Here is a 72089-nt window from a genome sequence, read left to right as displayed (position 1 = left end):
CCTCCCACCTACCTCTATACCAGAAAAAATATTGCTCAGTCTTAAGTACTTTGACAGCATTTCTGTAATATCTAAAACTATTTTACAGTCCCTCCCTTTCAAGGATCCAAGAGAAATGTGGGAAAAGGATCTCTTACTCAATATTTCAGAAAGGGAGTGGAAGGTAGCAATGCACACAATTCACTCGAACTCCATATGCGCAAAGCATTGAATTATTCAACTTAAAATTATATATCGAGTGCATCTCTCTCGTTTAAGATTGTCCAAAATGTTTCCAGGGCAAGACCCAACCTGCGAACGCTGCAATCGAGCTCCAGCCTCATTGGGTCACATGTTTTGGGCCTGTACCAAATTAACATCATTTTGGACCAAAATCTTTAAGTGCCCTTCAGACATCTTGGATGTCACAATCCCTCCTAATCCATTGACAGCTGTGCTTGGTGGGCTCACAGAGGGGCTTCAAGAGGAGAAGGACAAACAAACTGTAACTGCCTTTACTGCACTACTGGCACGTAGACTTGTCTCGCTGAACTGGAAGAATCCTAACTCTCGTATTCTAAGTCAGTGGGTAACTGATGTTATATACCGTTTGAAACTGGAAAAACTCAAATTCTCACTTCGAGGATCTGTACAAAACTTTTTCAAAACCTGTCAGGATAACATTTTAGACTAAGTATTTAAATTGAGGAAGCAGCTTCTCTCCCCTCTTTTACTCCATTTATCTCTATTGATTTATTATTTTATTGATTCATTTGTCTTTACTAGAATAACGTTTTACACTGCTGGCCTAGCTCTCTTTCTTGGGGTGGGGGTTGATTTGTTTCAAACCTTTTTCTTTTTGTAAAACTCGAGTTATGTGTATGGACTGTTATTTAATTTTAAAAAATTCAATACAATTAAAATATACTTGTAAAAAAAACAAAAAACATGAGTCTGTGTGCAGACCAAAACCAGCACACTGGACAGACCTGTGAATAAACTGTGCCTGCCTGATGTAACAGCCAATGTTTGAAATAAGAAATTATAAAATGCTTGTTTGTGATTTTATTGCTAGTGATTTGGATTTGGAGTTAATGTAAAAGTATAGTTAGTGGCTCTTATTGAAGTAAAATATAGTAATTGTCTCTGCTCCTGCATACTCAATTAGGGGCTGCAAATGTAAGAGCTGATCTTAGAAAATTAAAGTTTAGATAAATTCATGAAGACTTTGCGTGACTTCTTTTAAAGATGAACTTCTTCTGGCTATTAGAATATGGTATAGCCTTTTAGCCCTTATAAGTTAAATTGAGTTTCTTACATTATATTAGTAATACAGAGTGTTAAATGAGTCAGTGTGTGTGTGGAATTAGGCTCATGGCTAGCATGGACTGAATGACCCATTTACAGTTTGCAAAGGGGTAAGCATAAAGTTTCTGACTGTTTAGAAATGTATAAGCAAACTTAAAGAATGAGACAAGATATACAGTATAAGCTTTAAACAGAACCTTTGCTAAAGCAGAACATTTGTTTTCTTTGCTATATCCATTTTTTCCCTATTTTTGTGTGAACTGTTTTACTTTAAAGTTTTACTAAAGCTTTTAAAATGAAGATATTTTGTCTGTGGATTCATTTCAACGTATCAAGCTATCACCGAATCCCATTTTTCAAACTAAAGCTACTGAACTTTGGTAATTCTGTGTAAACGCAGCTACATAGTGTTTCCGTCAAACATCAGGGTTAGGCCTCTTATTGCACCCTTGGCTCTACCGACAATGTGCTACATAGACCCCCTTGTAAGAGGACCCTCAAGTGGCGTTTGAAGATTAGAACAAAATCCCGCAGGACATTTGTACATTTTGGGCTGCCTACATCTGAATGAATTCATTTCCTATTTTATCTTCATTGTTTGTTCATAGTCAGTCAGATTTGCCTTTGCTAAATTATTGCTGTCAATGTACAAGCAGTGGGATTTCTGGTCTAACCCACAGTTGAACCGCTTGAACCAGATTTTAATGCCATGAGATTTGCTCTACTAAGTTGGACGAACGAGAAGGACATTATATGTGTATGTTTGTGGTGTTCTTAACGGCCACATTTACTCAACAGAAGTTCAGCTTTTTGTCCTGCCTCCTTCAGACGTTCAGAAAAGCTCACCGAAAACATACAGCATTGAACGATGGATGATGTACAATGTTAGACATCAAATAGAATCGATATTGACTTTATTTCAGACATAATTAGGGTCCAAGCTTCTGGAATTGTATTCTTTTTGATGTCCACGCAGCACAACTGTGGATCCCTGTTGTTGGTTTTTCTTCTTTTTTGATTTATGCATGTTTATCACTACATTTTTTTACAATTTCCTGTATTATTTATTATTAATTTCTTATGAAACTTTTTATATACAAGTGACATATTTAACTGAATTTGTGATAGTTGTTATTCAATGATTTCATTAATATATACATTATGTAAATAACACTGAAGTGTGTATATTATTGCAGGCATGTCCAAAGTCCGGCTCGTGTTCAAATTCCCACCGGCCCGCAGCCTCTCTCATAAAATCAATAATATGCGGCCCGCCAGCACTGTTGACCACAGTATAAAATACACACGTACAAAAAGGTTATTTTATATTTCACCAGAAGATGGCAGTAGACCTGTGGCCGCACCCTCGCCACGTGACCCTTGTGTCATCCTTTCCAGCTCATTTCTAAAATGGCGACTGAAAGTTCACAGCGAGGGCCGCCGCTTCCAGGACAAGTGGAAATTGGAGTATTTTGTCACTGAAATATGAAACAACTGTGTCTGCCTAATTTGCCAACAGACTGTGGCTGTTTTCAAGGAATTCAATATCAAGAGGCCCTACCAGACGAAACATGCTAACTACGACAAGCTAACTGGGAACGAACACAGCGAAAAATTGAAGCAACTGGAAGCTGTTTTAATGGCACATCAGCGCTTTTTCACAAGAGCCTGTGAGTCAAATGAAAATTCACAAAGGCGAGCTACGAGGTGGCGACGCTGATTGCCAAGCACTGCAAACCTTTTACTGAGGGTGAATTTATTAAGGACTGTGTGATGAAAATGGTGGAGAGAATTTGTCCTGAGAAGAAGCAAGAGTTTGCCAATGTTTGCCTGTCTCGTAACACTGTGGTACGGAGAATTGAAGACGTTTCTTCTGATATTAAGAGACAGAGGCAAAAGGAGTGGAGTTTGACTTTTTTTCGTTAGCCTGCAACGAAAGCACAGATACATCTGACACCGCTCAGTTACTGATTTTTTTTGGGAGGAGTGGACAATGAAATGAACGTGAGTGAAGAGCTACTTGACCTCCAGAGCCTTAAGGACCAAACAAGAAGAACAGATTTATTTTTTTCTGTTTGTTCCACCATAGATGACACGAAACTACCGTGGAATAAAGTCACTGGGATTATTACAGATGGCGCACCTGCCATGGCTGGCACACAAAGTGGATTATCAACCCTAGTCTGTAACAAAGTCAGCAAAGAAGGAGGCAAAGCTATAAAACTTCACCAACAAGTTCTCTGTGCCAAACATCTGAAATATGATCATGTTATGAAACTGGTGATAATGGCTATTAATTACATTCGCTCCAAAGCCCTGTGCCACCGCCAGTTTCAACAGCTTCTGCTCGACATCCAGGCTGAATACAGAGATGTTGTGTATCACAACGACGTAAGGTGGCTCAGTCAGGGGTCTGCACTGCAGCGCTTCTACTCTCTTAGGGAGGAAATCGGATAATTCTTGGCAAAAAAGGGACAACCGATGCCAGAACTATCTGATCCTGTTTGGCTGGCTGATTTTGGATTTTTAGTTGACATGACACGACATCTGAATGCGCTGAACATGAGCCTTCAGGGGCAAAATGCAGTGGTAAGCCAACTGTATTCACACATCACAGCCTTTGGGACCAAGCTGCTACTTTTCCAAAGGCACCTGTCACAAACGCAGCCCAATACCACACATTTCCCATAAGCTGCAGGAAATAATGACCAGTTTTCCACAGAACAATATCAGTGTGCAAATGAGGAGTGTGGCAAGTGGCTGGGGTGGTACCCAGCCGGGATGCCCAGAAGGACCGGAGGAGGGATTGCGCCTCCTCCAGACCACGAGGGGGTGACCGCACGGGTGGCTTTGGGGACCACGGGATCTGAGCATGGAAGCTCAACCCTATAGGGGTCCGTGGTCACCCCCAGGGGGTGTCCCAATGCCTGAGGAGCCCTGGCCCTCAGCACTTCCGCCACAACCAGAAGTGCTGGGGGTAAGACGACCAGGGACACCCGGAGTGCTTCCGGGTGCACAGCCGGTATTTCCGCCACACTGGGGAGTGCTGGTGGAAGATTATCGGGAGGCACTTGGAGCACATCCAGGTGGGGACAAAAGGGGCCGCCTTCCTTCATTCGGGGGCTGGAGTCGGGAGGACGAGAGACGAGGTTTTGGGGAGAAGAGTGGAGGCGGCCTGAAGAAAGAGGCATTGGGTAGAGGCCTGGACTTTTGGGGGAGTTGTTTGGGGTTGTGTGCAGTGTTGTAAATAGTAAATTATGTATAATAAAGGTGTGTGAGTTGAACCATTGCTGTCCATCTGTCTGTGTCCAGGCTGTGTTCCACAGAGAGGTGGTGAAGGCTAAAGAAAAGGTGTATGATGAGTTGTATGAGAGGTTGGACACTAAGGAGGGAGAAAAGGACCGGTGGGATACAGAGGGACCGAGCTGGGAAAGATGTGCAGCAGGTTAGGGTGATAAAGGATAAAGATGGGAACGTACTCACAAGAGAGGAGAGTGTGTGGAGCAGATGGTAAGAGTACTTTGTGAGGCAGATGAATGAAGAGAACAAGAGAGAGAAGAGGTTGGATGATGTGGAGATAGTGAATCAGAAAGGGCAATGAATTAGCAAGGAGGAAGTAAGGACAGCGATGAAGAGGATGAAGAATGGAAAGGCCATTGGTCCAGATGACATACCTGTGGAAGCATGGTGGTGTTTAGGAGAGATGGTAGTGGAGTTTTTAACCAGATTGTTTAATGGAATCTTGGAAAGTGAGAGGAGGCCTGAGGAGTGGAGAAGAAGTGTACTGGTGCCGATATTTTAAGGGGGATGTGCAGGACTGCAGTAACTACAGGGGGATAAAACTGATGAGCCACAGCATGAAGTTACGGGAAAGAGTAGTGGAAGCTCAGATAAGAAGTGAGGTGATGATTAGTGAACAGCAGGATGGTTTCATGCCAAGAAAGAGCACCACAGATGTGATGTTTGCTCTGAGGATGTTGATGAAGTTTAGAGAAGGTCAGAAGGAGTTGCATTGCATCTTTGTGGACCTGAAGAAAGAACATGACAGGGTGACTGAGAGGAGCTGTGATATTGTATGAGGAAGTCGGGAGTGTCAGAGAAGAACGTAAGAGTTGTACAGGATATGTACGAGAGAAGTGTGATCGTGGTGAGGTCTGTGGTGGGAGTGACAGAGGTGGGATTACATAAGGGATCAGCTCTGAGGCCTTTCTTATCTCCAATGTTGATGGACAGGTTGACAGATGAGATTACAGTAATCCCTCCTCCATCGCGGGGGTTGCGTTCCAGAGCCACCCGCGAAATAAGAGAATCCGTGAAGTAGAAACCATATGTTCATATGGTTCTTTTTATATATTTTAAGCCCTTATAAACTCTCCCACACTATTATAAACATTTCACGCACAATTATACAGCATAAACCCTTTGTATTCTCTTAGATATTAGGTAAGATTCATTGAAATTATGTATGTAAAAATATTATTTTAAAGATATCGAGCGTCTCCGATATCACATATGTTACAGCCATTACGACAGACAGGCCACCAGCAATAAATACATACAATGCAAGAAAAATTGTATACAGTAAAATGTATGTACAGTGACACTAAACTATGTACATGTAATAAGTACTGTATGTAAATAATTAATTATGGTTACTCACCAACAATGACATGACGACTTGTCCGATAACGATGAGTTTAATTTTACTGCACAACAAAGGATAGCATTACAGCTCTTCTAAAGGAGCCTCTTCAGGCGACTGTTTAGCACCGCCGTTGTTCTTCTTCCAGCACTCTTCAATCCAAATCCCTAAAGCAGATTCCATCCAGACTACTGCCTTACAATGTCCACTTGCAACTCGTTTTGCGCCCTGGTTAAAGGACACTGTGGCCGTAGATCTTATACGCTTTTCCTCCTTTTTAAATAAAAAGAATCGTGGACTCATTGATGCTGTAATGGTGTCCTGCAGCCGTGTAGCTGTTTCCTTCCTTCAACATATCCAAAACTTTTACCTTTTCTGCAATCATTTGCATCGTCTGTTGGCGCTTGGACACGGCTCCTGCAGCAGTAGCAGTAACGTGCGTTAATGCTGAATGAGTGAGATTAGACTTCCTGGTTAATAAAGCACTCCGTCGCTGAGCCAATCAGGAGCACACAGGAACTTAACCGAAGGCTCTGATTGGGTAGCTTCTCAGCCATCCGCCAATAGCGTCCCTTGTTTGAATTCAAATGGGCAAATCAACTGAGGAAGCACACGTACTGTAGACCGCAGACATCCGCGAAGCTGTGAAAAATCCGCGATATATATTCACATATGCTTACATTTAAAATCCGCAATGGAGTGAAGCCGCGAAAGACGAAGCGCGATATAGCGAGGGATCACTGTAGACAGGAGTCCTCATGGACTGTGATGACATTGTGATCTGTAGCAAGAGTAGGGAGCAGATTGAGGAGACCCCGGAGAGGTGGAGATATGAGAGGAGAGGAATGAAGGTCAGTAGGACCACCAAGACAGAATACATGTGTGTGAATGAGAGGGAGGTCAGTGGAATGGTGAGGATGAGGGGAGTAGAGTTGGCGAAGGTGGATGAGTTTAAATACTTGGGATCGACAGTACAGAGTAATGGGGATTGTGGAAGAGAAGTGAAGAAGAGAATGCAGGCAGGGTGGAGTGGGTGGAGAAGAGTGTCAGGAGTGATTTGTGACAGACGGGTATCAGCAAGAGTGAAAGGGAAGGTCTACAGGACGGTAGTGAGACCAGCTATGTTATACGGGTTGGAGACGGTGGCACTGACCAGAAAGTAGGAGAAAGAGCTGGAGGTGGCAGAGTTAAAGATGCTAAGATTTGCACTGGGTGTGACGAGGAGGGACGGGATCAGAAATGAGGATATTAGAGGGTCAGCTCTTGTTTCATTCTTTAAGTTTGCTTATAGAGGATATCCCAAAATTCACGCAAGATTTGAATTTGGTGCCATTTGTGCGGTAAAGTGTTGCCAAAAAAAAAAAAAAAGACAGCGTGACAGCTTACAGTTCAGGGTTATTAAAAATGGAGTGCTACACGAAAGAACAATGCGTTTTCATTGTTCAGCAATATTTTAAAAATAATGAAGGTTTGGCAGCTACAGTTCGCAATTTTCGTACAAAATCATCTTCAGTGATGAGGCTTATTTTCATCTTGATGGCTTCGTTAATTGTAAAAATGGTTGCATTTGGGGTTCAGAAAATCCACGAGTGATTATTGAGAAACAAATGCATCCACAACGTGTCACTGTTTGGTGCGGATTCTGGGCTGGAGGCATCATCAGACCATTCTTCTTCAAAAATGAGGCTGGTCAGGCAATAACAGTTAACAGCTGATTTTGATCTGCACACAGACTCGTGTTTTTTTTTTAGAAGTATATTTTAATTTTATTGAATTTTTAAAAATCAAGTAACATTCTATACACATAACTCAAGTTTTACAAAAAGAAAAAGAAAAAAAAAGAAAAATGTTTGAAACAAATCAACTCCCACCCCTGAGAAAGAGAGCTAGGCCAGCAGTGTAAAACGTTATTCTAGTAAAGACAAATGAATCAATAAAATAATAAATCAATAGAGATAAATGGAGTAAAAGAGGGGAGAGAACCTGCTTCCTCAATTTAAATGCTTATTCTAAAATGTTATCCTGACAGGTTTTGAAAAAGTTTTGTACAGATCCTCGAAGTGCGAATTTGAGTTTTTCCAGTTTCAAACGGTATATAACATCAGTTACCCACTGACTTAGAATACGAGAGTTAGGATTCTTCCAGTTCAGCGAGACAAGTCTACGTGCCAGTAGTGCAGTAAAGGCAGTTACAGTTTGTTTGTCTTTCTCCACTTGAAGTCCCTCTGTGAGCCCACCAAGCACAGCTGTTAGTGGATTAGGAGGGATTGTGACATCCAAGATGTCTGAAGGGCATTTAAAGATTTTGGTGCAAAATGATGTTAATTTGGTACAGGCCCAAAACATGTGACCCAATGAGGCCGGAGCTCGATTGCAGCGTTCGCGGGTTGGATCTTGCCCTGGAGACATTTTGGACAATCTTAAACGAGAGAGATGCACTCGATATATAATTTTAAGTTGAATAATTCAATGCTTTGTGCATATGGAGTTCGAGTGAATTGTGTGCATTGCTACCTTCCACTCCTTTTCTGAAATATTGAGTAAGAGATCCTTTTCCCACTTTTCTCTTAAATCCTTGAAAGGGAGGGACTGTAAAATAGTTTTAGATATTACAGAAATGCTGTCGGAGTCCTCAAGACTGGACAATATTTTTTTTCAGTATAGAGGTAGGTGGGAGGTGTGAAAAATTGGACAGATTCTGTTTAACAAAGTTTTGTATTTGAAGGTAGTGAAAGAAATGTGTTGCTGGTAACTTAAATTTGGAGTGTAATTGTTTGTAGGATGCAAAAACGTTGTCTATGTACAGATCTCTAAGTGATTTAATCCCAGATGTTTTCCAGGTATTAAAAAGTGCGTATGTTGGAGAAGGTGGAAAAGGTGGTTCTTGTGCATTGAAATTCTGTTAGTGCTGTTAGGACTGCTGGCACAGTATGTTGTGGGTCTGATATATACTGTACAGCACCGTATCATCTGCATATAGAGACACTTTCTGTTCTGTTCCAGTCCTTCTCTGATAATCCTCTTTATCTCATAAGCATTTCGACAGTGAACTGCCAGTGGCTCAATGGCGATTGCAAAAAGTAGTGGTGACAAGGGGCATCCTTGTCAGGTACCACGCTGTAGTTTAAAGTCGTCTGAATTGATGTTTTCAACACAAACTGAAGCTTCTGGACTGGTATAAAGTAATTTGATCCATGCACAAATATTCGGGCCAAACCCAAATTTCTCCAATGTAGTGAAAAGGTAGATCCATTCAACCACGTCAAATGCTTTTTCTGTATCCAATGATAATAATATCTCTGGGGTGTTTGACTTTGTTGGTGAATATATTACACTAAACAGGTGTCGAAGATTGGAAGCTAAGTGTCGGCCTTTAATAAATCCAGTTTGGTCTTGTGATATTACCGAAGGCAACACTTTCTCCATCGTTCTAGCTAGGACTTTGGAGAGTATCATAACATCGTTATTAAGAAGTGAGATTGGTCTGTACAATGCACATTTTAATAAGTCCTTCTTTTGTTTAGGACAGACTGTAATTAATGCTTGGCGAAAAGTTTGAGGTAGAATTTTATTTTCTCTAGCTTCTGTAAATGTTGCTAACAGAAGGGGAGCTAGCTGAGTGGAGAATTTCTTATAAAATTCGGCAGGGTAGCCATCAGGTCCTGCTGCTTTCCCACTCTGAAGTGACTTTATAGCATCTAGTAATTCTGATAGTGCCAGAGCTTTATCCAATTCCTCTGCCCTATGAGTATCTATTTATGGTATCTGTAATGTGTCCAGAAATGCCTTAGATTGTGTCTTGTCTTCTTTAATCTCAGTAGAATATAAGGATTTATAGTAGTCTCTAAATGTGTGCATTATATTTTAATGGTCAATGAATTCGTCACCGTTTGTGCCGGTAATTGCTGGGATTGCTTTGCAAACTTCTTGCTTGTGGATTTGTTGAGCTAAGATCTTATTAGTTTTCTCTCCTTGTTCATAATAATGATGTCTTCATTTAAGTATGAATTGTTCAGTTTCTTTAGTTGTTAAGAGGTTGAGCTCTGAATACAAAGCCTGCCTTTTCCTGTGAAGTGCTCACTTGGACACCTGGCATGTTCTTGATCTATTCTAGTAATTTTGTTGATTAGCTCTGATACCAATTTATTTTTGTGGGAAAGATATGAGATAAGCTGTCCTCTTAAGAAGGCCTTCAGGGTTTCCCAGAGTATCCCTGCAGAGACCTCTGAGGGTGTATTTGTCTCTAAAAACTTGATTTGCTTGGATATAAATTCTGTACAGCTCTCGTCGACTAATAAACGTGGATTAAGATGCCATCTGCGACATGACTATGTGGGGCATAATGATTTTAGCCTCAAAATCAAAGCAGCATGGTCGGAAATAACAATAACATCGGATTTACAAGGTTTAATCGTAGGCAAGAAGTTGTTATCTACAAAGAAATAATCAATTCTTGAATAGCAATGATGCATTGGTGAGTAGAAGGAATACACTCTTGAGTTTGGGTTAAAAAATAAAGAAACATTTCTTTGGTTTTTAAGTGTGCCTCTGGTGTCAGTCTGTGTTGGGTTGGTGCTCATATGGCGCCTTTTTATCACAAACCATTACGCAGGAATTGTGGGGTATAGCATCATCTAATATTAATAATAATTCTTTGCATTTATGTAGCACTTTTCTCACTACTCAAAACACTCAACAATTGCAGGTCAAGGGCCTTACTGGTCATTTTTAAAAAACAGTCCGGGAGACATGTTGGGTTGTGTCTTCAGTAACAGCAAGTGATTGGGTGTGAGTGGCGCCAAATCATTTGGGTCATCTCGATGTCTTTGTGAGGGGTCTGTTATTGATAATTGATTCCCCTTCACACATCACTATGTGAAGACTTTCACCATCGAGTGTTTGTTGGTGAAGTATTGAGTTCAGAATCTTTCTTATGCTTCTAATGTGTCTCTCCCACACTCCACCTTGATGAGAGGCTGATGGTGGATTGAAAGTTCATTTGATTTCTTTTATTATCATAGCCTTGCTGATTTTTTCTTGGTCAAGATTTTGAATTTCTTCTCATAGCCGTCTTTCTGCTCCAATAAAGTTTGTTCCATTTTCTGAGCTCGTGATTTTAACTTCTACGTTTCTCTTCTACAAATGGCATGCATGCATGAATCAGTGTCTAAGCTGTGTGTGATCTCTATGTGTACAGATCTGATTATTAGACACGTGAAAATTACTCCTTACCTTCTGACCAGACTTTGTTCTCTTTTGACTTTGGTGAACCAAACTAATCAACTCCAACACTGGTGAAAGGTGGTCGGTTGGGCACTAGACCATCGTCCAGCAATCTGCCATTTTCTTGTTCTCCTTCTTTCACATTGTATCTTCTGCGTGTTGCACATTTTGAAAAGATTTTTCTAGTAGTTGAATTTGCTTGAGGTATCCAGGATTTCTGGGGTAATTGTGCAAGCACGTAATTACACCCGCAATGTCCAATTTCTTTAAGAATGTGCTGCAGTTTAAGGGAGGCCGTATTTGAATGTTTATGAAGAATTGCAGGGTGTTTAACTTCTTCCGCCATTGCAGCTTTGTTGTGTCTTCTGCTAACTTTCATTATTCCATCTTGTATGACTGGGTCAAGTTTGAAGGTTTGACTGGTCTTTTTACACAAACATTTTTCTTTAAAGCCTTTTATTCTTCTGGAAATTCTTGCAGTTGACTGAGGCAGATAAGCTCTGTTTCAGCTTTAGCCACGTCTTCTGGAAAAATCGGACTTGGCTTTAAAGCCAGTTTGTACTTTTTCATGCGCTCTACTGTGTTTTTTGTTCTTCTGGATTACTTCCATCCTGACTGACTTCTAGTTGAAATGTTTTTCTTTCATTGCTTTAAATGCAGCAGTATGTCTTTAAACTTAAGGAGCCAAGCCACTGCTTTCTTCAAGCATCGCCAATCTGAGAAATAAGTGATGAGTTTATTGACGGGCACAGTAATCTCTTCTACCTTTGTCATGTTCACAGCACAGGTTATGATTTCTGGATCATCTTCAGATAGTGTATCGTTCAGTTGATGTGGTCCTTTTGGCCACTCGTGTTCTGGCTCTAGTAAGAAGCTTGGGCCTTGTGACCTTGTGGTGCTTTTGAGAAAGTTTTTATGCTTTGTCCTCTGGATGTTTAGTCTGCTGGATTAGAACATTAGAACAATCTAGACAAGAACAGGCCATTCAGCCCAGCAAAGCTCGCCAGTCCTGTCCACTTATTTCTCCAAAAAAACATCAAGTCGAGTTTTCAAAGTCCCTAAAGTCTTACTGTCTACCACACTACTTGGTCGTTCATTCCACGTGTCTACTGTTCTTTGTGTAAAGAAAAACTTCACAATGTTTGTGTAAAATTTACCCTTCACAAGTTTCCAACTGTGTCCCCGTGTTCTTGATGAACTCATTTTAAAATAACCGTCTCGATCCACTGGACTAATTCTCTTTATCATTTTAAACTCTTCAATCAGGTCACCTCTTAATCTCCTTTAAAGGCTCAGCTCTTTTAATCTTTCCTCATAACTCATCCCCTGTAGCCCCCCATAATCAGCCTTGTTGTTCTTCTCTGGACCTTCTCTTGCGCTGCTATGTCCTTTTTGTAGCCTGTGGACCCAAACTGCACACAGGACTCCAGATGAGGCCTCACCAGTGTGTTATAAAGCCTGAGCAGAACCTCCTGTGACTTGTACTCCACACATCAAGGCGCTATGTAACCTGACATTCTGTTAGACTTCTTCATGGCTTCTGAACACTGTCTTTAAGTCGATAGCTTAGAGTCCACTATGACTCCTAAATCCGATTTTCAGACCCCCATTGTGTATTCAAACCTCACATTTTTATTACCTATGTGTAATTCTTTACATTTACTGACATTAAATTTCATCGTCCACAAATCTGCCCAAGCCTGTCTGCTATCCAAGTCCTTCTGTGATGATATAATGGATTCAAAATTATCTGCTAATCCACCTATCTTGGTATCATCTACAAACTTTACCAGCTTGTTCCTTATATTCCTATCTAAATCATTTCTGTATATTAAAATAGCAGCGGCCCCACCACTGACCCCTGCTGGTCACCACTCTTAACATCAGTCGATTCTGATGATGTTCCTCTCACCATCACCCTCTGCTTCCTGTGTCTGAGCCAATTCTGCCCCCATCTAAAAACATCACCCTGAACTCCCACTTCTTTTAATTTGATGCCCACCCTCTCATGTGGCACCTTATTAAATGTTTTCTGAAAGTCCAGATAAATAATCTCATCTGCTCCACTCTGGTCGTACCCTTTTGTTGTCTCCTCATAGAATTCCAGCCTGTTAGTAAAACACGACGTCCCTCGTCTGACCCCACGCTGACTGTTCAGTTAAACTCCTGTCCTTGCCATTTGCTGCTCAATCTTATCCTTAACAATTCCATCCATTAGTTTTCCTGTGATGTTTCATGTTAAGCTTACTGGCCTAGAGTTGGATCTGCCCTGTCACCCTTTTTTATATAATGGGATGATATTTGTCATTTTCCAGTTCTTTGAATCTCTCCAGTGTGCAATGACTTTCTAAAAATACGTTCCAAGGGTTTCTATCTGTACTCACTGGCCTCCTTAAGAACTTGAGGGTAAATATTATCTGGTCCTGGTGATTTGTTTGATTTCAGCCTATTTAATCTGAGCAGCTCTTCTCTCTACAATTTCCAAATCCCTCAGTACCTTCTTAGTAATCCCTGCTCTCTAACTTCTCTGTCTCTCTCATTCTTTCCTAGGGCACGAAGCGGAAGCAGAAGCAGACAATGGCTGACAGTGAGATGAATCACATCGCCGTAGAAGAAGTCCAGGCTCTCGACAACCAGGTCCAGAAACTCCTGTCCAGACGGAGGTACCTAAGGGATATGAAGGCTAGGCTGCTGGAAAAACCATCCCTGCCATCTGAAATTGACATAACACACCGGTTTCAGTAACATCGACTCCATGTTGTGCCGCTCACCTCCAAGGCCAAGTGAGCTTCACCCCCACACCTCGTCGTTGGAGCGACAACACCACCGATGAAGACCTCGGCGTGTTTCAGCTATGCAGGCGGGGATTCATGGCTAGAACACCTCCGTTGGCACAGGTGGGCATCTCGACCCAGAACCTGTTCGACCCTCTCCGCGCCCCCAGTTTGAGGTAATTGTGATGGGTGATTCAGTTGTAAGAAATCTCAACATCGCATGCCCTAATCAGAAATCTTTTGTTTCTTGTTTTCCTGGTGCTCGTGTCCGAGTTGTTATGAGACGTGCGCCAACAGTCTACGAGAAGCACAAGAACAGGGCAGTGGGAACACACCGGGGTAAATAACGTGAGGCACCAAGAGTCGGAGATTCTCAAGGCTGACTTCGCAGCACTAATCAAAGCCACGAAGGAGAGGACCCTGTCAGCAAGGATCTTCATCTCGGGTCCCCCACCTCTCATTAGAAGGTCAAACGAATACTACAGTCGTCTGCTGGGATTAAACACCTGGCTGAAAGGCTTCTGCGAGAATCAAAACATCGGGTTCATTGACAACTGGGATCTCTTCTGGGAGAGGCCGCGTTTCTTCAAGCGGGATGGTCTGCATCCAAATAGATTTGGCACCCCCAACACTGCAGATCCTCCTAAACCCCAGCATTCCGTTATAAACAAATTAAAGTCTTTCACTAGGATAGATTTACCTGATTTACATAAAATAATTTCTCAACTGAGACCCTCCACCTGCGTCCTTGTCCCAATACCAACAAATTTTTTCAAAGAAGTATCGGGCGTGCTAATCGATAATGTTCTTGACATAATAAATTCGTCATTACATATGGGGGTCTTCCCAGACTGTCTTAAGACTGCTGTAGTTAAACCCCTACTTAAGAAAAATAATCTTGACCCCTCTGTTTTTGACAATTATAGACGATCTCTAACCTGCCTTTCTTAAGTAAAACTCTAGAGAAGGCCGTCATTATGCAGTTAAATGAGCACCTCAATAAACCTGCTATTCTTGATAAATTTCAGTCAGGTTTTAGAACAAATCACAGCACAGAAACTGCACTCGTTAAAGTAGTAAATGACTTGCGGGTAAATGCAGACAGAGGCCATCTATCTGTTCTGATCCTCTTAGATCTGAGTGCCACATTTGACACCATTGATCATAATATTCTTAAGAATCGCCTTAGTCAATGGGTGGGCCTCTCTGGCAGCGTCTTAAATTGGTTTGAATCCTACCTGGTAGGGAGAAAATTCTCTGTTAGTTGTGGTAATTACAACTCAAAGACACATGATATCCTATATGGTGTTCCACAAGGCTCTATCCTGGGTCCACTGCTCTTCTCAATCTACATGCTTCCATTAGGTCAGATTATCTCAGGGCACAACGTGAGCTACCACAGCTATGATGATGACACACAGAGCTGTATTTATCAATAGCACCTGATGACCCCGAATCTCTTTATTCACTAACACAATGCCTGACTTGTATTTCTAAATGGATGAATAGTAACTTTCTCCAACTAAATAAAGAGAAAACTGAAATTTTAGTGATTGGCAAAAATGGATATAATGAGGTTATTAGAAATAAACTGGATACATTAGGATTAAAAGTCAAGATGGAGATAAAGAATTTAGGGGTAACTGTTGACTGTAATCTGAATTTTAAATCGCATATTAATCAGATTACTAGGACAGCATTTTTTCACTTAAGAAACAAAGCAAAAGTTAGACCTCTTATATCATTGAAAGATGCTGAGAAATTAGTTCACGCGTTTGTTTTCAGTTGACTAGATTACTGTAACGCACTCCTCTCAGGTCTACCCAAAAAAGACATCAATCATTTGCAACGAGTGCAGAATGCAGCTGCTAGAATCCTAACCAGGAAAAGAAAATCCGAGCACATTTCTCCAGTTTTGATGTCACTACACTGGTTACCTGTGTCATTCAGAATTGACTTTAAAATTCTGTTTATGGTTTATAAAGCCTTAAATAATCTCGCTCCATCTTATATATCAGAATGTCTGACATCTTATATTCCAAATTGTAACCTCAGATCCTCAAATGAGTGTCTCCTTAGAATTCCAAGAGCAAAACTTAACAGAAGTGGTGAGGCGGGCGGCCTTCTGCTGTTATGCACCTAAAATCTGGAATAGCCTGCCAGTAGGAATTCGCCAGGCTAATACAGTGGAGCACTTTAAAAAACTACTGAAAACACATTACTGTAACATGGCCTTCTCATAACTTCACTGTAATTTAATCCTGATATTCTGTATAGCCAATTCATTATAATAACTATTCATGGTGTCTCTAAAATCCGTACTAACCCCTACTCTCTCTGCTGTTTCTTTTCCAGGTTTTCTGTGGTGGCGACCTGCACCACCACCATCTACTCAAAGCACCGTGATGTTCCTACATTGATGGATTAAAAGCCAGAAGTCTACATGACCATCATCATCAAGTCCTTCCATGAGAACCCTAAATACAAAGAGGACTGTTTCATTTATGTTAGGTAAAATGCCCAGAGGGGACTGGGTGGTCTCGTGGCCTCGGACCCCCTGCAGATTTTATTTTCTCTCCAGCATTCTGGAGTTTTTTTGTTTTTTCTGTCCTCCCTGGCCATCGGAACTTACTCTTATTCTATGTTAATTAATGTTGTCTTATTATAATTCTTACTTTATCTTTTTTTTCTTTTCTTCATCATGTAAAGCACTTGTATGAAAATGTGCTATAGAAATAAATGTTGTTGTTGTTGCTGTTACCACTCAGAGGTTATCCACTTGCTCACTTGTGAAGACCTCAGATAAATGTACGTTTAGGGCGTCCGCTATTTCACTGTCTGTATCTTTGAATTCCTCTTTACTATTCCTGATGCACTTCACTGTCTCCGTGACTGTTCTCTTGCTACTAAAATACTGAAAGAGTCTCTTAGGGTCGTCTGTCGCCTTATCTGCTATATTCCTCTCCAACTCTCTTTTAGCCTCCCTGATCTCCTTCTTAATGGCTGCCCTCATGTTCTCATACGCTCTACGATTCACTTTGCAGTCGTTAGTCTTATATGTCTTATAAATTAGTTTTGTCCTTCTTTTTTAAGTCTTTATTAATCCAACGTGGAGTTTTTTTTAAATTTCCTATTAATTCCAATTTTAGGTCTGTATCTGTCCTGCACTGCGGTGGGCTGGCACCCTGCCTGGGGTTTGTTTCCTGCCTTGTGCCCTGTGTTGGCTGGGATTGGCTCCAGCAGACCCCCGTGACCCTGTAGTTAGGATATAGCAGGTTGGATAATGGATGGATGTATCTGTCCTGCATTACATGTCAAACATTTCTAAACCTGTTCCACTGCTCCTCGACTGTCTCCACACTTAACAGCTTACCCCAGTCTATCCTACTTAGACTTTGTAACATCTTCTCAAAATTAGCCTACCAAAGTTCACCTTAACAAGTTTAGTCTTTGCAGCTGCACTCTTACAAAACACTGAGAATTGTATGACATTATGGTCACGTGACCCTAGTGGTCCAATCACCTCTACACCCTCAGTTCTATCCTGATTATTACTAAACACTAAATCCAGACAGGCGTCACCTCGAGTTGGTGTTTTAACAAGCTGTGTTCACAAACAGTCACTGATTACTTCAAAAAACTCCTGCTGTTGTGCTCCTCCACCTGCAAGGTTATCGTAGTTAATATTTAGATAATTCAAGTCCGCCACGACTATGATATCTCACTGTAAACTTGCCATGAGTGCCAACATGTGCCACATGCTAGAGTGCCTACAGTTGCACTCATAATGGAGAGCACCACTTATCTGCCTAATAATCGATTTTACAGCTGGACACTTAAGGGAAAATATTCACGCAGTATCAACATATTACTTGTTACACACCTTGTGTTTTTCAAAATAAAAAAGATGTTTTTACTTTGACAATTTCAAAAATAAATGGATCATCAAGAAGGAGTCATAATACCTTCAGAAGTCAAGTCAATCAGCTTTATTGTCATACCATCCTTACACCACACTGCAAACAAAAAGTAAAGCACATTTCAACCATCTCACTATACTTAACTTAATTATTAACAAAACTTTACTTAAAATAAATGTTCTTTTAGCATATGGAATCTTATATAAACTAACAAAACTCACTGGCCTTAAAGATTATGTCAATATTAATATATTTTTTAGATCTGATCAAATCCCTAACTAGTGAGCTTTTCCAGGTGTGTAATATTGAAAGTGGCCACTAGTGGGAGCAGCTTACTAACAGAAGAATCAGCTGATCTCACAGCCCTGAAAGCCATGTGACTGACTATGTGATCTCTTCAGCCTTTTGGGTTCTCATTAAAATGATAAATGAACTGATGTTTGGTAGCAGTAACATTTAAATACATCTGTTCAAGTGTTTTATAACACTTAAATTGTTTTGTTTTTAAGATATTTTTACTTTTTTTTTACAATCCACTGTACTGTATACATTTTCTCCACCTTTACTTCTGAGATTTAGCACGTGTCATATGGAGTGTGTCCACTAGATGGCGACACAGTACTGCAGTACAAGCCCTCAGTCTCTCCTATTAAGTTGCTGCCCGTCTGCCTGACTGGTTGTTTCTCCATTTCTGGTTTCATGTTTGTGTTCTCCTGATTTCATTGAATGCTTTCTGCTTTGAGGTTTTAGATTTCTGTTTAGTGCCTCAGTGTGACTGGAACAGGCAAATCAGAAATGTTCTTTCTTTTTAGTTTTCTCTCATTTCATTCATTCTGGTGTATTTTTGAAAGGGTTTGTTATTTCTTATAGTATAAAATTAATTTATTAAATGAGCTTCTGTAAAAAGCTAGATTCACCCCTGGGGACAAATATCTATCTATCTATCTATCTATCTATCTATCTATCTATCTATCTATCTATCTATCTATCTATCTATCTATCTATCTATCTATCTATCTATAGTGTGTTCATTTCTATCTATCTATCTATCTATCTATCTATCTATCTATCTATCTATCTATCTATCTATCTATCTATCTATCTATCTATCTATCTATCTATCTATCTATTATATAATGCCTTACATCTATCTATCTATCTATCTATCTATCTATCTATCTATCTATCTATCTATCTATCTATCTATCTATCTATCTATCTATCTATCTATCTATCTATCATATAGCACCTTTCACTCTATCTATCTATCTATCTATCTATCTATCTATCTATCTATCTATCTATCTATCTATCTATCTATCTATCTATCTATCTATCTATCTATCTATCTGTCTATCATATAGCACCTTTCACTCTATCTATCTATCTATCTATCTATCTATCTATCTATCTATCTATCTATCTATCTATCTATCTATCTGTCTATCATATAGCACCTTTCACTCTATCTATCTATCTATCTATCTATCTATCTATCTATCTATCTATCTATCTATCTATCTATCTATCTATCTATCTATCTATCTATCTATCTATCTATCTATCTATCTATCTATTATATAGCGCCTTTCACTCTATCTATCTATCTATCTATCTATCTATCTATCTATCTATCTATCTATCTATCTATCTATCTATCTATCATAGAGGCACTAGTTTGGCGACTGACCAATCAGTGGCCCCTTCTGTCCATCCCTTCTTTCTTATCCGCAGTTCTGTTTCAGTTTTGTGGAGGGAGAAGGCAGGGCTCAACCCCAGATGGGGCGTCACACCACTGCAAGGCCCACACACACTCGTACCCACGCCAAGTGTATGCCAACTGACCAAGAGTTTGTTTTTTTAAGGATGTCTGTGTTTCCAGGGTACCAGCAGAGACAAATCTGGGAATAAGGAGGAGGAGGAGGTGCAGTTTAATATTTTAAAAATGGCATTAAGTGGAACACCCTCCCGGATTACCTGAGAGCCCCACAGTTGATTGATGTTTTTAAACGAGATTTAAAAACTTATCTTTTTAGAAAGATATTTTATTATTGAAGTATCTTATAGGTCTTTTTTTATTACTTTATTATTACTCTGTAGCACTTTGAGATTGTTTATGTAAAGTGCAGTATAAATAAAATGTATTATTATTATTATTATTATTATTTATTATTAAGTGACACAGTAAAACACCAGACTATCAGTATGGCCGACATCTGACTGACCGGTGAGTCTTCCTATTCAGACATTCATATGGAATTCATTCAGAAATGATGGACCCCCTGCGTGGCCAATGATTATACTGTTCAATTTTTATTACATTTATACATTATTATATCTCTCTTTACACCTTTTTTACACATATTTAATGACTGTAATAAACAGCACCAAGAATGTTTAAAAAATCATTCAAAAAAGTGTACGTGAATGTAAATATATCTGCTCAAATCGACACTTGTGGAAAACATTTTAGAAAGTTCAAAAATAAACACAAATCACAAAGCGTCTGTGTGCCGACTCGAACAAACTTGTGCAGAATACATTAACTGACAAGAGGCCGGCCCGCCCTTTCCAAGTTTTGGTAGCTGACACGAGCCGTGATTGGCCAATTCTTGATAGCTGATACAGTCTGCGATTGGCCCGAGCTTTCAATTCTTGGTAGAATCTTGATAGCAGAAAGCGATGTGATTGGTTCTTGCTACCAAGAATGACTTCGACTAATGGCTGCTCGGGGCACTTCAGGATTGCGCGTATTAGTTGATGTATAGCTGTGATTCTTGAGAGATGATCTACTAGAAATTATCACATTGAACCAGGTTTGAATCCCGATCAGGGCACATTGCTGAATGGAAGAAAATCTATATATATAATTCACAAAGTCGCCGCCAGAGCGGGAAGACACCCATGAAAGCATGCAGGAAGGGGCGTGCATTCACTAAGCCGCTGACAAGTAGGAAGGAGCCACGCCCACCAACTCTATGACCATTGGATACGACGACAACTCGCAGAGCCAACTCGGATGCGACGCCTCAGAAAAAACGGCGTCATTTATGTTCGTCTGTGCAACAGTACACATGGACCTCTGAGCCACGTTGACTTTTCGGTTACGACGCATGACCGCGTGCACCATCGCAAACTGTTTTAAACGCTACATACAGCACTTTGCATCTGCGACAAACATGCGTCTTCTTACATGGTCCTGCAGGAACACGGAAGACATTTCCCCGCCCATGACCAGGCAGTGTGTATGCTTTGAGAACGAGGGTGGACGCGGCAGGACCATCTAAGAAGAGGCTGTGTATCAATATATATAATTCACTAAGCCACCGCCAGAGCAAGCAAGACACCCATGAAAGCATGCAGCGCTTTGAAAGCAGTCAACTCACAAAGCCCAGCCCACCAACTCAAGCACGCGTCTACCCACGCTCTCAAGGCATTCACGGTGCCTGCTCATGTGCCCGGATGAAACAACTCACTTTCGTCTTTACTACAGTACACATACACCACTGAGTCACATTGACTTTTCATTATTGTTTTCGGTTTCAGCTGCATTTCCATATATAATCCACCAAGTCGTCCGACCGTGGGATATAAACGACTGAGCACCGCCCAAGAACTCGAACCGCTAGAGAGACACGCCCACCAACTCTAATACGCCTGCCCGCCTGACTGTTACCAGCGTTCACCGCAATGTATTGGAGTGTAAAACCATCACAACTATCAGACGCTGTCTATATCTACGAAGATATGTCGATACTCATTATTCATCCGGCATGCGTCCATCCACGCTCTCAAGGCATTCACAGTGCCTGCTCATGTGCTCGAACACAACAACTCGCCACACACAAATCTTGCTTAATTTGACTCAACGCGGGAAACCTCACCCTGCCCGGGCACAGAGAGGACTGACAGATTGATAGCTCTTTCTTGATTCTGTGTGTGGTGTTGCATGGCCGTACTTAGTTGGTGGAGCCAACTAAGTCTGGTTAGTCTGGTTAATTCTGAAATCGAATGAGACTCCCTCCTGCTTAATAGTTACACGATCGCCAAGCGGTAGGCATCCAACTTCTTAGAGGAACAAGTGGCTTTCAGCCACGTGAGATTGAGGATTAACAGTTATGTGATGTCCGGTACTACACACGCGCTACACTGAATGGATGAACGCGTGTCTACCCGGCGCCGACAGGGTAGCCGTTAAACCCCATTCGTAATGGGCACCAGGGCTTGCAATTGTTCCCCACGAACAAGGAATACCCAGTGAGTGCGGGTCAAACGCTCCCTCTGAATGCGTCCCTGCCCTGTGTACGCACCCCACCCCCCTCCTACTACCATGGTCGGGTGACTTGGATTATATATAGAAAAGCAGCCGAAACCGCAAAGAACAATGAAAGGACAACGTGGCTCAGAGGTGCACAGACGACAGCGACTCAGGTGAGGAGTTGGGGGCAGCAAGTCTTTGATAGGCTGCAACAAAATGATGAAAGAACGGGCGCATTTTTTGTGCAAGATTTAATATGCACAAGCGGTAACACTGCAAAAGCAGCCCAAACCTGAAAAGACGGCTGGCAAAAAGTGGCTGACAAATTAAACGCGTGTGCATTGTACTTACTGAACGCAGCGTTATGGATTTTGCAAATGTTCATTTTTTTCCCTCTGCTTAAAAAACATTAAAAAAGCGGCGTGATTATGTGGCGTATACTACGCCGTGGGTTGGTATGCACCGTGTTAAACAGTTTGTTTGTCGTGGATAATATAAGAAAATTAATACTTCATTACATTGATATACCGGTGTTTTCAGTAATCAAAGCGCTATCCACACAGGGAGGAACTGGGAAGCGAACGCCAAATCTTCCACAGTCTCCATACTGTAAAGCAGCGACACTACCACTGCGCTACAAGGCAGAGAATGCAGATAAAGAATGCACCGGGCTCGATTTTATTTTCACTTCTCTTTGGACAACTGTGTCGTTCAGGAAGTGTTCACCCATCAATACATAATTATGTGGCGTATGCTACGCCGCGGGTTGACTAGTATCTAATAATAATTCTTTGCATTTATATAGCGCTTTTCTCACCTATAAAATAATTTTTTTAAAAACTTTCTGTTCAACGAACGGTGCTTCGAATCCTACATTGCAGATGTAGTTGTTTATTTTTCTTTTTTGATTAATGAATGATTGATTTGTCAATGAACACATGGACAACAAGCATTGTTAATAGTCGCACGTAAACAAACTGCCTGCCCTTCCTATTAAATCGTAATTATAACAAATAATGCATTTCACTTCCTTGTATTGCACCTTTACTGAGCTCTCAGATGGCTGCACAGAAAATCAAGACGGGTACAATAAAAATGAAAGCACAATAAGAATGAATAAATAATAATAGTGCACAGCCTTGTTTTTGTATATATTTATAAAATTTGGGAAGTAGTTTATTCTAGTTGATGCTCACATTTAATTAATTTGAAGTAGGTAAAAATGGTCATGAGCTGTGGGTAGTGACCGAAAGAACGAGATCATAAATACAAGCGGCTGAAATGAGGGTATCTGGGCTTTCCCTTAAAGATTGGGTGAGAAGCTCAGAGTAGAGCCGCTGCTCCTCCGCATCGAGAGGAGTCAGATGAGGTGGCTCGGACATCTGATCAGGATGCCTCCTGGACGCCTCCCTGGTGAGGTGTTCTGGGCACGTCTAACCGGGAGGAGGCCCCGGGGAAGACCCAGGACACGCTGGAGGGACTAGAAGAAGTGGCCGAGGAGAGGGAAGTCTGGGCATCTCTGCTCAAGCTGCTGCCCCCGCGACCCGACCTCGGATAAGCAGAAGAGGATGGATGGATAGGTAAAAATAAATATTTGGAAATATTGCCAAGAGATATATTTATATACTTAGCGCAAAACAACTATATTGTGATATAGTGAACAGCACACACACCACTTAGTTAATTTTATATGTTATATTGTCTTACATGTGCGACTAGGAGGACGTTGTATGGACCAAGCAAAGGTAATTCCACTCTGGGCCAAGGGTTGGCGGGGTGCACTAAACCTTCTCCTGTTATCTCTACAGACCTGCCTGATTCAGAACAGATGACGTCACTTCCAGTTCCGGTGCCCAGAAGAATATCACTTCCAGCACCCAATCTGACATCCAAAGAACATCACTTCTGGTTCCCTTACGTCACTTCCTGTCTGGTCCCTTAAAGCCGCCATCTTTACAAACCCTTGAGAATTCCGTTTTGGACTCCGTACTGAGAACATCTCTGTACTATTTAAAGAACCTTTTTCAGCCAGGAATAATATACAGGTGGCTGCCCCAAATCTTTTTAAGTGCGTCGAGTCTGTTCCTTTTACAATATATATATACGAGTCGACGCCCGCCGTACCGAACGGCGGTGTAAGAATAGGAACAGAAAACAGTGAGAAAGGAATTCAGAAATCAAGAAGAAATGAATACTTCTTGAAAGACGCAGTTGTGAATAGGTGTTTTAGTGGAGATGACAGATAATGAGTCGAAAGATCTAACCCTAGAAAAAGCCACGTACAACTGACTGTGGCCGAAGACTGGTATCAGGTCTGTGCTCTGGTCTTTGGGTATCCGACTGTGCATTGTGGAATATGACCCGGACACAGACAGGCAGACACGTTTAAATCACCCCACACACATCATTTGAGGCGTAGCATATTTACAAATTCACTCACAAGCCCCAATACCCCACAGTCCAGGCCAATTAACCCCTCCTTCTGTCCACAAGTAACCTTGTCCACTCTTCCACCCAACTCAAGTCCATCTCTGATGGGAGGTGGCCCCTTTAAATAAGCACCCAGATGTGCTCCAGGTGTGTTCCCGGCAATCTCCCACTGACACGTCCCAGTGTGGCGGGAGTGCCGGCTGTCTCCCCGGAAGCACTCCGGGTGTCCCTGTTCCTCTTCCCCCCAGCACTTCCTGGTGGAAGTGCTGAGGTCCAGGGTCCTCCAGACATGGGGACGCCCCCTGGCGGTGACCACGGGCCCCTACAGGGTTGAGCTTCCAAGCCCTGTACCCGTGGCCCCCAATATAACCAGGGTGGTCGCCCCCTTGTGGTCTGGAGGAGGCATGAGCCCTCCTCCGATCTTCACGGGCGTCCTGGCTGGGTACCACCCCCATCCGGGTACCACAGCATGTAGAATTTCCAGCCAAGCAGGATTACATGTGAAAGTTATAAATAAATCAGACTTTCTGAATTTACAGTACATTCTATGGCCATGGCATCCTGATAGTTTTGTTGCATGTATCTTGGAGTTCCTGGAGATGTGGACGGTAATCTGATCATTTTGCCTACACGTACGTTGTTATTTTCAGCGTTTGCTTGCAGTGCGTCTGATAGTTCGACGCACAGATCTTGGTGATGTAATCTGAGATAGTTGAGACGCGCGCCCTCTCTGTTTTAACATACGCATCCACGACGTACTGTTGGAATAGTTTGCCACTGGAGTGTAAAATCCTAAATGTATTCCTCATTCCTAATCTGTACGTGTAAAATTGGCATTGAGTAAGCCTTATTCGCTTGGCGGTTCTTATATCGGGAACATGTTGTAAATCTTTGTGCCAGCCAATGTCTCCGTAAGGGAATAAAAGTGGGAAAACCATAGGATCACAATTCATATTGAGCGTGGAAATCTGTTTACAGGAGTTGTCTATGGGATAGATGCAAATGTCCCTTTCTGCAGGCATTTTGCCATCTTCTCTGACGAAAATCGCTGCAACATCGGTGTGACATGTCGGGGCATTGTATCGTCGTAAATCCTGCCCAGGGTTTTCCTTGAAAACCATTCGTACAGATGCTGTTGGATTGGACTGAGCGATTTCATGCCTGTGTTTGTATGATTTAGCGAAGCGGTTGATGGTTCTGAGCATGGAATCTAGCTGGAGAAGTACATTTTCACTGCATGCAGAGTTTGCTTTATTTTGTAAGTGTACTTCAGTAGCTTGTCGAGAAATGCCGTGTCAGCTACGTGTGGGTGGGACCGGTTTTGAAGTGGAAGCAGGACAAACCTGAAGAGAAATATATAGAAGAGATGCTGTTCTACATTAAAGGTGTAGGTCTATTTTATAAGCATATTTTATAACATCAATGTTAATATAGAGTATAACTATAATTAGTATTCTATATTAGCATTGATATGAACAATTTGTGAAATTAGTGTCAAGTATAAAAAAAAACCATACCAGTCACTTGTTTTTACAGGTATATGTATATACAGGGTGGTCCAGATCTAATTATGCAGATCCAGATTGTCTGGATGACTTTGATTTATGCGGGACGATTCCAATTTGGCACAAAGACGGTTCTTCATGTTGTCAGTTCGGGATTTTTTGGGTGATTTTCTATGTAATAAACTTAATAAGTTATAGCGTAATGAAAATTGCATAATTAGATCTGGACCACCCTATATATACTGTAAAAGAATGAGTCTCCACACACTGAAAAAGGTTTGGGGCAGCCACCTGTATATTGTCCCTGGCTGCAAAAAGTTTAAAGTAAGAGTGAGTATGCTCTCAGGTTGAGTTCTCAGAATGAACTGAACTGGTTTGGACAGATGGAGATTTTATATGCTGTAAAGCAGTAGTTATTTCATTTGACTGGAAAAGGAAGTGACGTCAGTTTGGGCGCCGGAACAGGAAGTGACATTAAATCAGGCAGGTTTTCCCGTATTTGGTCTGCAGAGATAACAAAAATAGGTTTAGAACATCCAGCCACCCCCTGGCCTAGCAGGTAATCACCTCCACTCAGCTCACTCTTAGTCACACATGTGTGACACGCAAACCCCACACCCCCCACCCTCAGCCCAGGCCCATCGGGTCGGGCGTACCTGTATGTGAAGTCGTGGCACCAGGAAAGGGCATCAGCTTTGGCCGGCATCAGACCTCAACGATAAACGATCAAGAACTTGTAAGGCTATAGGTCAAAAAACCACCTCGTGACTCATGGATTTGAATCCCTGTGTAACGCCATCCACTGTAAGGTGCATGGTCAGTCACCAGGGTGAACTCACGTCCCAAGAGGTAGTACCTCAGCTGAGTAATCGCCAAAGCCTCCCGCTCCACTGCCGCATACCTGGTCTCTCGGTCCAGCAGTTTCCGACTCAGGTACATAACGGGGTGTTCCACTCCATTGACGCTTTGGCTCAGCACGGCACCAAGACCTGTGTCCAAAGTGTCTGTCTGGAGAATGAAAAGCAAAGAAGAATCAGGAGCTTTCAAAATACGAGCTGACATAAGGGTCTGCTTAAGGTCACTAAATGCAGCATCTGTAGCATCATCCCTAACCACATGGTTAGGTTTCCCCTTCTTTGTCAGGTTTGTCAAGGGCAATGCTCTCTCAGAAAACCGGCGATAGTAATCTGCTAAGCCGAGAAATGCTTATACCTGCCGCTTGGTTATCGGACGGGGCCAATTCACTATGGCATCTATTTTGGAGCATTGTGGCTTGACCATACCCCGGCCCACTAGGTAACCTAAATATCTGGCTTCAACCAATCCAAAATAGTATTTCTTTGGATTAATATGAAGACTGGCATTCATTAGTGTCTGTAATACAGCCTTAACCTGCTGTAGGTGTTCTTTCCAGGTGCTGGGATAGATGACAACATCATCCAAGTAGGCAGCACTATACGAAATATGGGGTCGGAGCACTAGGGGTGCTAAACACAGTCTTTTTCTTTGTGGAGTCCATTAAGGGAACCTGCCAGTACCCCTTCGTCATATCAAGAGTAGTCAAAAATTTGCTATGTCCTAGCAGCTCAATGAGGTCATCCACTCGCAGCATAGGATAGGCATTGAAAATGTACACTTGGTTAAGCCAACGGAAGTCACTGCAAAACCTTCAACTTCCGTCTGGTTTTTTGACTAACACGATGGGACTGAACCAGGGACTATAACTCTCCTCTATCACACCTAGATCCAGCATTCGTTTGCTCTCCAACTCCACTTCTGCCTTTTTTGCTTCGGGAATCCGATATGGGTGTTCTCTGACTATAACCCCTGGTTTTGCCACAATGTCATGCACAACCAGGGAGGTTCGTCCAGGCTCTTTGTTCACTATCTCTGGGACAGACAGGATAACTGCTTTGAGCTCCTGTCGCTGTAGGCGAGTCAAATCATCCCCGAAGTTAAGGTGTAATTTATGAGTGAAGAGTGAGCAGGGCTGTCTGGAGGAGGGATTGGGATCCCTTTCCTTCCACGGTTTCAGCAAATTGACATGATAAATCCGCTCTCTAAGTCTACGATTAAGTTGGATAATTAAATAATCAACCAGACCCTTCCTCACCTTAACTTCATATGGGCCTTGCCAATAAGCCAGTAATTTGGAGTATGAGGTAGGAACCAATACCATGACTCGATCCCCTGGACGGAACTCCCGAAGGGACATGCCACAGTTATAACAATGAGTCTAGGCTGCTTGCGCCTTCTCCATGTGAGATTTTAGGATAGGTCTAATTTTTGCAAATCTATCTCATAATTGTGCGATATATTCAAGTATATTTACAGAGGGAAGGGCCTCCTCCTTCTCCTCCCAGCCTTCTTTTAATATATCCAATATACCTCGGGGTTGTCGTCCATACAATAATTCAAAGGGTGAGAACCCCGTGGAGGCTTGTGGGACTTCCTGATATGCAAAAAGCTGATCCCAGCTCCTTCCGTCATCATTGACTACCTTGCGTAGCATCTGTTTGAGAGTTTGTTTGAACCTCTCGACTAGACCAACTGCTTGAGGATGATATACAGAGGTCTTTAAAATTGTGAGCTGGGGGGGCTGAACGCACCCCTAAAGGATACAGACGATCCTGGGAAAACCCCTCCGAAAAACGCTGACAGACTACCTTCACATTGCTCCCTTACTTGCTCGGCTTGCTTGCAGGCTTCTCTAATGCACGATATGCTTTCCGCGCGGTACTCCGCATACTTAACAGCCAGAACAGCCAAACTGTCAGTTTTGGTATTGATTGTTTGCTCCTTTCTCTCTCTCTCTCTGACATTCTCTGCTCCTGACGGAACTGTCATCTCTGTCTTGTCATGGAGCACAGTTTAAACTTTTGAAAAAGAGACAAATGTTTGTTTGCAGTGTTTGAATAACGTTCCTGTCTCTCTACAACCTCCTGTGTTTCTGTGCAAACCTGTGACCCAAGCATGACAAGTGGTACCAGGAGTGGTTGCACAGATGGATGCCGCGGAATGATTTCAAATTGCTCAGGATGTCCCGCTTTCTCCCGACTCAGAGGATGATCCGATTCCTGCTCTTCCTGATAACTCTAAGGATGTGCTGATGAAGATGGGTCCTGCAGATGACCCAGAGATGTTTCTTTTAGCTTTTGAGCATGTAGCAACATTGATGGGATGGGACAAACGAACCTCGGCATTATTGGACTCAGAAAGTGACCTTTGTATTGTCAGACGAGACTGTCTTGATGACAGGTATCTGTGTAACACTGAAACTGCAAACATATGTATATATACTTGGACAGAGGCAGTGGTGCTGTAAGAATTACGTATGTTTCTGGACTTCTCTAGCGCCTTCAACACCATCCAACCTCTGCTCCTTAACCTTCCTCTTGTGTTAGGGTCAGCACCGACCCGTTTTACTTTTTAAATGCATAAAACTACTACCTAATTTTGTTTTTTGCATCCTAGGCTTTTTGACTTTGTCAGGAATCTGTATTTAATTAAAATAAAACAAAAAAAAACCAATTGTACTAAATTATAAAATGCTCTGGTGATATTCCCTTTGTGTTGGTAGGGTCAGTTTTGACCCAGTTCTAATTTAAGGTTATAAAACAATAGTTAGGGTCAAAACCAAAATCCTAAACACACTTTGAGGGGCTTCTCTCTCTGCCTGTGTGTCTCCTTACCTGAACAAACAAAGACAGACCTGTTCAGACATGGAAGGCTTGCATAAGACAAATTTAGTTTAGCGTTGGTGACTTGCAGAGTACACATCTCCTGTTTGCAGCAGTCAATAATGAGAAGAAGATTTACAGTAAGCCCAGCTCTGGATCATATCTTTTCTGAAAATGAGGCAGAGGATACAGACAGCATAGTGATACAGATGAGCAGGTTTCCGAGGAGGAAGACATTGTAGAGTATCTACCAGAAGGCACAGACACATCTGATGAGGAGGTCACCGATGCTGAAGCTGCACTCACTCCTACTGAAACGTTCAAATCCAAAAGTGGTAACATCTGTTGAAGCTCAGTACCTCCTGACTTACATGGCAGGGCAGCTGCTTCAAATGTCATCAAAATGACCCCTGGAATCACAAGGTTTGCTGTGACGAGAGTAAGTGACATCAAGACATGTTTTGATCTGTTTATGCCATTGTCACTAAAGAAAGTCATGATTGCTATGACAAACCTTGAAGGAAAAAAGGTTCATGGCGACATGTGGAATGACATTGATGAGGAATACCTGGATGCTTATATTGGTGTTCTTCTTCTTGCTGGTGTTTACAAATCCAGCAATGAGGCCACTGATAGTCTCTGGGATGCGTCGACAGGCAGAAATATTTTCCGGGCAACAATGTCACTTCAGTCATTTCGAATGATTTCAAGAGTCCTTAGATTTGACAACAGAGAAACTAGAGCAAAATCTGACAAGCTTGCTCCTATCAGGGATGTCTGGGAAAGGTGGGTGCAGCTCCTTCCACTGATGTTCAACCCAGGGCCAGAGGTAACAGTAGATGAACGTTTTGTCCCTTTCCGTGGAAAATGCCCTTTCTGGCAGTACATGCCTAGTAAGCCAGGGAAATACAGCATAAAAATTTGGGCAGCCTGTGATGCAAAAACCAGCTATGCATGGAACCTGCAGATTTACAGGCAAACATGCAAGTGGCATTCCAGAGAAAAATCAAGGAAAACGTGTAGTCCTCGATATGACTACTGGACTGCGGGGTCACAATATCACATGTGACAATTTCTTTACTAGCTATGACCTTGGACAAGAACTTCTCAGGTGGAAACTTACCATGGTGGGCACAGTAAAAAAAAATAAACCTGAGCTGCCTGCCGGATTTTTGCAGGTGAAGGACAGGGCTCCACTTTCTTCAAAATTTGCTTTTACAGACACCACCACGGCTGTTTCATATTGTCCAGAAAAACACCGGAGTGTGATACTTATGTCCACTTTTCACAAAGACGCAGCTGTGTCATCAGCAAGTGACAAAAAGCCCATAATTATCTTGGACTATAATAAAAACAAAGGTGGAGTGGACAACCTGGACAAGCTGACTGCCACCTACACTTGCCAGAGAATGACCAGGAGATGGCCAATGGTTGTGTTTTATAACATTCTAGATGTGTCTGCATACAATGCATTTGTGTTGTGGACCCACATTCACCTAGGGTGGAACTCAAGCGGAGAATGTTTCTTGAGGAGTTAGGAAGTTACCTTGTCAAGGCACACATTGAGCGAAGGGAACAGGTGCCCCGGGACCCAGCCGCTGCAGCCTTGGTCAGACAGCTGCAGAGCTCACGTAGTACTCCTTCCACACCATCAGCAACACAAAGAGCATCAGTGCCAGCATCCTCTTCGGCCAGCACTGCCTCAACATCAACCTACACAGCCACAGCCACAACCCCACTGAGGCCACCTGACTCTAAAAGAAAGAAACAGGTGTCAGGTCTGCCCTCGCAATAAAGACAGAAAGACAGACGTACTCTGCTTCTACTGCAAAAAATAGATTTGCAAAGAACACACAAAAAGTGTCACTTTGTGCCACGCATGCATCTAAATGCACAGGCATGTTCTTGCACACAGACACGTTTTTTGGAACTAGTGCCTCATTTCTATTGGTTTGATTTGCTTCATTGTTCGTTGCTTGTTTGACCTTGCAAATCCACATTTTGAGATTTACTTGTTTAGCTTTCCATTTATATTAAAGTTATTTTTGAAAACACTTTTTGGCCTTCTTCTTTGAAATAAATATATATGGGTCAAATTTGACCCGTAACACCATAGATGTTACTATAGTAATTAATATTATAATAAAAAATATATATAACAAATTTATTTAAGAGATGTGTTCTAATATCCCTCAATAATAGTCAGGTAACATAACAACCTTTTAATTATTTAAATAATTCTCTTGAGGTTCATTTAATCATTTTTTAAAATTGAAAATGAGAGGAATGCTGTTAAAGTAAAAGCTCATGAGGTCACAGCAAAAATATTAAAAACATTCTTTTAATGGACAAGGAAGCGTAACAAAGTAACCAAGAGGTAAGGAAAAAATTGGATGATAAATAATTGTTTTGAGGGTAATATGGCTGATTAAAGACACGGGTCAAAACCGACCCATTAACATAAGAGATAGGAACAGAAAGCTAACATAAGAGGAAGGTTAAGAACAAGCTGACAGAGATGGGAGTAGATTCATACCTAGTGGCATGGATCGTGGACTATCTTACTGACAGACCTCTCAGGAACGTCTCAGGAACTGCAGGTCTGACATTGTGGTCAGCAACACAGGAGCACCACAGTGGACTGTACTTTCTCCGGTCCTGTTCAGCCAACATACATCAGACTTCCAGTACAACTTGGAGTCCTGCCACGTGCAAAAGTTCACTGACGACACTGCTATCGTGGGCTGCATCAGGAGTGGGCAGGAGGAGGAGTATAGGAACCTCATCAAGGACTTTGTTAAATGGTGCGACTCAAACCACCTACACCTGAACACCAGCAAAACCAAGGAGCTGGTGGTGGATTTTAGGAGGACCAGACCCCTCATGGACCCTGTGATCATCAGAGGTGACTGTGTGCAGATGGTGCAGACCTATAAATACCTGGGAGTGCAGCTGGATGATAAACTGGACTGGACTGTCAATACTGATGATCTGTGTAAGAAAGGACAGAGCCGACTATACTTCACTAGAAGGCTGGCGTCCTTCAACATCTGCAATAAGATGCTACAGATGTTCTATCAGATGGTTGTGGCGAGTGCCCTCTTCTACGTGGTGGTGTGCTGGGGAGACAGCATAAAGAAGAAGGACGCCTCACGCCTGGACAAACTGGTGAGGAAGGCAGGCTCTATTGTAGGCATGGAGCTGGACAGTTTAACATCCGTGGCAGAGTGACGGGCGCTGAGCAGACTCCTGTCAGTCATGGAGAATCCACTGCATCCACTAAACAGGATCATCTCCAGACAGAGGAGCAGCTTCAGTGACAGACTGCTGTCACCGTCCTGCTCACTGACAGACTGAGGAGATCGTTCCTCCATCACACTATGAGACTCTTCAATTCCACCCAGGGGGGCAAATATTAACATTATACAAAGATATTGTCTGTCTGTATACCTGCATTGTTATCACTCTTTATCTATCTATCTATTTCCCCTTGGGATCTATCTATCTATCTATCTATCTATCTATCTATCGTATCTATCTATCTATCTATCTCACTATCTATCTATCTATCTATCTATCTATCTATTTATCCATATATCTATCTATCTATCTATCTATCTTTCTACTCTATCTATCTATCTATCTATCTATTATATAGCTATCTATCTATCTATCTATCTATCTATCTATCTATCTATCTATCTATCTATTATATAGTGCCTTTCACTTTATCTATCTACCTATCTATTATATAGCGCCTTTCACATCTATCTATCTATCTATCTATCTATCTATCTATCTATCTATCTATCTATCTATTATATAGCACCTTTCACATCTATCTATCTATCTATCTATCTATCTATCCTTTCTGTCTGTCGATTACTCTGGTCTGGGGTGGGCGTGGTTGTTGGCGGTTTCGTTCGTGGGGGGTCTCTGTGAGTATTTTCTCGTTTTTCTTTTTCTATCTTTTTTTTACTATCAATTTAATATATACAGATTTTTTACTGATTTGCCATTTCTTTAAAAGCCTATTGTTTATTGTTAGTGAGTGTTGTAATAGTCGGACGCGGCTGCTGCTTGCCGCCATGGCCGCGTCCCGATCAAAGCCTCCCGGGCTTAACCCGCGAAATTTTGAACATCTTTCCCGTAAAAACGGAATTAAGGTGGTTGTGGACCCGATGGTGTCTGTTGAGCTGTGTGTTGTTGAGGTGGCGAAGAGAGTGGGTAGTAAGAATGTAAAGTCTGCCTCTCGTATAAATAAAACGGTTGTGGTCTTTTTAAATGATGAAGCTATGGTGCATACTCTGGTGCAGGAGGGCCTGGTAATAAACGGCTCGCTAGTGCCGGTGCTGCCTTTATCGATTCCTGCTAAAAGAGTTATTATTTCTAATGTTCCACCATTTTTGAAGAATGAGGTTTTATTGAATGAACTTCGTAGATATGGTGAAGTCATTTCTGACTTAGTTATGATTCCGCTTGGCTGCCGTTCTCCGGATTTGAAGCATGTCGTGTCTTTTAGGAGACAGGTGTACATGCTACTAAATAACTCGCGCGAGGAGCTTGATGTGGCCTTAAAATTTAAGGTCGAGGGGTACGAGTATATTGTATTTATCTCTACAGAATTAATGAAATGTTTTAAGTGTGGTCAGACGGGGCACAAAGCGAGTCAGTGTAAGCGAGGTGAGATGACCGTCTAGTAGACTGAGTCTACTCAGATATGCCGGGACCGTCTGGTGAACACAGAAAGCTCAATAGCACAACATCGGACAATGAAGAGAGAATGATTCTACAGTATATTTAGTGAGTCAGACATGGAAGATCGGAGTTATGATTCTGATGAAGCGGCTGATGATCAATGTGAAATAACAGTATTACAAGGCATCACAGGCCCGGGACATGAAGCAAGGGAGCCAGAAGTGTCCAGCGGAGAACCTGCGATTGAACAAAACCAGAGGGTTGAAATGGTTACGGGCGTAACGGCAAATGCCGATCAGATGGGTGAAATTAATGGGAATAAGAAGGCTGAAGTCGGCCATGAAGAGGTGGAGGAAGTATCTAAAGTGGCACTAGAGGTCGAATATTGTAAAGATGATTCTACTGAACATCACCATAAGACACCCACCGAGAGTGATTCCACTCCAGAGACGAACTCAGGCGCCGCGCCTTCTCAAGGGGGGGGCGGGGGGGGGGGGGGGGGGGGGGGGGGGCGGAGGAGAGCGCGCTGGCTGTGCAGACATTGGCTGATTGAACATCACACGAGAGGGGGGCCGATGGTGAAATGCTCGTTGATGAAGGTGACGGTGAACACGGTTTGGTGAAGCCGGTAACCAGAAAGAGAAAAGAGCAAACAACCAGTGGTGGACGAGCCAAGAAGAGCACGAAAACTGAAGGTGTAGAGGCCGCCGCTAGTGATCCGCAGCAGACAGACAGCACAGTGACAGGAGATGGAGGGGAGGACGGCAATGAATCAGACCCGTCAATCAGGGTGGATCTGTCATCTCACTCGAGCTTCAGCGAGGCCTACAGCACAGAAAATATTTTGCAGTTTTTAGAATTTTTAGAAGGGAAGCGAGGGGTCAGGATTGTTGAACACTTTCCTGATCTTCATCAATTTCTGAGCTCAGCGAAGCAAGTGCGGCGGCGGGCTGCTGAACTAGGACTGACCACCAAAGAGAGAGTCCGGTAAAGAACATTATCTGTAAGGTGAAACGTTCCCTTGAAGAGCAATCATGATGGCAGTTTTAATGCGATTCCCCGTTTTTTGGGTTACCTCAGTGTTGTTGACTGCTACTTTCCTCTCCTGTATTATGTCTGACTATTCCCTGTGCTCCTTAAATATAAACGGCTGCAGAGATTTGGTAAAACGAACGGCGCTATTTGAGCACTTAGCGCAAAAAAAGATGAATGTGACCTTCCTTCAGGAAACACACACTGACGTGGCAAATCAGTCTGACTGGCACAGAGAGTGGCAGGGGGTGGCACATTTAAGTCATGGCTCCAATATCAGTGCGGGTGTCGCAATCCTGTTTTCAAAAAGTTTTGTACCAGACAGGGCGGTTTGTTCGGAGTTAATCCAGGGGAGGCTGATGAAGGTAGAAGCACTTATGGGGGACATGAAGTGGGTGTTTATTAATGTGTACGCCCCAAACTCAGGGACTGAGAGAACTCACTGCTTCTCTGTTTTAAATGATGTGCTGAAGACGTGTGAGGATGATGAGCTGGTGTTTGTGATTTTAATTGCACAGATAATGCACAGCTGGACAGGAATGGGCTAGAACCTCATCCGGGGTCCGTCATAGCACTGGGTTCTGTGGTCACCAACAATAATCTCATTGATATTTGGAGAGATTTTCATCCGGGGGTCCGACAGTACACGTGGGTGAAGGGCTCAGCTGGGCTGCTTTCTATGGCAGACTTGACAGATTTTACATCCACAAACATAACCGTAATCTCATTACTAACTGCTCCATTCTTCCAACTGCCTTATCTGACCACTCTCTTGTTTTCCTTCGAGTTTCTGTTCTCTCTAAACATTCTGTCAAGTCCTACTGGCACTTTAATAGTAATCTATTGAAAGACCCCAAACTTTATCAACTGTTTCGTGTATTTCTGGACTCAAAGGAGATGCAAAAAGAAGAATTTCAGCTCACTGAGGCAATGGTGGGATTGTACTAAAACTGAGATACGCGTATTGTGCCAACAATACACTGAGCAGACCACCAGAGATGTGAATGCGGCCATTTCGGAGCTGGAGAAGGAAATTGAAGACCTTCATTCAGGTTTATGTTCTAACTTTGACGGCAACACATTTGAGTCCCTGAAAACTAAGAAACAATTATTGTTAGACCTCATGGACAAGAAAGTCAACGGCGCACTCGTCCGCTCGAGAATGCAGTCGCTCACCCAGATGGACGCTCCCACACAATTCTTTTTTAGTTTGGAAAAAACCATTGGCCAAAGTAGGATTATTAACTGTTTAAAGAATGACAAAGGTCAAGAACTGCTGGAGCCTGAAGCCCTTCGAGCCTGGGCGCATCAGTTTTATCAGCGACTGTTTTCTGCGGACATTGCAGAGGTTCCTTTAGAGACGTCAGTTTTTCTCCAAGACTTGCCTCAGATTCCAGATAGAGAGAAGGACTTCTTGGAAACTATGATTTCTCTGGAGGACTTGACTACAGCCTTGAATGAACTGAACATTGGTAAATCCCCAGGTATCGACGGGTTGCCTGTTGAATTTTTTAAAGCCTTTTGGTCTCACCTTGGCGCTGATGTGGCAGAGGTTTTCAGTGAAAGTCTGCGAGTGGGCGAAATGCCCCTCTCCTGTCGCAGAGTGGTGATCACACTACTCCCAAAAAAAGGAGACCTCACGGAGTTAAAGAACTGGCGTCCAGTCAGCCTGCTATGTGCGGATTAGATAGATAGATAGATAGATAGATACTTTATTAATCCCAATGGATTATAAAATCTTTTCCAAAGCCCTGGCTAATCGGTTAAGAAGAGTCATGGCGAGTATCGTGCACCCGGAGCAGACATACTGTGTACCCAACAGGTGTATTCTGGACAACATCTTCTTGGTTCGAGACGTGATTGATGCGGCCAGACTCTTTGGTTTAGACGCTGGACTTTTATCGCTGGATCAAGAGAAGGCGTTTGACAGGGTGGACCACAAGTATCTCTTAGCAGTTCTGAAGGCCTTTGGCTTTGGACCTTCGTTCATTAGGCACATTGGACTTTTATATCACAACGTCTTTAGTGTCGTGAAACTGAATGGAGCATTAACAGCCCCTTTCCAAGTAACCAGAGGGATACGTCAGGGCTGCTCTCTGTCCGGTATGCTCTTCTCGCTGTCCATCGAGCCACTACTGCAGCAGCTTCGCATCCACCTTCAAGGTGTGAACATCCCTCAGTGCCCGAACTGAAACCTTAAGGTGGTCGCGTATGCAGATGATTTGTCAGTGTTTGTCTGTCATCCTGGAGACATCACGGCACTGAAATATTGCCTGGATAAATTTGAGCAACTGTCGTCTGCAAAGATTAATTGGGACAAAAGTAATGCTTTTTAATTGGCAACTGGAGGAATGGGGACCCGCCTGGTGGTCTTCAGTGGAATAGAAGAGTCTTCAGATACCTGGGGGTGTTTTTGGGAAAGGGAGGTTTCGCTGAAGAAAACTGGGCAGACTGGGTAGAAAAAGTTCAAGCCAGGCTGAACAAATGGAGATACCTTCATAAGGAGATCTCCTGTCGTGGCAGGGTCCTCATTATTAATAATTTGATAGCCTCCATGTTCTGGCATAAGTTGCAGTGTGTTGACCTCCCTTTATCTATCATCAAGACCATCCAGAGCATTATTTTAGAGTTCTTTTGGGATGGACTACATTGGGTGAAGCGTAGTGTCCTGTATCTGCCTGTAGAAGAAGGCGGTCAGGGACTCATTGACTTGTTAAGCAAGATGGAGGCATTTAGACTCCAAATGTTACATCGGCTCTTATACGGACCCGAGCACCTGCCGTGGAGACAGCTGGCCTTTGCTTTATTTCGTAGAGTAAGAGGCTTCAATTTCGCTGAACATTTTTTCTTCTTAAACAATGCAGTGTTTGTTCGGTCTGATTTGCCAAAATTTTATCAATTCGCACTTCAAATCTGGCACAGAAAACTCAGGAGGACCAGGCTAAATCTGGAGAGTACTTATTGGTTCATGGAAGAACCTTTAGTGTGGAATCCTCTGTTAGAATGTCCATTATTGCTTTCAGATTGTTTTGTATCTATTCTTTTAAACAACAGAATTTTCAAATTAAGTGACCTGATTAACACAGATATGAGGTGCTGGCACACCCCAGCCCACCTAGCGACAGTCCTGGGCATCAGATCAATACGCGTGGTTGAACTTTTTCTCAGCCAGGTAAAAACAGCACTGAGGAGGTCAGGCGCGAGTTCTGTGTGTGCCGAATATTTCACAGGTGAGGACACACTAGAGGCAGAGATGGCATCGCCTACCATTATCGTAAGGCCAAATGTATCTGACCACACTGACAGGCCTGGGCACCTTCTCCGTTTTGGTACTCTAGTCGAGAAAGACTTTGAACTGTTTACCAAAAAAGAACTGTATAAACTGTGTGTCAAAGTGACATTTTATAATCTAATGAAGGAGTTACCAGACACACTGTGGAGGAAAGAACTGCAGGTCTCTGAGAACATCTCACCTTCATGGAGAGCTTATTATAAACTGCCATTGCAGAAAAGACTTGGAGATCTGCAGTGGAGGATAACGCACTCGGCCTTAGCCACAAACTCGTTTCTGTTTACCATTAAAGTTTCAGAGACTGACCAGTGTCCGTTCTGTAATGTGAGAGAAACCATTTGTCATCTGTTCATTCACTGTGAACGGCTGAAGCCGTTGTTCAGGTTCTTGAACTTTCTTCTTGGTGGATTTGGTTTTAAGTTCTCAAAAACTTGTTTTGTCTTTGGTATTAATTATTATCAAAACAATAAGAATAAATGTGTTATTGGAAACTTCCTCTTAGGACAAGCCAAGTTAGCAATCTTAAAAACAAGAAGAAACAAAGAGAAGAACCTCATGGGGACTGACGCTCTGCTGCTCTTCAAAGTTTTAATTAAAAGTAGACTGAAACTCGATTTCATGTAACATAAACTAACAAACAATTTAGAAATGTTTAGCGACATGTGGGGGACACGACAGGTACTGTGTGCTGTGGAGGGGGGTGAACTGGTGTTCAACTGGGAATAACAAAAAGTAATGGTGGGCATCAACATCATGTAGTTATTATTGTGCGGAGTAAGAGGAGTGTAAAGGGGGTGTAGTGGTGGTCGGATGTATGGCTCTCTTGTTTATTATGACGCTTGGTTTTTTATGTTAATTGAATGTGTATATTGTGTTGTTAATGTTTTTGTCACTGTTTAAAATAAAGGTCATTTTAAAAATAAAAAATATCTACCTATCTATCATAGTGCCTTTCACATCTATCTATCTATCTATCTATCTATCTATCTATCTATCTATCTATCTATCTATCTATCTATCTATCTATCTATCATATAGTGCCTTTCATCTATCTATCTATCTATCTATCTATCTATCTATCTATCTATCTATCTATCTATCTATCTATCTATCATATAGTGCCTTTCATCTATCTATCTATCTATCTATCTATCTATCTATCTATCTATCTATCTATCTATCTATCTATCTATCTATCTATCATATAGTGCCTTTCATCTATCTATCTATCTATCTATCTATCTATCTATCTATCTATCTATCTATCTATCTATCTATCTATCTATCTATCTATCATATAGTGCCTTTCATCTATCTATCTATCTATCTATCTATCTATCTATCTATCTATCTATCTATCTATCTATCTATCTATCTATCTATCTATCTATCTATCTATCTATCTATCTGTGATCTTCTGCCAAACCTGTCAAGTGGATTGTTACCAGGTAATGGCAATCTCGAACGGTTCTTCTGATGTCGCGACATATTTTGTTTTTGATCCGTAAAATAAGCTGCACCAGGTTTCATTTGTATCGTTGTGGAAGCGCAGGCATCCGCCGTGTTCTCACTGAAGATGCGCTTTAACGCAGATTACATGGATGCCAAAGTTAAGCTTGAACATGCAGTTAAGGCCAACTGTTTGTTACAGAAATGGATTAAGACCATGGTGAAGAACGACAAAAAAAAAAACAAACTATATGTTGAGAATAAAGTCAACATTTTTACTTTATTCTCAACATTTATTTTGTTAGAATTTCGTAAACTAAACTTAAAATCAATGTTTAATTTCCCAGATTTTCTCAAACTCCATCATAAGTTCATGTAGCACATTAAATGTTTTATATTAAGTGTTCCAGTTGTTAATCACTACGCTCTTATTTAACTGACTTCTTCTTGCACTGAGGAGGCGCCAGCAGTGATCACCGTACAGAATTCATTCACTTCATGATATTCCTACTCTCTGGTCATTTAGAATGCTAAGATAAATACTTGATATCATTTTCATGATGAAATGCATTAAAGCAGGTATTAAACATGCACGGTGGTGTGGCGGTAGTGCTGCTCCCTCGCAGTAAGGGTGTAGCGGGGCTACATAGTTAGTGTTGTTAATGTCAGTTCTGAGTGCGTCTTGTTTCCATTGTCCCGTTTGCTGTTTATTTGTGTTTATCAGGAAATGTCGTCTCCGTAAAGGGGGACGGATGATGGAAGAAGAGCACAGCCTCTAACCTGGAAAACACCTGTTCTTAATCAATCAGTTACAGCCGTCACATGGACTATTTAAATAATCAGGAAGGAGAAGAAGTGAAAGAAAGAGAGGAGACAGGAGACCATTCGTTTTCAACCACGTTTCAACTTACTTGTCGTTTTTCCACATCGCGCCTTTGCACCAGTTTGCTTTTCATTTTGCCGGACTGCTTTCATCCTTCATCTGCTGAGACCCCGGGGTCGATTCGCCATCCACCATACGCCGAGGAATCACAGTGAGGTTGTTCCATTTGCTGGGAAAATCAAACGACTCCTTTACCACTAGTTCAGTCATCAGTATTCAGGACAGTTTTTATAACCGGACTCAAGTTCACAATCATTCAGTTTATCATTCATTTTTGTTATTCGTGTTGTGTGTTATATGTTACAGGGGCAAGGGAGGGTTTTGTTGTATTTATATATGGTGGTGTCTCATTGTTGATGTGGTGAAGGGATATTTATATTTATATATGTTTCTATTTTCACACTTGTCTTGTGGTTTCATTTAATACATTTAATCAGTTTAATTTTACATACCTGCTTTTGCGTGCTTATATTTACACCATCGATTGTGGGGGAAAAGTGTAATTTATTAGAGGTACGGCTTGATAGTTTAGATTCATCTCAGTAAATTATCCAGGCCACAGGTCTTGGAGGTGTAGCTGCCGGCTGGGTAAGGGGTCGGCTGTTACAAGGGGTCCCCAGGTCTTCGTTTAATGTACAGAACCTTTATGGCAGGTGTGACACCCAAGTTGCACCCTTCAAGGAAAAAGTGGCTGGAGAGCTGCAAGTCCCTTGAAATAGTTTAGAATGGATTTTAAATGATTCATTTCAGAGTGTGTGTTAGTTTTAAATGGAGAAATGGCGGTACAGGAATCCCATTTTCCAAGCCGAGTCTTTACCGAGTTTAGTTTCAGACACACAACAGGTGCCCTCATGCAGTGGACCTCAAATTCACCTTTTGAAGAAGCAGAGAATTGAGCTCATGTCTTCTTTATGGGATCGACATTAAACACACCAGGGTGTATGCTATCTAAGGGTGACAGACATAATCCTTGACCAGCAGTTTCTTGTTATTTCCCTCGGGCCAAGACACTCGCATAACAAAGTGTAAAGTCACAGATTGAAACGCTTAGAGCAACCCAAACCTGAGACACACAGCTTAACGGGATGCACTCATCTGAACCTGAGCTTTTGGCAGACGTTGCTCCATGGCACATGTGGTAAGAGCATATTTATAGCTCCAAAGGAGGCTAAGGATCACAATACCACTCTTGATACTATTTATTTTGAGATAAACAGCAAAATCTTAAATGAAAATGAAGAGGATGAAAATGGGTTACTCATTAACCAAGAAGGGTGTTAAATTAAACAGAAGGAGTTGGTAAAATTTAAATTAGAACTGAACCTGCAAAGAGAGCAGATGACTCAGTAGAGTAAAGTACAACTCACCAGTGCACAGACGACTTGTATTGGTTTACTGGTGCAAACGGGTAATTCCCAGTGGGCTGTGCCCCCGATGGGCCATACTATCGGGTAAGTGACTTTGAGATAAAGAGAGAAATAGAGAGATAAAGGTGCAATGCGAGAAGGCCACACTCCACCCCTAAGGTGTGCCTTTCCACTCGTATGATCCTCCCAATCTAAGTTGCCACCACTCACCCCACTGAACCTAAGTGCAGCAAAGAAGAAGGGAGCACAGAGGGGAATGGAGAAAGATCCTCAAAAATAAATAAATACATAAAATTAAATGAAAGACAAAGGGTAACGAAGGGAAAAAAAAAACAATTCAAAATGGAGGCAGCAATGTGTAAGAAAATCAGAGATTAATCTGGACTTCCTCAAAGCGAGGGGACACAGCAGGGGCCGAGTGTATAAGTGGTCAGCCCAGCAGTCTGCTAATTGTGACTTCTTCCAATGGCAAGCAAGCAAAGTCACTTCATCTGGGCATTCATGGGAATTTTAAATGTTGTGTTAAGAATTGGCTGCAGTGCTGAAGGGAAAGCTGAACATTTAAAGAACAAGTTGTTGAACTCTGGTGTGATGACGCTGTTCTTTAATTTTCTCCAGTTTAATGTGGCCAGTGATTGCCATATCTGGTTAGGATTTGTTGTTGCTCAACAGTCTGCGCTGCATGGTAAAGAGGTGAGGAGGAAGCCATATTTAAAGAAAAAAAAGACAAAGTCCTCTACGAGAATGTGGAAAAGAGAAAATAGATAGATACTTTATTAATCCCAAGGGAAAATTCACATACTCCAGCAGCACCTTACTGATACAAAAAACAATGTTAAATTAAAGATTGATAATAATGCAGGTAAAAAACAGACTAACTTTATATAATGTTAACGTTTAACTAAACCATCCATCCTCTCCCGCTTATCCGAGGTCGGGTCGCGGGGGGCAGCAGCTTGAGCAGAGATGCCCAGACTTCCCTCTCCCCGGCCACTTCTTCTAGCTCTTCCGGGGGAATCCCAAGGCATTCCCAGGCCAGCCAGGAGACATAGTCCCTCCAGCGTATCCTGGGTCTTCCTCGGGGCCTCCTCACGGTTGGACGTGCCCGGAACACCTCACCAGGGAGGCGTCCAGGAGGCATCCTGATCAGATGCCCGAGCCACCTCATCTGACTCCTCTCGATGCGGAGGAGCAGCGGCTCTACTCTGAGCCCCTCCCAGATGACTGAGCTTCTCACCCTATCTTTAAGAGAGAGCCCAGACACCCTGTGGAGGAAACTCATTTCAGCCGCTTGTATTTGCGATCTCGTTCTTTCGGTCACTACCCATAGCTCATGACCATAGGTGAGGGTAGGAACATAGATCGACTGGTAAATTGAGAGCTTCGCCTTGCGGCTCAGCTCCTTTTTCACCACGACAGACCGATGCAGAGCCCTCATCACTGTGGACGCCGCACCGATCCGCCTGTCGATCTCACGCTCCATTCTTCCCTCACTCGTGAACAAGAACCCAAGATACTTGAACTCCTCCACTTGGGGCAGAATCTCGCTCCCAACCCTGAGAGGGCACTCCACCCTTTTCCGGCTAAGGACCATGGTCTCAGATTTGGAGGTGCTGATTCCCATCCCAGCCTTCACACTCGGCTGCGAACCGATCCAGAGAGAGCTGAAGATCACGGCCTGATGAAGCAAACAGGACAACATCATCTGCAAAAAGCAGTGACTCAATCCTGAGCCCACCAAACCGGACCCCCTCAACGCCCTGGCTGCGCCTAGAAATTCTGTCCATAAAAGTTATGACCAGGACGAAAACCACACTGTTCCTCCTGAATCCAAGGTTGGACTTTCTGACAGACCCTCCTCTCCAGGAACCCCGAGTAGACTTTTCCAGGGAGGCTGAGGAGTGTGATCCGTGTGTAGTTAGAACACACACTCTGGTCTTAAAAACATTTTTTTAGTAATAAAAACACCCTGCCACCTCTGTGGATCTAACTGAGGCTGGACAGAGTGTGTAAAAAGATGCCTGCCTGCCAGCCAGGCCTGGTCACCCTCCATGAAACCCTCATGAATCACTAAGAGTGTACACTAGTTCAGTGCCAGTCTGACTGGCTGTTACACCATCGGAGGGACCTGACCAACTCAAGATGGATGGAGAGCATGGAGACGCCACAGACACTGAATGGTGTAGTTGGTGTAGATGATCCGTTATGTGACAGATTGTACCTTCATACATCTGTTCTGTGGGCCCAGTTTAGAGGGGAGGGCGATGGGGTCTGTTACAACAGTAAGAGACCAGGTGGTAGGAAGGACCTGAGCCAAAAGTGGGAACACAGACACTGGCACAGTAGGCCAATTAAACCTGCGTTAGAACTCCTAGAAATTACAGGACTTTTTTTATTACAAAACAGAAAGTCTCTATTTAGTCATGCTATAGAGATTATGAATTGTGGTGTGTATTCAGATTTCCAGGAGCTGTAAGAAGATGTCCTCAGAAACAATAATGTCTCTAAAGGCCTATGAAATGCCAAGTCAAGATTCTTTTGTCCTATCAAGATGTTCAAGTGGACTCTTTCTTAATTAGTTCACATCTGTCACTTATGTCCTTCTGAAATGAGGGCATACATCAGGAAATCAGGTGGTCTTGTGCTGCTGGATAGAAAAGGTGTGTTTAGTGAACTCTACACGCCAGCTTAGCATGAGCAACGTTCACAGTGGGATGACCAGTACACCAGAAAAACCTGAGCTGAATAGGGCATCACAAAGCCCTTCACCTACTGATGTGGGTAACAACGTGGAGACAGTGTAGCACCTCGCCCCCCCACAAATACAGTGCCTCATGGCCAGCATCAGCCCTGCTACAGGACCACCAGCAGCTCTTCTTCCTCCTCCAGCACATATTGATGATGAAGCAAAAGCAAAGCAGCCAAACAAAGGTTCTTTGTTGCCACAGTAAAATAAGAGCATGTGACACAACCCCTTCAATGGAGTGCCATGAAGTAAACTGTTGAAATTCAGTCCTATGGCATCATGTGGGTTGAAATTCTCTCCTCTACTGCCGATGGACCCTCCACCTGTAGAAGATTTAAGCAGACAGGCAGACACACACACACATATGTATATATATATATAAAAACGTACATACTATCTATGTATGGCTGGGGTTATTTTGATTGATCTGAATTGTTCCTTTTCAGTGGAGTGGGTTGAAAGGAATTTGCCACTGACCCGACAAGTTAAGACGCGGCTCTGGCTCTCCTCATCCCACGGGCAGCTCTGGTTTCATCCTCTAAATCTTCATCAGTCTGTCTGCCTACTGATGCCCACTTTACTCATGGAGTGCACACCATCAATCCGGGTGTATCGCTTGTGCCTGATGGTGGGACCTCTGTGAATCTTCTGTACTACCGAGTGCTGCCATCCTGACACCCAAACCCCCTCAGCTAAGACAGAAGACCTCACAAGAACTTTATGAACATTTAATTTAATTTTTGAACAGAAAAAACTTAAAATGAACTGAACATCATTAACAATTCCCAAAAACATCCAGGTGGCTCCAAGCTGCAAAGCAAAAACAAGAGTGAAATGAATCACTAGACCTGCTTCTTCCAGAACTCTCTAGTACTTATAGCATGTTGTGTGTATCGACTATTTTTTTGCAGTGCCAGTTCTTGACGTTTGCCATCTGATTGCGTCTGTGAATGTCATCTGTCGGTGTCCACAGTTCACGGCCTGATGTGTTGGATAGTGCAGCGTCTTTCTTCAAATGCGTGACAAACATCTGGAATGCTTTGTTAATGGAGAACAAACGAAGGGCAAGTCCACTTTGTACATGTCGCTCTTTCTCAATTCCTTGCCTCGGTGCTAACAGACAGTGAATGGTACAGCGCACAATCCTCATTAACGCTGCCTGTTTCTCAGTCTGTTCATGCAGTTGAACAAAACAGTCCGTGTTCTTGTTTTGAAGTGATGGGTGTTTTGTCTGGAGATGGCATTTAAGTTTACTTGGAACCATGGCATTGTTTGACAATTTTTCCCCGCACACCAGTCATAGCAGAATTGGCTCGGTTGATTCCCCAGTATAAGTGAATCCAAAGGCAAGATAACTTTCATTGTATTGTCTTGAGCTCACCTTTTTTGCTTTCTTCTGACCACTACTCATGCTAGGGCCTTCATCTGGGTCGGAATTTTCTCCAGCACCCAGGTCAGATTGGCTACTTTTTTTTTCAAGTATTGATCCATCGCTATTACAGGACTATGTACTTTCATATTTCTTTTATTTCTTCTTTTACTGGCGGTTAGCAACCCACTTAATTGGAGCGAGAAGTTGTACTGCCCTCTAGTGACAGGCAGCCTTAGAGTACCAATCAGGTGAAATTGGATAATCTTCCACGGCACACCTGCTGATTTCTCACGGCACACTTGTGTACCGCGGCACAGTGGTTGGGAAACACTGGTCTAAAGGACAGAAAACTGAAGTTCTATCAAGTAAATGTGGCCCTTAAGAAAACCACAAACATACACATTGTGAAGAAATAATTCGAGACAGCACACTCATAAAGATCTGGCGTGGTAGCTCCGTATAGTATCAGGTCTAGAGCAGCCTGAAACATTCAAAGAAATGAATCCAACAGAGGACAACATTGTCTGAAATGAATGGACTTTTATAGTGAACTGGCAGCAAATTAGACACAGAGGAAATGCTGGGTGTAACAAGGCACTATATAGGCACCTGACCCGACACAGAGGCACGTACCAAATAAACAAAGACTTTTATTTTCTTCACCCGTGGGCGCACGTCTTCCCCGTGACCCACTGGCAATACACGGTCCACAAGCACTATTAAGCACCAGTACACTCACCTTTTACCACCACTCCTCCTCCTGACTCTGGCCCCGAGTGGTGGCCCTTTTCATAGTCCACCCGGAAGCATTCCAGGTGCTTCACCACCTGGTCCTAATTGCACTTCCAGGTGGAGCTGAAGATTCGTCCAGCCGGGCTGCTGACTCCATGCAGCTCCCCCTAGTGGCCATCCGAGCCCCCAACCAGGCTGTGGAGGACTCCATCTCCCATGGAGCCATGCGACAGGTTGGGGGATCACCGTCCGCCTGGGAGGCTGCCACCAAGCATCCCAGGGGAGGTATTGAGCTGTCCATGGCTGCTCCCCCGGAACAGATGCAGCAGGGGCGTCCCTGCTGGGCATGGGACCGGGCTGTCCGCCACATGGGGAAACAACTGAATGGCGGAAATGACATGAAAAACTTGAAGTCGGAAGTGAAGTCATCAGGTGGGGCTGGAAAGAATGCCATTGTTATTGAGCGTCTGCCGGTGGTCCAAAAGGTGTGTTTACTCTTCTGTTTTTCTGTTGAATAAGAGAGGGAGATATTATCACCTTTCTTTATAAAATAGAAACGCCTTCTCCATGTCCCACAAGCCCAACAACACAGTCCCAAGCACAATAATCAACACAATTCTACTTTTTTTCTGTCTTTCTTTCTTCTCTTTTTCTTCTTCTCCGTCTCCCTCCTCCTGACTCTGACTCACCGAGTAGAACTGCCCATGAGGGCTCACCAGTTGCTGCAGCAACCCCTTGGCGGTGCCTACGGATCCCAACAGGGCTTTTAGTTTTAGTAATTATGGCATGGAGCTCCTACGGAGTTTAGTTTTAGAACTTTACACTTATCCAAATCTGTTATGTGTTTAATGTTAGTAGAAGCTTACTACACTGCATGGCTTAATATCTGGTTTTGTTTTTGTCTGATAAAAATAAGCATAATCAAAACTAGATACTGAATATGAACAATTTTACACAATTTTTAAAATATTTTCTCATGAAAATCACGGGGGCTTATGGAGAACAAGGCTCTTAGACTTGAATGAGTGTGCAGACCCCACCTAGATGTATTGAGGGAAACAGAGAAATTCAAGCATGTGGTGTGAAGGTTAGGGGCAGTGAGACTTGAGTAGACCACCATAAAGGACAGTAAACCCATAATGAGCAGAGCAAGAGCAGGTATTAATTTTTTAATTAATTTTTTTGCATTTATATAGCGCTTTTCTCACTACTCAAAGCGCTTAGCAATTGCAGGTTAAGGGCCTTGCTTAAGAGCCCAACAGAGCAGAGTCCCTTTTGGCATTTACAGGATTCGAACCGGCAACCTTCCGATTGCCAGTGCAGATCCCTAGCCTCGGAGCCACCACTCCGCCTGTAATAGGAGTGGGCACCGCTGAGCTGACAAGATGGGCAACAGGCCAGTCCAAATACAATATTTCTTTCTATGAAATATTTCCGTACACAGGATGAAGTTCAAAATTGCTTTACAAGAAGTCAAAGGAACAGATGTAAGAAAAGAAAAAGAATAAATAAAAAAAATACACACTGACATAACACAGAAATTTAATTAATAGAAAAAGTCCTTATTAAAAATGAGTCTGATAATAAGGTTAGATGAGTGGGGTGGAACAAAAAAAAAAAAAAAAAAAAAAAAAAAGAGGCTGCAAGTTTTTAAGGATTCGATGCAGTGGGTCTCAGGGGTTGTCGGGGTCTCGCGCTTTCATTTGAATATCACAGGCGGCTGCACAGGACTTTGATCAAGTGGTGGTGCAACAAAACACCACAGCAGAAAAACCAGAGAAGACAACTGAGAAAAGTTAGGATAAGATTGAGGAAATTCCATATCACCTGACTGAAATCCTGATACGTGACAGAGGGTACAGGTTTATGGGACACTGGGGTGATTTTTGGGTACACAAGACCTGAACCTGTAGGACACATCACAAGAGCTCTGGTGTGCTGTGAAAGCGTGTGTGTTGGTTTGCTTAAGGCAGCCCAGGTTTATATATTCACACACTGGCAGGGTGGTATTATGAGTACAAATAGAGCTTACAAAACAGCTTAATGTCCACCACCCATTAAGGCAAAACAGTATGAGTGGCACATTCAATCAAGCTTACATTAATGCTAAAAGAACCAAGAATAACGTGAATTAACTGGGGTTGCAATTAGCTGCACATAATTCTGAACATGTGGCTCAGTCTGAAAGAAGGGAATGAAGAGAACAGACGGGTACACGTCACACAGCAGGATAAGGAGGGTGAGTATGCATGTACCCTGTATGTGAAGGATTAACTGAATGTGTGTCTGCTTCAAATGGTTATAGGCTACTAAGGACATCTGGATACGACTGAAAAGGATCAGCAATACAGATTTAGGAGAAAGGATCAAGGAACTGAATGTTTTTCATTTCAGCAAATTTTCATTAAGAATTTTATTTGAAGGTAACCAGCCAAGCTGAGTAAATCTGAACAATGGACATAAACTGACAGAGGGAGAGAGATGGAGATTAAGGGGTGGCATATGAGTGAAGTGCTGACAATGATGAAGTTAGTGCGCCGTTAACTGGCCGTAGATCGACAGTTATGTAAACTGACAAATATGAGTAGTTTACATTTATGTTCAGCGTCTTCAAACATATTTTCTTTCCTGTCTGCTTCTTGCCTGAAGAAGGGGCCTGAGTTGCCTCGAAAGCTTGCATATTGAAATCTTTTTAGTTAGCCAATAAAAGGTGTCATTTTGCTTGGCTTTTCTCTACTGTCTGCTTAAAAATCCGAAATCTCTTTTTTGTACTTTGTAAATTTTATAATTGCAGTTTTCCTATGAACTTGTTACTACACTCTGAGCCTGCACTCAGAGAAGAGCGCTAGACAAAAATAAAATGAATTGAACTGCACATTGAAATGAATGGCAACAGGAATATGGGAGCACTGGAAACTGCACACTCATTAAGGGGACATATGACACCGAGAATAAGAGTTACATGGAGTGATTTCCTAGCAGTGTGCTATTTGACTCGACGGCTATTTTAAAGAATTAACTTGGCGACCTTGATGGGCTGAGTAGATTGTTCTTGTCATAACTGCTCAAAATGTACCATTTCAGTTTTTGACAGCACAGGGAGTGAATGTGCATTGGTACGTCTGCTTTTAATCTAAAGGTGACTTTATTAGGAGACAATTTGAATCCTTACCTTACTTATTTTTCCTTTAATTTCCAAAATCCTGCTGATACCATGGTCATTCAGCGCTTAAATTAAGAAGCAGACCTCTTCTTTTATGATAAACTTGGGTTTGAAACTCAATTGCCCAATCCAAAAATCTTAGTTTGTCTATATTTCGCATATAGTGATGATATTGCGCTTCATACTACTGAAACACTTGTACTGCGGCTGAGAAAGGCTGCTAATAAGAAAAAGAAAAAACAAAGAGATAGTGGGTTAGAATGCAGAAGTGCAATCACATGTAAAGCTCTTATCTCCTCACAAATGAATGGAAACACCACCTAATAACCTGCCTTCAGATAGATAGATAGATAGATAGATAGATAGATAGATAGATACTTTATTAATCCCAGGGGGAAATTCACAATTCACTTCAGCACTCAGTAGGACATTGTGCTTATTTTAGTACAACAAGTAATGAAAATGACAGAGAAAAGTCCAACATACCATTGTTGACAGCTAACAGCCAGTGTTGGGCTGTACTGGAATACAAGTACACGGCGTAATCAAGATTCACCTCGCAGTACATCTCTACAGATGTATTCAAGAATAAAGTTAAAGATGTCTCAGGCATGCCAGCCTATCCAGTCACTCTCTGGATGGACTTTACAGGTTTGGCCTGTGTCCATACTGTTCAAGCTTAACGTCACCACAAGTGACAAACAGAGGACGAATGATCTGATGGCAACAGCTGATGGCCATTTGGCCAATTTGGTTTTGCAAAGGCTCATCTCACATCTTCAGCACAAATGTTATGCTTACAATGAGTTTTAGGTCCACATATGATGAAATGATATCCTCCATATCACTTAGTCAGTCATAAATCTGCTGATTTGTGTTTGTCATTATTCAGCTGGTTGAGCTGATTTAAGGTTTGTTGAATTGAATTTAACAAATCATTATTGTGACGTGTTACATTTTGCAACATAACTAACATTTCTTGCGTAAAATCTTGTAATCGTGCTTCATTTTGAAGAGTCTGAAAAATAAAAATAAAGAAAGAAGTTAATGAACCTTTGTGTTCTTACTCTCTTTTCATGCAGAGACAGAGAGAGGCTTGGGGTCCCTTCCTTAGATATTGCAGTTTCCGGCTACTGCATTGTGTTTTGTGATAGATTGGGGGTGCCAGTGAGCCCCAAACACGAACGCACAAGACAGTCCCGGGTTCAAACAAAGGAAGTTTATTCTACAAATACCTCCAGAAAAGTATCAAAGCACAAGTTGTCTCTCTTCCCATCACCTCTTCTTCTCCTTCTCTCTCTCTCTCTCTCTACTGCACTGCCCTCTTCCAGTCGACTGTTGCCTTTTTTCCTCCCAGCTTTGATTCTCTCGACAAGGCAGTGCAGCTCCTTCAGTTTAGAACCCGGCAGTACAACTTTGCCCACTGGATACACTACTGAGTCATACGGAAGTCGAGAATAGGGAGTATGTCCCTGCAGTGCCCTCTTGCAGCACCCCCGGACCCAAAAGCAGGGCTGGAATGCTGAACTACAACTCCTGCCATTCCTTGCTGGAGTCTGCATGGAATACAGGGCAGCTGTTATCCTGGTGGGCTAGGCTGCTCCTGGAAACCATCATTTGTTCTCGTTCCCTTTCATCCCTGCTAGGGAAGGTATTAGAATTCATTGTGGTTAGGATGCCTACCCATCTACTTGGGGCATCCCATCCAGGTAAAGACCCCTTCACGGTCCTGGCTGGCATGCCCGTCCATCCCATATGGCACTTATAGATTGTAACTACTACTTACTCCCACCTGTCCCCATTAGTCAGAGCCACTAAAACCTTTCATAATGTTAAAGTGGCTGATGCCATCTTCATTTTGCCTGCCTGCTGTCCTGTCACTACAAGAGCACACGGACCTTAACAGGCACTCAGGCAGTTAGTTTTGTACTTGTACTGTTACCATGCATTGTGTTGAGGATTACTTGAGGTCTCTTCTGTGTATTATATTGTACTAATCCCATTTTTGACACCCATTGCATGCCAAACCTACCTGGAAAGGGGTCTCTCTCTGAATCATACAGGAGTGCTGCAGTGGGCTTTAACAGGCCCTGCCTTTTGACAGCCCCCCAGCCTTGACTCTCTAAGAAGACAAGAAAAAAGTCACCAAAAAAATGGGAAAGGCAGTTCAGAGAGAGAGAGACCCTTATCAGGTAGGTTAGGCGTTGTTGTTGTTGTTATTATTATTACGTGTGTTAGATCTCCCTGTTCTGTACGCTGAGAAAGAGTCACATCAGTATCCTTACGATTATTTAGAGAAAACTGAATATGTTTGATATTTATTTATTAAGGCTCATACTGTCCCTGCTTCATGCAAAAGTTTTGCAAAAATTATATATATATCTATATCTATCTCAAAGTTTTACTGTCAAATAATGCAAAGAGTATGCGACACGTGTTTTACTCTAATTCTGGGCTCATCAGGCGTACACACTCACTGCACCCCCTCTTGGAAATCGAACTTGGATGCCAGTGTCAGAGGTGAAGCCTCTTACGTTGTGCCACGGCATGTGGTTTGTTTATTAGACAGGATGTAGATCTGGGTAATTACATTCATGGCATTCGTAGTCTGAATCACAATCCGATTGTATGGGTGGTTACCTACATGATATACACATACATTATATATTATAATTTATTATATATATATATATATATATATATATATATATATATATATATATATATATATATATATATGCTACATAAACTGGCAAATTGGTTAAGAAATTGGAAAGCTAGATTTTAACGTAACAGCTTGTACACGTATGTGGAGACATGCCAAGTTTACAAGTGGATCTGACTGCTCCAATGTGACAGATGTATAGACACATCACTCCTAATGGAGACAGCGGTCAGTGCGGCCACTATGCCAAACTCGGTCTAAAGCCCCTTGTTTTTCAGGCCTTCACTCGAATATCTCATAATGCACTATAAAATAACAACTTTATTCTGGTGACATACCCACAGACACACACACAGAGGAAATTAAAGAGCTGTGAATCAGCTTATCCTAACATTATGGTGTAAGTGTAAATGTGCCCTGCAGTAGGACAGGGCAGTGTGTGGTCTGCACCCAGCTCCATATGATCCTGAACTGGATGGACAGAAAAACTGAGAGGGTTTGGACTGAACCCATGCAAAGTTCAAAGTGCCCAATCCCCACCCAGAAACTGAACTCTAACTCTTTTTGATGACCGTATGACAGTGACAACAGCACCCTAAGCGGACTGTAGAGGTGATGGACACTCCTGTTCAGTATCACTTTGGCTTTGGACAAGATTCTCCTGCCCAATCTCTTCTCTTTTAGGTCTGGATACCCAATAAATGCCCCTTGTTTTAGACATGTTCCCACCTGGTTTCCATGCCTCTGAAATAGACAGCTGACATAAAAGAATTTCAATTCTCAGGCTGGCAGAAGTCATCTGCTTTGAACCCTGGAGCTGGCTATTCACAGAAGAAAGTGAGTTAGTGACCAGAGAATGGAGGGAACTGCAGCAGGGAGAACAGGCAAACGGACGAGCTCAAGCAAACACATTACAATGCGGTAAGAGCTCAAAGCTTTAAAATTGGATTTCCAATGAGTCGTTTTCCTGCCTGTAGAAATTAACTTTAACAAGCAGCCATAAAGTTCCAATCACAATGCACATTAAATTATGAGATGTTTAAAAGAAACAAAAAAAAACTTACTGTTGGCGGGTGTCTTTGATCTCCCCCTGGACCTAATGAGCAAAACAGAACAATTAGATATAAAAAGAAAATGAACACGTCACCTCAGCATTACAACATCTGCTCCACTCTACAATAAGTGCAAATGTGCCAGTCTAGGACTTTAAGAAAGCATCGTCACTTCTATACAGCCATGCAGAGCAGGATGAAGAATCAGTTAACTCTCAGATGATAGGCAGGCGTGAGGAATCTCGACACCTCATCTCAAAACCAGTCCCCAGGAGGAGAGAAGTAGTGATGGTGGGGACTCGTCATTAGAAAGATGATGTGCTCTAAGGCCAGAGAGCCTCGTATGGTGGGCCTTCTTACTGGAATTGTAGGTAGGGACGTGGTAAAGACAGGGAGGATCATATTGTCATTGTCAATGTTAGAACAAATGACTATTGAATAAAATCTGTCCTTGAGTCTAGGGGTGCGACTGACATCTTTGGGGAAGTGTTTATGGAAAATGCGTTGTCGATTCTTAATAGGACTTAAATATTCTGACTCATAGCTCAGTTTTCCTACAGACTGATTTAACTCTTCTGCACTTGAATTTTGGAGACAAATCACCACAAAAGTCCAACACTAACAGCTTGTCTTCCAATGGCCAACTTAACAAACAGCTGCGGGTTTCAGTATTTTTGAGTTTAGTGGGAGTTAAATTTAAAGTAACATTTAGCACTTGGCATTCTGGACAAAGATTCAGAAACAGTAGGCCGTATCCTTTTGATAAAGTGACTCATCAATTGATAAACTGTGCTGCCAACTGTCATTTTCGACTGGTTATTACAAATTTTCTTTTATTTTTTTCTCCCCTGGGCTAAAGATGCCTAATTTCTGCTGCCAATTAACTTAAATGATTTCATTAACTTTAATACAAATCAATTTAAGAGAATGACTAGTGAGAAGCAAAGAGTGGAGATAACCGTGTCTGGCACCACTGGAAAAGAACAAGAAGACAGGAGGAGATATTAGAGTTTGAAAGAATAACAGTGAGCCTTGACAATGTCAATAAATTCTACACTTAATCCCATCACACCGTCAAATTCTATTCCTCCAAGAAGAGAATGGCGGCCTTGACAGTTACATACAGAAGATGACCAGCATTATCAGAGGCTTGGCGAAACGCCGGTGTGGTCTGGGTGTATCAGTTGATGAGTAACAGTGTGTAGGCCTCGTATTCAACCAATGATGTCAGGCAGTAAATCAAAGAGATTAATGGCCCTATTCATTCTGAGGTTATTTTTTCTAGAGAAAATGACCGAACTACAGTTTGAAACAATGGATTAGATCACTGCTTCCAGAAAAAGCATAAACCCCTTGTGGATTTTCTGTCAGGACCCAAACATTTTCCTTTACTCATAGTATCAACAGAGATTGACGGCTGTGTCATCAGTAAGCCTTGGAAAAGTTAAACCCTTCAAGGAAAATAATAATAATTCTTTGCGTTTATATAGTGCTTTTCTGACTACTCAAAGCGCTCGGCAATTGCAGGTTAAGGGCCTTGCTTAAGGGCCCAATAGAGCAGAGTCCCTTTTGGCATTTACGGGATTCAAACCAGCAACCTTCCGATTGCCAGTGTAGATACCTAGAGTGGTGCAGCTGGAGAGCTGCAAGTCCCCTGAAATAGTTTAGAATGGAATTAAAATGATTCGTTTCAGAGTGTTTCTTGGTAATACCTTAGTTTTAAATGGAGAAATGGAGGTGCAGGAATCCCATTTTCCAAGCCCGAGGTGCAGTAATTTACCGAGTTTAGTTTCAGACACACAACAGTGTGCCCTTGTGCAGTGGACCTCAAATTCAGCTATTTCAAGAATAAGGGAACTGAGTTCAAGTCTTCTTCATGGGATTGACATTAAGCACACTAGGGCATAAAAAAAATCATTTTTTGGTCTAGTTTATTTGTAAAATTTTGAATTAACTTATATTTAATACTTTACCCAACAAAATATATGGACTTTCATCTTTACATTAATTATTATATTGCCTCTACTAGGTTTTTTGTTTAAATACAATTATACAGTGGTGTGAAAAACTATTTGCCCCCTTCCTGATTTCTTATTCTTTTGCATGTTTGTCACACAAAATGTTTCTGATCATCAAACACATTTAACCATTAGTCAAATATAACACAGGTAAACACAAAATGCAGTTTGTAAATGGTGGTTTTTATTATTTAGGGAGAAAAAAAAATCTAAACCTACATGGCCCTGTGTGAAAAAGTAATTGCCCCCTGAACCTAATAACTGGTTGGGCCACCCTTAGCAGCAATAACTGCAATCAAGCGTTTGCGATAACTTGCAATGAGTCTTTTACAGCGCTCTGGAGGAATTTTGGCCCACTCATCTTTGCAAAATTGTTGTAATTCAGCTTTATTTGAGGGTTTTCTAGCATGAACCGCCTTTTTAAGGTCATGCCATAGCATCTCAATTGGATTCAGGTCAGGACTTTGACTAGGCCACTCCAAAGTCTTCATTTTGTTTTTCTTCAGCCATTCAGAGGTGGATTTGCTGGTGTGTTTTGGGTCATTGTCCTGTTGCAGCACCCAAGATCGCTTCAGCTTGAGTTGATGAACAGATGGCCGGACATTCTCCTTCAGGATTTTTTGGTAGACAGTAGAATTCATGGTTCCATCTATCACAGCAAGCCTTCCAGGTCCTGAACCAGCAAAACAACCCCAGACCATCACACTACCACCACCATAGTTTACTGTTGGTATGATGTTCTTTTTCTGAAATGCTGTGTTCCTTTTACGCCAGATGTAACGGGACATTTGCCTTCCAAAAAGTTCAACTTTTGACTCATCAGTCCACAAGGTATTTTCCCAAAAGTCTTGGCAATCATTGAGATGTTTCTTAGCAAAATTGAGACGAGCCCTAATGTTCTTTTTGCTTAACAGTGGTTTGCGTCTTGGAAATCTGCCATGCAGGCCGTTTTTGCCCAGTCTCTTTCTTATGGTGGAGTCGTGAACACTGACCTTAATTGAGGCAAGTGAGGCCTGCAGTTCTTTAGACGTTGTCCTGGGGTCTTTTGTGAACTCTCGGATGAGTCGTCTCTGCGCTCTTGGGGTAATTTTGGTCGGCCGGCCACTCCTGGGAAGGTTCACCACTGTTCCATGTTTTTGCCATTTGTGGATAATGGCTCTCACTGTGGTTCGCTGGAGTCCCAAAGCTTTAGAAATGGCTTTATAACCTTTACCAGACTGATAGATCTCAATTACTTCTGTTCTCATTTGTTCCTGAATTTCTTTGGATCTTGGCATGATGTCTATCTTTTGAGGTGCTTTTGGTCTACTTCTCTGTGTCAGGCAGCTCCTATTTAAGTGATTTCTTGATTGAAACAGGTGTGGCAGTAATCAGGCCTGGGGGTGGCTACGGAAATTGAACTCAGGTGTGATACACCACAGTTAGGTTATTTTTTAACAAAGGGGCAATTACTTTTTCACACACGGCCATGTAGGTTTGGATTTTTTTTCTCCCTAAATAATAAACACCATCATTTAAAAACTGCATTTTGTGTTTACTTCTGTTATATTTGACTAATGGTTAAATGTGTTTGATGATCAGAAACATTTTGTGTGACAAACATGCAAAAGAATAAGAAATCTGGAAGGGGGCAAATAGTTTTTCACACCACTGTACATGGTTGATAAATCTGAATCTTTTTTGCAAAGCGAACCGACTCCATCCACAACCTCGTTCTTAATAGCCGTATGGCTTCCTGGACATAAACAAAACAAAAACAAAGAACGAGCAAGTAAAGCTGTTCGTCTTCTCACAACACCTGATGACCTGCATTCAGTAGGCCAATCTGCTCATTTTAGTAGAACAAGTAATCAAAATGACAGAGAAAGTACAACATACCATTGTGAAACCAGTTTGATCAGTTTAGGGTCTCAGGAACCAAGGCCCTTCCTGGCAACAGCCCATCTCTGGTCTCACTTACACAAACAGGGTTAATTTAGAATGGCCACTTCAGCTTAACGCTTGCATTCCTAAAACAGAAGAGGAAAACCCAGGGGTATCAAGGCAAACCCCTGACAAGAGAAGACCATGTACACCAACAAATTACAAGTGTCTCAACATGTAAATGACCCTGTTCATAGTAAGAGACACACTTTGGATGACGTGCCCATCTGCAAGCCTGTAGACATCTCTGCGGTGGCAATGGATGATGCTACTTTATCAGATCATTGGACTATTTTGATTTATTTATAGGGCTACTGGTATTAATATTCACTCTTTGTCGCATATAATCTCAAACAGGTACCTCCATCACAACATTAGAACACTCTAGACAACAGACCATTCAGCCCAACAAAGCTCGCCAGTCCTATCCACTTATTTCTTCCAAAAAAACATCAAGTCGAGTTTTGAAAGTCCCTAATGGTTTACCGTCTACCACACTACTTGGTCGCTTATTCCAAATGTCTATCGTTCTTTGTGTAAAGAAAACCTTCCTAATGTTTGTGTGAAATTTACCCTTAACCAAGTTTCCAACTGTGTCCCTGTGTTCTTGATGAAGTCATTTTAAAAAAAGTCTCAATCCACTGTACTAATTGCCTTCATTATTTTAAACACTTCAATCATGTCACCTCTTAATCTTCTTTTGCTTAAACTGTAAAGGCTCAGCTCTTTTAATCTTTCCTCATAATTCACCCCATGTAGCACTGGAATCAGCCTAGTCGCTCTTCTCTGGACCTTTTCTAGTGCTGCTATGTCCTCTTTGTAGCCTGGAAACCAAAAACTGCCCACAGTACTCAAGATGAGGCCTCACCAGTGTGTTATGAAGCTTCAGCAGAACCTCCTGTGACTTGAACTTCACACATCAGGGTGCTATATAACCTGACAGTCTGTTAGCCTTCTTAATGGCTTCTGAACACTGCCTGGAAGTCGAGAGCTTAGAGTCCATTATGACTCCTAAATCCTTCTCATAAGGTGGACTCTCAACTTTCAGACCCCCATTGTGTATTCAAACCTAACATTTTTACTTCCTATGTGTAATACTTTACATTTATTGACATTAATCTTTCATTATTTCATCTACCACATATCTGCCCAAGCCTGTCTGCTGTCCAGGTCCTTCTGTGATGATATAACGTATTCCAAATTATCTGCTAATCCACCTATCTTGGTATCATCTGCAAACTTATCCAGCTTGTTGCTTATATTCCTATCTAAATCAATAGATATTAAAAATAGCAACGGCCCCAGTACTGACCCCTGTGGAAACACCACTCTTAACATCAACCAGTTCTGATGATGTTCCTCACACCATCACCCTCTGCTTTCTGTGTCTGAGCCAATTCTGCACCCATCTAAAAACATCACCCTGAACTCCCACTTTTTAGTTTGATGCCCAGCCTCTCATGTGGCACCTTATCAAATACTTTCTGAAAGTCCAGATAAATAATATCATCTGCTCCACTTTGATCATATCCTTTTGTTGCCTCCTCATAGAATTCCAGCCTGTTAGTAAAACACGACCTCCCTCTTCTGAACCCAACTGACTGTTCCTAATAACTCCTGTCCTTGCCAGGTGTTGCTCAATCTTATCCTTAATAATTCCTTCCTTTAATTTTCCTGTGATATTTCATGTTAAGTTTACTGGCCTATAGTTGGATCTGCCCTGTCACTCTTTTTATATAATGGGATGATATTTGCCATTTTCCAGTCCTTCGGAATCTCTCCAGTGCGCAGTGACTTCCTAAAAATATGTGTCAAGGGTTTATATCTGTACTTGCTAGCCTCCTTAAGAACTTGAGGGCAAATATCTGATCCTGGTGAATTTTTTGATTTCAGCTTATTTAATCTGAGCAGCACTTGTTTTCTTACCACTAAAATACTGAAACAATCTCTTAGGGTCTTCTTTCACCTTATCTGCTATATTCCTCTCCAACTGTCTTTTAGCCTTCCTGATTATCCTTCTTGATGGTTGCCCTCATGCTCTCATACGCTCTACAATTAACTTAGCAGTCATTAGTCTTATATGTCTTATAAAGCAGCTTTTTTCCTTTGCAACTTCTTTTTTAAATCTTTATTAATCCACTGTGGAGTTTTTTTTAGTTTCCTATTAATTCCAAATTAACTCTTTTAGTGCGGATGTCGACTTTTGTCGACAGGAGGGGTTGAAGGCTAATGTCGACAAAAGTCGACATCCAGGGATAGGGGGCGACAATCAGCTGTTAATGGCGACAAATCTCACTGTCACGTCACAGGCATTCCCTCTGTGCTTGGAGGAATGCTAGACTCGTTGACTCTGCAACTAAACCTTGCGTGTGCGTGAGTTGCGAAATGTAAACAATGGCAAGATGTCATCGACATGTGAAAAGGCAGCGAAGCGAGTGCAGAAAAGAAAACACTTGGCAGACGATGTTTTTCGCATTATCGCGGAGTCGGACTCTTGATTTTTCAGAATCGGATTTTATTGGCAGTGATCAGGAGATCGAGCAAGAGAGTTAGAAGCAGGCATCAGCTGATCAGACACCAGCCGATGCCGTGCCAGTGGATCTGCTGCCAGTTGAGTGCCTTCGTGCAGCCGATGCATTTACGGCAAGGTTCGCATGGGATAAATACACAGACATTGATCCGTTGAGAGCCGATCTGGCTACCGGAGTTTACAAGACGGCGTGGCTTGCTGTTGGACACGACAGATCACCAGCAGCTGTACTTCAGGCTGCTCTCTCCTGATGCTGCTTTTCAGCTACTGTCAGACGAGACAAACAGGTAGGCAGAGATTTTTTTTCAATCGCGGGCTGCGTTTGCATCGCATTCTCGTTTTTCAAAGTGGAAACCCATAATGAAAGACGAGAAGAAGCGCGCTGTGGCATTACAAATAGAGATGGGACAGAACTGGTGATATAACTTCAGGGAGCATTGGTCCAAACGTGTTTTGTCCCCTGGTGGCTTAGGTACGTGCTGCTGCAAAGTTTTATTCACTTCTGTAATAAACAGAAGCAAATCCCATGGGGTGAGCCAGGCTATAATGCCATACATAAAGTTCATAAAGTTTCAGAAGATGAAAAGAGGTGACAATACGGTTTTCATGCAGGCAGAAAACTTGGTGGCAGTGCCATGGCACGATGGCAAATGGGTGACTTGTCTCTCTACAGTACACACTAACAATATATGTGAGAAAGTGCAGCAACAGACAATTGAAAAATAGGCACCAAAGCAACACGTATTGTAAGGAGTGCAATGTGGCAATGACTGAAATTGGCTGCTTTGAGCGAGATCAGACTTTGCTGTGTAAAATGTATGTGATATGTATGTGAAATCATAGAGTATGCAGGCTCATACAACAAGCAAGACAGTAACATTTGTCAAAAGTAAATATTTTTTGTTGATTTGATATGTTAAATAATTGCTTTGTGTTCTTTTTTTAAAAAATGTTAGTTTTTGGAAAAATATTCAGCCCTGGGAGAAAAGAAACAAAAAAAAGAATTAGCCCTAAAAGAGTTAAGGTCTATATCTGTCCTGCATTACATGTAAAACATTTTTAAACCTGTTCCACTGCCCCTCGACTGTCTCCGCACTTAACAGCTTATCCCAGTGTATCCTACTTAGACTTTGTCGCATCTGCTCAAAATTAGCTCTACCAAAGTTCAACTTAACAATTTTAGTCTTTGCATCTGCACTCTTACAAAATACTGAGAATTGTATTACATTATGGTCACGTGACCCTAGTGCTATATTTTACTGAACAATTTGCTTTAATATCTGCCCTCCCTTGGGCATTTCTTAATAATCTGGTTGTTAATTTCAATCATACAATTACAAATATTATTGATGGTCAAAACTATTTCTGCTAAAGAAAAAGCACAGAGTAGTACAACCTGAAATGACAAATCTGAGATGCTAAACACAGTTGGCACAATACAAAAATACAGATTCACATTGACGTTTATCAGAAGAATCAATCGTAAATTTTAAAATACACAACTACAAGATACAAGGTGGTCCTCTTTCTAGGCCATAATTAATGAACAACAAAAATAATGCACAGCCTAGCAAGATGTGATAGTTCTGAATGACTACTTCCAAAGAACAGACTGGGAAATGATGTGCAAGTCAGAAGGGGACTCATCCTCTTCATCAGACTGTATTAACTTCTGTGTCGACACTATTGTTCCTTCAAAAACAGCGTACTGCTTTCCAAACTAAATCCTGCTATAGGATAGTGGGTGCAGATTTATAGGACACTGGGGTGCCTTTTGGGCACACAGGATCTGAACTTCTTAGACACATCACAGGATTTCTGCTGTGTTGTGAAAGCGTGTGTGTGGGTTTGTTTAGGGCAGGCCAGGTTTATATATTCACACACTGCCAGGGTGGTAGTATGAATACAAACAGAGCTTACAAGACAGCTTAATGTCTAGCACTCTGTGGGCATTAAGGCAAAACAGTATCAGTGGCACATTCAAACAAGCTTACATTAATGCTGAAAGAACCAAGAATAACGTGAATTATTTGTGGTTGCAAGTAGCTGCACAGAATTCTGAAAATGTAGCAGTAACAGAAACCTGGCTCAGTCAGAAAGAAACGAATGAAGAGAACAGAATACACATTACGTAGGAAACAGAGGGACAGTTGGAAAAGGTGCATCAGTTTCCATATTATGTAAAGGATAAATTGACTCGGCCTCTTCATCAGACTATTTTAACTTCAGCATATGGACACTATTGTTCCTTCAAAAACGGTACGCTGCTTTCTAAACAACAAGCCCCAGATTACGAAGGAGATAAAAGGTCTCCTAAATGAGAAGAGCATTCAAACCTGCTGACAAAAAGGCTCTGATGGACATACAGAGTGTGCTAAAGAGACAGCTGAGTGAGGAGACCAAAGCTTAGAAAGCTAATAGAAAACAAACACACTCAGAATAACACAAACAATGTCTGAAATATACTGGACATAATTACTGAATTCAAGAAATCCGGGGCTCAAGTGCTACATGGGGATGCGGACAAAGCTAACGCCATGAGCCAGTTTTCTAATCTTCCATGACCACCACCATTACCCCAACAGAATCCTTACTACATAACTCCTAGTACTTCAACTGATTCAGCTAGTGACGAATTCACCTCTGACCATCACTGTGAACTGTCCATAACTGATGACCAAGAGAGGGGACAACTGAGGAGGCTAAACTTGGGAAGAGCTGTGGGACCACGTGTAGTCAGTCTTTAAGTTCTTAAGGCCTACAGTTTTACTGAACAGTCAGCATGGGTTCAGAAGAGGGAGGTCATGTCTTACTAACATGCTGGAATTCTATGAGGAGGCAACAAAAGGATACGATCAAAGTGGAGCACATGATATTATTTATCTGGACTTTCAGAAGGCATTTGATAAGGTGCCACATGAGAGGTTGGGCATCAAACTGAAAGAAGTGGGAGTTCAGGGTGAAGTTTTTAGATGGGTGCAGAATTGGCTCAGACACAGGAAGCAGAAGATGAAGGTGTGAGGAAGCTTCTCAGAAATGGAAGATGTTAAGAGTGGTGACCAGCAGGGGTCACTGCTGGGGCCGCTGTCATTTTTGACATTTATTCCTATCCAAATGTTTATATAAAGTAACAAGCTGGTTAAGTTTGCAGATGATACCAAGATAAATGGATTAGCAGGTAATTTGGAATCCAGTGAATCATCACAGAGGGACCTGGACAGCAGACAGGCTTGGGCAGATATGTGGCAGATAAAATAATTAAAGATTAATGTCAATAAATGTAAAGAATTACACATAGGAAGTAGAAATGTGAGGTTTGAATACACAATGGGGGGTCTGAAAGTTGAAAGTCCACCTTATGAGAAGGACTTTGGAGTCATAGTGGAATTGACACTATCAACTGCCAGACAGTGTTCAGAAGCCATTAAAAAGGCTAACAGAATGTCAGGTTATATAGCGCCTTGATGTGTAAAGTGTAATGTGTTATGCTGACGCTTTATAACATAATGGTGAGGCCTCATCTGGAGTAGTGTATGCAGTTTTGGTCTCCAGGCTACAAAAAGGACATCACACCGCTGAAAAAAGTCCAAAGAAGAGCGACTAGACTGATTCCAGAGCTAAAGGGGATGAATTATGAAGAAAGATTAACAGAGCTGAGCCCGTACAGTTTAAGTAAAAGAAGATTAAGAGGTGACTTGACTAAAGAGTTTAAAATTATAAAGGGAATGAGTCCAGTGGATCAAGACTGTTTGGAGCAAAAACACCCCTGACGAATCCCAGAATCAACTGAGAAAAGCACAGAAGTTCAGAGTGTTTTAAATAAAACTTGTAATATTTCATTTTCTGTGGATTAGGATTATTTACATGAGATAGTGATTTTAAGTGAATGTAAACAAGAGTGTATTAAAGCACTCGTTAGAGAAAGCTAACACTGCTTTTCACTGTGTGTACATAAACAGCAGCTCAAAAGACAGAAGGAAACACATGACAATGACACATAGGATGACAATGTGTTTGTCAAGAGAAAGGGGATATTGGTGTGCATGCAAATAAAACATGAAGAATCCTGAGGGATATGAAACTTAAGCTCAGATAAACTAAGCACGGTGTGTATACTGGTAAGGAGGTATGAAATAAGGCTTGGGACCTTTTAGTTAACATGTTACTGAATTTACATAAAAGTAGCTTCACTCACAGGTAACAAACCACTGGAAAGTAGCAGTTGTCAGATTTTGGCTGATGCAACGACTGCCAATTCTTGTGTGACCAGCCACCAAGGCATCTTATAAAGGGAAGGAACTGCAAGCATTTTCAGAGACATCAAACGAGGGGAAAGGAGGACATGTTTGGCAGGTTAGCCACCTGTGGCCTCCCAGGGGTTACACACATTACACCTGACCTAAGAGGAAAGCAACAGTGCAGTGCCTGGCACTTTAAAACAACACCTCAGCTGGATTAAGAAAATAAAGAGAGCAGTAGCTAAAAAGCCAAACTAACCATCTGAAGTGAAGAGCGCTGTGTGGACTTTGGTTTCATTCGTTCTGGCCCTCTCTTTTCTTGTTTTAACTTCTGTTGTTTGAGATGTCTGTTTTCTCTACAAATATACATCAGTTTACATTAAAGTACAGTTTTGTTGTGATCTCACTCAAACTGCCTTGTTGTTTAGTGACATGAGCGATCACTGAGCGGTCAGAGGTTTAACAGGATGAGGGACTGAGATACTTATCCACGTTCTGTAGGATCCTAACTCAGGTCATGAGTGTTAAAACGCTCAGAAATATAATGAGCTGTGCTCGTTCTGATTAAATCAGTTCAGAGGTACCAGAATAGGAGTGGGATGAGTTCTGAGACCCTAGCAGGAGCAGCTCTTGGCCTCTGCTAGGCTATTCAGAGGTTCAGTGCTTGCAGAACTGGTAACACTGGATTGGTCCCAGTAGTGTGCAGCCTGCCACTGTTAAAGTTCTGCGTTCAGAGGTTCAGACTTGATGAGGATTCCAGGGGAGTGAGTATAATGTGATGCATGCATAAAATAATGTTAGTAAACTCAGGAAGATTATTTAAGTGTTTCTATGATCAACTAGTCCACCAATAAAAAAAGAACCTTAAAAGGCTAAAGTGAGACTGGTGTCACATTCATGTTAGAACTCCCTGTGATTTACATTTAGACCAAGTCAACAAGGCAAACCAAATATCTGGGATAAAATAAAGGCCTTTCACTAAAATCATCTAGATTGTTTACAAAGCCTATGCCTCTCTTTGCACCCATACTGTGTGGAATTCAAGTCGAGGTAAGATGATTAGCCACTCTAAATAAGTGTGGACGGCAGTGGACTTTTTTTTTTTCTTTTTGCCTTGTGCCCAAGTGCTATCCAGAATTGGCTTTGGCATCACACAACCCTGAATTAGAAGAACTGAGGAAACGAAAAACTTACGAGTAAACTCATGTAGACCCCGGGTGAATTCAGCAACTGCACAGGCAGTCACCATCATATAGAAACTGAATGAGCTTGCTGGTCCTGTAAATCTGTTTGTTAGATGACATTGACAATAATTCAGAAGTCCTGAGCATTGTGCACATGACAATAGCATTTAGAGAAAGTCGAGAGCACACAGTTGATACACACCTGATCTACTAATGCAAACTTCATGTGAGGTCACCTCCGCACTCAGTGTTTCACAGTGAAGCAGCCTGGAGTGTCATTACTAACATATTTGTTTTATTAGTTCACATAACGTAATTAAAGGTAGGTCAGAAATCAACTCTGAATGGAGAGCTGGACTATCATTGGAGGCACGCATACTTTTACAAAGGTTTAGTGTCACATCAGCAAAAATGTGGAATCCCAATCATACAAACAACATCATTTCTTAATGCAGACGGTTGTCTTGCTCATTTTGAATCTAATTTTATCTGGTATGTATGTGTTAGTATTACACACATACCATATAATAACGTGAGAAATTACCTTGTATATCAAAAGGTGTTCAGAAGCAGAAACTGACTTGCGTCCGCTGGTAGGTCATTCTCTCCTCCTCCACTTGGACCTGAGGAGCAAAGAAAACAAATAGTTATTGGCAGAAAGGTAATATAATTGATATGAGAGAGATTTAGACTTGCATGCTCTCGTCAGGACTATAAATTGGATTTACACAAACCTTTGTAAGCGGTGTCATTGGTGCACCGAGATCCCGTGAAGTAAAAAAGTCACAATTCATTCCTTCCATTTTCTGTTTTAGTGAGTCTGGTCCATCCTATGATGCACTTCAAGGCCCAGCCTCTGATATTCAGAAATGGTGTTTGAGATTAGAGATAAGTCTGTTATTAATTAGGCTTTCTTTGTCTAAGGTTATTAGTCTGACAAGTTGCATTGGAAAGTTCAAGTTAACAATTGAACACTGAGCCCACAGTACTATAATGACTGGTGAACTTCCACCTGTTTTACTGTCAGGATGAAGTAGATCTCAATCAGCACACATTCTGGTAGATAGATACTTTATTAATCCCAAGGGGAAATTCACATACTCCATACTGCCAATTCACATACTGGTGAAGGTTTATTCTCACCATTCCTCCTCCCTCTTAAGAGCTGGGAGTGACTTTACATAATCATCCATTGAAAGTAAATTTTTTAAGGAGATAAGCATGTAGGAATGTCATTGTGTCACTGCACTTAGTACAAAATATACTCTACATCAGAGTCAGCTGGCCATTCCACGCTCACAGGACTGATTGTAAGAGAAGTCATCTGCTTTAAAAAGCTAGGACAGGGTATGTCAGCCTTCCAGGGCCACAAGTAATCGTGGATATTTGATTCTTCTACGTTCAGGTTGAAGCCTCAGACATTCCAAGAAGCTAAAGTGATATCAGATATGCATCCTCCAGTGCTCCACCATAGCAGCCACCACGGCTAGCCCCTCTCGTCCCACCTCTAGCCTGTTCAGAATCACATCTGTAAAACAACACAACTCACATAAAACATCCAGTGACAATGGAGCAGGTGCAGGTCCCCCCAGCCCTATCTGAGTAGGGATGTCACAAGAACTGATGCTCCACTACCAAGTCGGTACCACAAATCCAAAATTCTAACACTAATAGTTTTTTACAGTATCAGCAGCATTGAGTGAAATGCTGTGCTGCATTCATGATTGAGTATAAGTAGACCAGAAGGCACAATAATATGGGAGATAATAAAAACTACATTTGAAAATGGCTCAGAGTGGGGATTACACAGCACTGCATCAACACACGACGGAAAGAAGAACAACAGTCGACTGTCATGTCTAGAAATACTTTATGTTTAAGGTAGGAGAATTTGAGCACACAATTGACAGAATTTCGGTTATTATTATTAAAAAAAATCCAAAACTCACACACACAGGCTGTCATTATTGCCAGTTTATGGAGTTAGTTCAGAAATTATTTTGTGCACACCTTGAGAGCAAAAGGATGTGAATGTCATAAAGTCTTAAGATGAGCTGAAATGATGGCAAGATGAACTGCTTTTTAATTCCGTGTACCACACTGTCGCTAAAGAGGAACTGAGACGTCACAGTCTAGGGCTGCACGATAACAGAAAAAATGATTATCACGATTTTTTTGCTCAAAATTTTTATCACGATTAATAATGACGATTATTCCTTTGGTAAATGAAGTCTGTGACCAAAGCAGTGTAGCCTCGGCCAGTTATTCACAGATGCTGCCCTAATCATATTAGCTGCGTTGTCCGTTGTGATGCACACAAGTCTTTCTTCCACCAAGCCCCAAGCGGACATCGCTTCTTTGAGGCCCACTGCAATAAACTCCGTTGTATGGTCTTGTGGGAAAAACGAATGTTGCAAAAACTTGCTTTTCATCTCAAACTCGCTGTCAATAAAATGAACTGTCAAGCTCAAATACGGTTCTGCTTGACCATAAGTCGGTCGTGGCAGCAAAATATTCAAGGCTGAGCCTGAGAATTTCTCTTTCTATTTCTTTTCGGCATTTCGCATACAGCGAGGGCAGCGCAACATTGGAAAAATGGTTGCGAGAGGGAATGCTATATCTTTTATCAAGTGTTGCGATCATTTTGTTAAACCCCTCACTGCTCACGGTGGTTATTGGACACATATCCTTGGCTATATGGTACGTGATCGCCTCTGTTATTTCCCGGTGACTTTGCGAGCTAGGCACAGGGCCGCTGCTGGCCAAATGGGTGCCCTAAGCAGAAATTTACTTTTGTGCCCCCTCCCCCCAAATATTACGGAAGTAAAAATAAAATAATAAAAAAAACACCTACTATAGGGGCCAAAATAGAACTTTATTCAAATAAAAGTAAATACATAAATAAATTGTATCATTTATAAATTACAATTGTAGCTCTACAGCAAAAATACAAACTAAAATTACACTTTAAATAAAACATTTATAATAAATAAAATAAACAATAATAAACTGAAATAAAATCAACACTGTCATCTGCTGGAGCTTTCCAAAGTTCAAAATTTACAAAGGCACACTTCTGCTTTTTCTTGAGGCAAAGTCGTAAATGAGCTCTTCATATGATAAAGTCTTTGCTAATTCAGAGTTGATGCTGACAATTGCCAGACCACTCATGCGCTCTTGTGCCATAGATGAGCGCAAGTACGTTTTGATGAGCTTCATTTTAGAAAAACTTCGCTCAGCAGAGGCAACTGCTATGCGCAGAGCAATCCAGAGATTTCGGTACAGAGGTGAGGGCGCGCGCGTCATCACGTGTGCTTAGCCTACTCTGCGTTCACCGTAAAATGCAATATATACGTTTATATTTTTGTTTATTTGTATATGTATATTATTAATATTAATTTATTATTATAATATATAAAAACGATTTTTTTGAGCAGCTGGGATGGTGCCCCCCCTGGGAGTTGGTGCCCTACGCAGACTGCGTACTCTGCGTATAGGGAGCGGCGGTACTGGCTAGGCAGATATGGTATTGCGTTGAACAATGTCCCTGATATTGTTGTCTGTGTTGTGGATGGCTGGTAATTTTTTGTTGTTGCTGTTTGTGCCTTCAGTCGTTGAAATTCTTGATAGTGTACTTTGTGGTGGCTTTTAAGGTGGTTGATGAGGTTTGTTGTGTTACCTTGGGACGTTTGGACGGAACAGGAGCAAAGTTTGCACAAGACTCGTACCTGATCAACATCACATTCCTCGAAATCGAAATAGTTCCAGACAACTGAGTATGACCCCTTTTTAGGAACTAACGATCACACTTCTGCACGTTGCTCCGCCATCATATGTTTATTCTGACTGACTGTTATTGCTGCTATTGACTTCTACTGCTTCAGAAAGCGCTTGCAATCTAGACGCAGTAACGTCATAGTGACGCAGTCCAATCCGTAAACTCAGCCCATAAAAAACAGTTTGGTCTTTATACTGTAAAATCGCGACGATATTTATTAACTGATCGTGGGTCATAAATATCGTTATCATGAGAAAAAAAAGATTAATCGTGCAGCCCTATCACAGTCATTCTCAGATTACATTGAACGTGTCTACAAATGGCCGTCCATTCAATTTCTAGCCGATTTTTACAGTTTAGAGTCATGGGGGAAACTTGCACACATCCAGAATTACACATATAGCACTGTGTGGTGTGGAGGAAAATGAATACCAGCAGCACAAGTAAAAATCGAGGCAAGTTCAGACAAACTGATGAAGCGAGCTGCTTCATTTGTTAACACCAAAACAAACTTTTATCAAGTGCTTTGACGCAGAAAGCCATGCAGTTGTGCCAATTAACAGGACGGACAACGTGGCACACTTCACTGGTAAATAGGAATATACAAATGCCAAATTGGTGCCTTTTGTTTGTTTTTTTGAAGCCAATTTACACTTCACGAGTAGAATTTCTAAAATGTGACAAACGTAGTGAAAGCACAAAAGTCACATATTTGAAGAGAATAATGGGTAACATAATGCAGTCTACAATTTACACTACAGAATCAGTTAATATTCTAATTCTGAAGTAGTACACGAGCACAGACAATTATAAGGTCTGATCACTCATGGGAGACATTTTGAAAACAGCAAAATAAAGGCTCTTACACAGGAGTTGGCAAGCAGTGGATTAATGTAAAAGTGGGACTTCACTTCTTTATACATACTAATGTTTTTACTCTACTTGAATAGGAAATTCTCGGTCTTCTTTCACTTCACTACATTTTTAAACACGAATACATCCTTTTCTCTCGTAGTTTCCTTGACATTAAACAATCATTAGTGCAATATAAAATCAAAATACACACATGAGCTACACAAATACACACAACGCTTTCCTCAAATCCGCTCTTATACTTCGTGTGCTGAAGCACCCTGCGGGAACCAAGAAGGAAGGGGTGAAGATACGAAAAAAGGAAGGGAGAGAAGGAGCTAAAACAGGAAGAAAAAAAAGGAAAGTTGGCTAAAATGAGAAAAGAATGCACGGTGGACAAAAAACAAAAACTGATTTGTTTGCCCAGCTACACTGCAAAACTGCCGGTGAAGGGCTGGGCGTGCATCCATTTCAAGCCTGGTGGACGCCAAATGTTTGCCCATCAAAAAGGCAAGCGTCTTCCTTGCCTCTGCCACGAATAAAGTAAGACGTACGGAGCGTTTAGTTTAGTTAAAGCATGCACGCGTTAGTTGGTTACAAGAAAAGTACCTTACTTATACTTACAAAGAGCACGTCGGGTTGCACACGAGGCCATCACCCACCAGCCTATTCAATACACGCCTTGCATGGGTTGAGCTTGGCACGTACGCAGAACGCACCGGCGACCGCCGCTATTGGACAAAGAGAGCGGCGTGACACTCGCAGACTCGGCTTTCCACGCCCCCTGCCTTCCTCACCACGCCCCCAGCATTCGCTTCCGTCCTCTGTCACATCGCCTTCGTTGAAAAACGTAACGTTACCCTGTAACCCTAAAAAACGATATTAATATGACTTCCTCCAATCACGAGGCAAGAATACGAGTTTCTCTTTATGGTATTACTGTCGTATTTACTTTTAGACAGTTTTATAATTTAGGAGTCAGGATTCGATATACTGTACGTAGTTAAAAGAAAGAGGGCATAACATATTTTCAGATTAAAGAAACACCATACTAAATATGAATATGGTTGCTCTGCTATTATAGTGAATTCTATCATACGCAATATTTGAAATTATTTATACGGTACAGTACTTGTGTACTAAGCAGCATGTCTGACATTATTTCAGGAACCTCGTTCAATAAAGGAATATTCCGTTAATGACGTTAATTTATTGTGTTACAGAATAAATGATGATCAATAATACAACGAAGCAATCAACAGGCATGAAAATGAAGGTCTAAAGTTTCGAGTTCTCAGTAAAAGAGAAGTGTTTATTTTGAACAATTTTTTAAATGATCCAGCTTACTATACAATCCATACCTTCATTTCCATTACCTGTCTTGAATTGTGTTTTC

At 41.9% G+C, this 72089-nt stretch overlaps 1 long non-coding RNA gene across 2 annotated transcripts; it reads right to left on the bottom strand.

Moving 5' to 3' along the window:
• Positions 1-47155: 47155 nt before the first annotated feature.
• Positions 47156-71355, bottom strand: LOC114644448 (uncharacterized). 2 transcript variants are annotated; one of them, XR_003714963.2, is made up of 7 exons: positions 71318-71355; positions 66608-66686; positions 58067-58197; positions 54183-54214; positions 50940-51471; positions 50463-50673; positions 47156-47797 (listed from the first exon to the last, which is right to left on the bottom strand). It is a non-coding gene; the product is annotated as an uncharacterized LOC114644448 (long non-coding RNA). The 2 variants fall into 2 exon arrangements; XR_007934566.1 differs by lacking the exon at positions 71318-71355 and adding an exon at positions 66798-67585.
• Positions 71356-72089: the final 734 nt, after the last annotated feature.

The sequence above is a fragment of the Erpetoichthys calabaricus genome, chromosome 3 (genome assembly GCF_900747795.2).
Source record: "Erpetoichthys calabaricus chromosome 3, fErpCal1.3, whole genome shotgun sequence".
NCBI classification, from domain to species: domain Eukaryota; kingdom Metazoa; phylum Chordata; class Cladistia; order Polypteriformes; family Polypteridae; genus Erpetoichthys; species Erpetoichthys calabaricus.
Note: the sequence above shows the minus strand (reverse complement) of the source record. Positions and strands in the feature narration are given on the sequence as shown.